At 39.3% G+C, this 72,089-nt stretch overlaps 1 protein-coding gene across 12 annotated transcripts; it reads left to right on the top strand.

The window, feature by feature from the left end:
* The first annotated feature begins 18,687 nt into the window (after window positions 1-18,687).
* On the top strand, window positions 18,688-63,738 carry FTCDNL1 (formiminotransferase cyclodeaminase N-terminal like). 12 transcript variants are annotated; one of them, XM_015432539.4, is made up of 6 exons: window positions 18,688-19,093; window positions 20,863-20,984; window positions 23,648-23,743; window positions 25,317-25,469; window positions 50,744-50,929; window positions 60,739-63,738. In XM_015432539.4, the coding sequence occupies exons 2-6, from the start codon at window positions 20,870-20,872 to the stop codon at window positions 61,173-61,175; spliced, it is 987 nt and encodes a 328-aa protein (XP_015288025.1). In that variant the 5' UTR covers window positions 18,688-19,093; window positions 20,863-20,869; the 3' UTR covers window positions 61,176-63,738. The 12 variants fall into 12 exon arrangements, with proteins under 12 accessions (XP_015288025.1, XP_045223377.1, XP_045223378.1 ...); XM_045367442.3 differs by having other exon boundaries at window positions 18,688-19,112; XM_045367443.3 differs by having other exon boundaries at window positions 18,688-19,219.
* The last annotated feature ends 8,351 nt before the right edge of the window (window positions 63,739-72,089 follow it).

Below are 72,089 nucleotides of genomic sequence, written 5' to 3'. Positions count from 1 at the left end.
ATTTAGTGTTTCATAACTAGATAACCAGTTTTAAAGTGTTCCTCTCTTTCTTGTCACTATTTTTGAATGTAAGATGCATTGAACAGACCTAAACAGGAAATTGAGTGGTGTAATTTAGTGAAATAAATGCAGGATTAAACTGCTGCATACAGAAAAAAATATTACCTATATTTTTCTAAATGTTCAGGTTTCTAAAAATATATAGTTATAACTTTAATTTCATGAACTTAATAAGTTGGATTTCCTGCCTTTTTTATTTCACATAAATTCACCAAGGAATCTAGAGGCAGTCTCTGAAGCTATTAGGGCTACTGCAAACCACCTCACAAAGATTCCATTTTAAAATCTTCCCTAGAGGACAAATCGAGTGAAAGTTCAGTTTATAATTTGCCTCTAAATAATGCCAGAAGACCAAACTGACCCTTTCCGAATTCGATCCTTTAACTCAGTGATTTCTCACCTGAGCTTTGGACCATGTAACAGTGCTTTAAGTACTTTAGCAAGGCATTCATACACTGCGTTTCTAATTAGGGAAACATACAACAAGATCTGTCCTTAAGCTGTTTTACTTTGCCTTATAATGGTCTCCATTTCCTTTCATGCAGCATTATCTTGATGAATTACTGTTTTTAAAGATCACCTTTTGCCTGGAAAGTGTGCAATAGATCAGGCATGATGAGGGTTTGTGTGGAGACTGAGATTTTGGTCAAATTTTGTATAACCCCATTGTCTGCTGTATTAATATTACTATGCGATTCCTGAATTTACTCTTTGTTTCTAGTTTGTATACTGTATATTTTCGCAAATTTGGGTGGATTCTTTCAACAATAAAGCATATTCAGTAGCTAAACTAGGACTAAAAATCATACAAGATTATCACACTCCAAAAAAATCTGTAGAGTACGGAAACTCTTGAAAGAAAGAAAGAGAGAGAGAGAAAGAGAGAAAGAGAAAGGAAGGAAGGAAGGAAGGAAGGAAGGAAGGAAGGAAGGAAGGAAGGAAGGAAGGAAGGAAGGAAGGAAGAGAGGGAGGGAGGGAGGAAAGAGTTCTATAAATCAGGTCACATTCCTTGAATTCAAATATTAATTATTCCCAATGACAATTACTGTGGTAATTGATTTATAGAGGTATGTTAGAATTTGCATCACCTACATTTATCCCTAGAAATCTAGCAATAGTTTAAAGAAAACTTACATGGTAATTTGTCTGTACTTACTGCACTTGGAGCAACACTTAAAAAACACTACACATAAACAAAAACAAAGCAGGCACATCACTGTGGAGTTCAAGTTCCTTAGAGTGACAATAACAATTAGTATGAAAAGAGCAGCGTTGGCTCCACTGAGGACTACCATTTCTATAAAAGCAAAGGAGCAATTTAGAGGAAAGCTATCAAAATTAGTCACCATATCGGTGAGTTGATTGTTAAATAATGTCCTGAACTGACTTTGAAATAACACATGGGTATAGCAATGTTACTGTGTAGGGCAAATGGTAAAGAAACATCTTCTGAATTCATTTTAACTTACCTTACCTTTTCTTTTTGTCAAGTAAGTCTTTTATTTTTTTTTCATCAAGAAGTCAAGAAAGCACCTGTCCCTCTGTTAATTTTTTTACAGTATTAGATTTATACCTCTATTAAAGGATTTCAAAACTGCTTTGTAATTATCGAGAACAGATCTCAAGTTCTCATTTAAAAATAAAGTTAATGTCATGTCCAAAGTCATGGAGAAATTTAGAAGTGGTGTTTAAAATAGAAATTTAGACTACTGACTTGAAATCCCATGCTCTGACCACGAGACCACACGCCTGCCCAAAGATACTTAAAATTTTTACTGAGCTATTCTTCTTTGTAATTAGATGCAGTGATTAGAGTGTCTTTTGCATTACTCTGCATTTTTCTTTTAAGTCAGGGTTGTAAGCCACATAGGGCACTGTCCTTTACAAAACTAAACAAGGGATTTTCAGTTTTGCAATACAATCTCCTGATATTTGTTTATAGGTTTCACACATCAAAAACAATGAAATCTGTAATTTTTCAAATTACAATTCTCTCATTCTCTAAGTTATGTGCCTATGAGAATTTGCAAATCTTTTGAAGAGAATGTAATCTTTATGCTTACAAAATGTAGGTTTTCATATTTGGGTGCAATTACAAATCAAGGCCTTTTTTCCCCATAATAATCGGTTTCTTAAAGTTGTGGGTTTTCCTCATTTGAAAATAAATTAATGGGAATTTTAAGTTATAATTCATCCAGCTATTCAATCTTTTGAATCTTCAAAATTAGAAACCATTTATATTCTCAGTTCCCAAAGGAGAAATGACAGAAAGTGCTTTATATCAGAGCATGTAAATTACAATTTATTTTTTTGATTGGGGAAATAAAAATAAATAGTTAAAACTAGTTAAATTTAAATTTAAAAAGAAAGCTTTTATGTGACTGCTCATTATGTGTTTTCATTACAGGTACGTACTGTGTGATTAAATGTGAGTTTATTTTTATCAAGTACCTCTCAAGAAAGAAAGTCAGTTCTGAAACAGCAAAAGCTCAAAGTTCTACATACGGCTTTCAAAGGAATTTGAATTAGGTATCATTTGATGTTGCAAGAAACAATGATATCTTTTATAGCTCTAAACAGCAGTTTTTAAATTAGAGATTGATCTATAAAGGAGCTAAGTTTGCATAATCATTATTCATTTTAAGATAATATATGATAGCTACTAAATTATACAGTAGTTTTGTGCAGAGATTTATACATATTTTCTGATTGCCATCATCACATCATCTAATTATTCAGAAATCTCATTTTCAGAACCTTGGATTTTGGACATAGAGCTTTAAAAACAATTTGTACTTTATTTTGAGATGAAAATGTGGTCATTCACATTTTCCCAGACCTGCCTGGAGCAATCTGCAGGGTGGGGGTGAGATTTGGGAGTAGAGGGGAGGTGGAAATAGACACACACAAAACTTGTTAATTCCCATACAAGTGTGTGCTCTAAAAATGACAATAACAATCACAAAACCAGTTTATCATTGTTTTACATATTTATTTAATTCACTACTATGGGCTTATTTTGAGGTTTCCCAGAGGGAAACTAAGGTAGAATCAGGAACACACTGCCCACATACAAAGGGGGGTCTTCCAGGTAGTAAGCCCTTGTCTCTTGATCTCAACTCTAGCAAACACACTGGAAGGCAGGCTCTTTGTCTAATTTGCTCAACACTGTACCTCTAGCATCTAGAGCAAGAAATGAAGGAATGGATGAATTATAAAGAATAATGACTCCTTTGGATACCTTTTAAATCAAGTTGCCAAGTCAACATTAATATTCATAGATAGACTGAAAGTGATGACACAGATCAGTGAGTGATGTAGGAAGTCTACACATGGAAGGTATAATACTTGAGAGAACAAAGTCATGGTTGGGGAAATGGCTCTCTGACAGTGAGCATTTGGGCAATCTGAACTTTTCCAAAATGGACGTAAGTCATGGAAAGAACAGTGCTCTATTCACTTCAAAAACCTCCCCTTGAATATATGTGTGAAATATGATAGCTGGGCTTTCTTTAAAATTATACTTTGAAGGACAGGGTGGAGAGGACAGGAAAATAAGATGAATTAGAGATGAAATAAAATTGGCTTTGTGTTAATTGTTGAGGTTAGGCATGTGGGATTCACTTTGGTGTTTGAAATTTTCTATAATAAAAAGTCAACAAACATACACATCTCCACTTAAGAGCCTGACATAATAAACGTTTACACGGCTTAATGTGTAAATATAGCCTAATCTTAGAAAGCACTTCTTACACAGATTAACAAAATTTTAAAAACGTTTTTCTTTATGACAGAAAAAATTGCTTTCAGCTCTAGATGCAACAAATCATGATAGAAATTGGTAGTAGGCTGGGTGCCATACCTCACGCCTGAAATCCTAGCACTTTGGGAGGCCAAGGTGGGTGCACTGCTTGGAGCCTAGGAGTTCGAGACCAGCCTGGGCAACATGGCAAAAACCTGTTTCTACAAAAAATACACACACACACACACACACAAAATTAGCCAGGCATGGTGGCAGGCGCCTGTAGTCCCAGCTACTCAGGAGGCTGAGGTGGGAGGACCTGAGCCAGGAGGTTGAGACTGCAGTGAGCTGTGATCACCACTGTACTCCAGCCTGGGAGACAGAGTGAGATCCTGTCTCAAAGAAAACCTCCAAAAACCAAACAAAAAAACAAAAACAAACAAACAAACAAAAAACCCACAAACAACAATGACAACAACAAAAGAAACTGATGTCATTACACATCATTAATATCAGGTTTTTAATGATCTTGGGGGAAACTAAGGAGCTATGCATATTACTTATCTTTATGCAAAGTCTGCATGATTCTCAGCACATTTTTGTGTTCACTTGGACAAGGGCTGAGTAAGTCAAGGAAAGTTATTGAAAAAGAGACCAAATAACCACCATGTATCCTCAATCATTCACCTGCTACCAACCATCTGCCAAAAAGACTTAAGTGTGGCCCTCTTGTTAGGTGGTAGAATTTATCATTTCATAATGTTTTTATGTGATTCTCATTGCTTGATCATGAGTCAGATTTATTTATCATGTAAAATTAATCTTGGATCCTGGCTTAACAACCTTTTAATGATTTTCTAGTTGTCTTAAAGTCTTGTTCCTCAATGTGGGATTGTGTATTTTCCTGCTTCTTCAGAAAACTCTTTTAGGACTCCTTTAGCGTGGTGATTTGTGACCTCATAAATACTAGTTAAATGAATATTAGATAATTAGTGTAAAATGAGTTTAACTTTGAATTTGTCAATTATCTTTAGGCACAATCATTAGTGAGGTGATGCATTCAAATAAGAGTTGATGAAACAGAGTAAAGGAGGTGATTTTTCTAGTCCAATCCCCACACTTTCCCACTCAAATGATAACTGCAAGATTGATTTGTGAATGTTTGGCATGAAAGCCTAAAAAAGATAGCTACATATTACAGGGTCCTAAAGGCCAGGAATTATTTCTCTGTAAGTACCTTTTTCATTTCCTCACGACACCTAATAGTTCTGTAGCATAGCAGGCCTCAATGCCTTTCTCTGTAAAAATTACCATCACTACCCCCAGACTTTCTGATATGAAAATACACAGTTCTACCTTTAATAGTGTAAATCTGAAATTTTAAAAGCTAAGTTGTTATTGAATTAAGAAAATGTAAAATGATATCAGTACTAAGGCCAAAAAAAAAAAAAAAAAAAACCCTTTAATAGAAAAGGTCAAAATTAAGGGAGCTGTTTATTTAAAATTCTACTTTCACTCGTATTCATACAGTATATTTTGTAGTCTCCAACTGACCCTCCACCCCCAATCTATCTACTTATAAAAAGAGGGGTTTATGATTCAAATGCTATAGAGGAGGAAATCTAATTTTGACCTTGAGTCAAACTGATGCCAAAGGGAGTTTATGGTTTTCTCTACTTTATACGCTATAATTGCAAATACAGTTTCCTTCATCTAAAAAACCATTCCACCCTGAAATTTTCAAACAAAAATAGTTTTCAGAAACATTGGCAAAAGACATCTTCAAAGGAAACTAACTAGTTTGAATTAAAAGGAAAGGGAGGAGAGAGATGGTGGATTTTTTTTTTTTTTTTTTTTGATGGTGGATATTTTTAAAGGGATTATGTTTTCAATATTTTGGGCACAAGATGTCTAATTCCTATTTTTTAAAGCATTTCTCATTTAAAATTTAAAGTAGATTAGTAACTTAAATGTGCTTAATTTGTAAATAAGATAAAAATAGCAAAAATGTGTATAACTTTAAGAGAAAAACAGTAATATAAAAATCCTTTCTCTAAATATTAAAGAGAAACAAAGGTATCAGTAAAAGCCATGAACTACTGAAATATAAGGGTCCATATCATATAATTAATACAAATGTAGTAATGGTATGAAATTTAGTGACCAAAAGTATTTTTGACTATTTTTATCAGAATATTTGATATGATAACTTCGTAATAACTTTAATTTCAACAAATAAATCATGTTAGTTGCCCCAATCCTGTTTATTATGGTATATCTATAGGTTAAATTTAAAATCCTAACTAACTTTGAGATTAACTGACTAATCACCTTTGCTACAACTATTGGCTAACATTCAACATAAGACAAGTTAGGTTTCCAGTTTTACACAGTTAGTACAATTTATCAGTAGTTGAGAAGGTAGGGTAGCACATTCAGTGGAAATGTCATCGCTTCTTACTCCTCATCACGTCAGGTTCCAAACTTTAATTTTCTCACTCCTTGTAAATACATAACTCTTTTCTTTGCATTGAATATATATACTTTTTTTTTTTTTTTTTTTTTTTTTTTTTTTTTTTTTTTTTAGTTCTCACACTAAACTACTTTTGATTCCAGGGATTATTGAACATGAACTTTCATCACCAAAACCATGTTTGACTGAGGTAGCACAAGGGAACACACTGAATTAGTCTCAATATATTGTGAATTTACCTTTGAATTAAGTATATCAAATACAGAAACGGAAACTGGAGACATCTGAATCTTTGAGATGTCTCAGATATTGGACTGAAAGTTCATTTATCTTTTAAATGTCCATCCTAATGTGAAGTTCAGAGGTTCTTATTATTTTCTAGAAGGAAATAATTAAATACATTTTTTAAAAAATGGAGCTGGAAAAAATATTCAGAGAAGTATAAAATCTTCCCAGAAATGACTCTGTGTCAGGACAGGCTAAAACAATAGGCTTAGAATGGTAAAGCCAGTTTCTGAAGTGATAGCCCCAAAAAATCCTGCCAAAAGTAAATTGACTAACCAAGCCAGAATAAACCAAACTCAAAACAGAAACAATCAGAAAACAAAGGTAAATGTTTCGGAATTGTTGAAGCTTTAACAGCCATTGGGAATATCCAATAAGACGACGAAGTGAGTCCGATACGATGAAGTGAGACCGAAAGTTATTTCGATTGTGGAACCCTTACCAGGGTAAACGTTCTGCAGCCTCTCTTCAGGAAAAGATAAAAGATGTATGATTACAGTCTGTAAAATATGTAAGATATAAAAGGTTCGGAGAATTAGAAGCTGACTTTAGAAAAGTAAGATTAGGTGGATATTCTCTGAAATCTGAAGAAAATATTCACAAGTAAAATGGAAGTCTTTCTGATGTGGTGTATGTTGAAAATAAATGGCATTAAGAAAAGTTCAAAAACTTAAAGGCTACTTCTACCTTTGATCACTAGGAGGGAAAGTTAGAGATGGTTTTGTTAAGTCCTTAAATGTGCAGGGTGACGCTACTCAAATCATTCCCTAGGGCCACTCGCAGAAAGAGAATATTAAAGTTGGGCTAGACTCATACCCAGCAGAACAATTCACAGAATCTTAATCTGTTAAGCTGGAAAGGACATTAAAGAACACCTAGTCCAGCCCCCTCATTTGACAGATATGGGAACTGAGATGCAGAGGGACTGAGTCATTTGTCTAATGTTATGCACTTGGTGACAGGCTGGAATAGAAATATGGTTTCTTGATCCCTGGTCTGAAGTTTTTTCCGCTATGGAATATTGACTAATCCGGGGCATCTCTATGCTCACTCAAAGCCAAAAACTATGTTATTCATAACGTGGATTGCCTTCTTACAGAGGTATGTGGGTTAAATACAGCTAAATGCCATTACAACTATTGTGGTTATTTGAGCTTGCTGACGTGATCTACCTACTGGGGATCTACCTTCAACCACGAAGACCTGCAAAGGAGTCCACTGTCCTGTAATGCAATATTGTTACTTTGAGATCGAAACAATTATGTGAAAGTTCTTGCAAGAAAAGTTCTCTTTTAGACCCCCTTGTATTCTTACCATTTCCCTAAGTAATGGTACCTCATCTTGGAGAAGAATGGAGCTTAGATATCCAAATACGCTGGGCTGAACCCAGCCAGCCATTGTTGATGTTTCCATGTGGAGATAATCAGGGAATAGAATCTTCTAGTCTATGGCTATGTTTAGTTTATGTCATGGAGAAGAGAAGGAGACTGTCTATCAGGGTGGAAAATAACAAATGATAATTTTAATCAATTAAACATTTTGCCTATAAAATTGGACTATTATTGATATATCCATTAATAGAAATGCTTTTTTCCATACAGTAATCCCATGTAGGCTACTCGTACAGTCATTAGCATTTAATGCTCCTGATATTTCATGATAAATATTTACTTTCAAGTTAGAAAGAAAAAACTCACATATTTAAAAAAAGAGGAAGGTACCTCAAATCTGTTATGTTTTACATCATTTTCTTTCTATTTGATTCTTCTTTTAGGTTTAGAATAGATGTATATTGAATACATTTTTAGGCCAAATTCCCAAAGGCTAAGTATTGGATCAACATTTTTTGGAAGCTGATGCTAGATACCATCATAGAATGAACTCCTTAGATATAATACAAAATGTGAACTATAATTGCAATTATGCTTATATAATAAATAACTTAGTAATCAGATTTTAAAAGTTTGACATCAAGGTACAGGAATGAATATTCATATTATTGTCAATCTATCTCTATTTCTCAATTTAACAGCTTAAAGATTCTTATTTGTTTTCTGTGTAAGCTTACCAGCTTTCACAATCTTCTCTAATTTTGCCACACTGCTCTTCCAATACTTATAGCACATAAGGAAATTTTAATTCTAAGTTATATCCGTACATTCAAAATGAATATTCAAATATTAAACAGTACATTAGGATGACCTTTCTTGTTGGCACATCCCTTCTTTGCTGATTGCACATGATAGTAACCTACAAAAGAAACACATGATGACAATGACATAGGTTTGCGGCTATTTGACTTTCCAAAGGCCAAAGAGGAAGCTATCATTGAAACCAAACAGTAAATCCTGGCCAAATATAAAAATTGAAGTCAAACTTCACTACGTCTCTAATTCAGAGTTTGGTAGAACATTTCAATAAGCACAACTTATTTTTTCTTTATAGTTGATTATTTTCATCCTTTTCTGAAGAAATAACTAGACATTTTAAACTGAAATCCATGAATTCCTCTGAGAGCCACAAGATGGTGCTATAAAGTGGCATTTAGAAAATTTTGACAAACCATATGACTTCTAGGAGCAAATACTTATTAGGCACGGTCACGTAATTATCATTTAACAATATCAGCTACAGATAAATGGTATTTTAAAAAGGCAATAGTAAACCAAATTTTTTAAAATAAAGGAAGTATACCTTTACTCTTAATGTTGTTTAAAAATATTCTGTCTCATAAATCATATTTTTGTTGACTCTGTTTTCAACAGAGTGTTTTAAGAATATTTTGTGAGAAGATTAAGAATGGAATTTGGATCTCAACAAGGCTAAATCATATTAGAGAAAGTACTGGACTGATTGGAGACCAATCCCTGCTCTCCACCTGAATTGCTGTAACCAGTCTTCTTTCCATCTCTTCCAGTGGTTCTCAATCAAGGGCAATTTTGCCCTTGGCAGGTTTTTGGCAACGTCTGGAGACATTTTTGGTTTTCCTAGCTGCAAGGGTGGGGATGGAGGGAGCTGCTACTGGCATCTAGTGTGTAGAGGCCAGGGATGCTGCTAAGGGTCCTACAGTGCACAGGACAGCCCCTCACAACAAAGAATTATATTGCTCAAAATATAACAGTGCCAAGGTTGAAAAACTGACCTATTCATTCACTTCCTTGTTGTTGGTTTGTTTGTTTATTCATTAATTTGTCCTCACATTCATTCACTGATGCATATACTTATCCACCATCAGTCCATGAATTCATTTCGTCAATACATTTTTACAATGTGCCTACCATGATTCAAGACTGGACTAAGGGCTGTAATGGCTCATGCCTGTAACCGCAGAACTTGGGAGGCAAGGCAAGAGGATTTCTTGAGGCCAGGAGTTTGAAATCAGTCTGGGCAACACAGTGAGACTGCATCTCTAACAAAATTTTAAAAATTAGCTTGGTGTGGTGGCATAAGACTGTAGTCCCAGCTACTTAGGTGGCTGAGGAGGGAGGATTGGCTTAGCCAAGAAGGGCAAGGCTGCAGTGAGCCATAATCATACCACTGTACTTCATCCTGAGCAGCAGCAACCCTGTATCTAAAAACAAAAAAAAAAGATACAAAGATAAGGACTATCCTGTTTCTACTTAATCTGACAGGAGAGAGAGGTGCTTATGAAATAATCTAAACAATAATATGATGTGATCAGTGTTTCATTTCTAAGTGTAAGATGTTCTGGGAACAAAGAAATTATTTAATGAATCCTAGGAAAGAGGATAGAATTCAGGAAGTCTTCACAGAGATGGGGGTTGTTTATTGGATGGGTGGGTGAGGCCATGGAATGAAATTTTGAGCAAAGCACAAGCAAAGTCAGAGCCATGTAATAGTTTAAATTGTTGGTGAGCAGGTACTGTTAGGGTATGAAATTAGAATGAGGAGGGTTGGGAAAAGGAATGGAGAAAATACTTTAAAAATTGGGCAGGGCCACTCTGGGAAGGGCCCTGGACTTTATCCTCCAGGTATGTAAAGTTTAAAATAGGATCGGCGCAGTGGCTCATGCCTGTAATCCTAGAACTTTGGGAGGCTGAGGACGGTGGATCACTTGAGGCCAGGAATTTGAGACCAGCCTGACCAACATGGCGAAACCCATCTCTACTAAAAATACAAAAATTAGCTGGGCGTGGTGGCGCAAGTCCATAATCCCAGCTACTCAGGAGGCTGAGGCATGAGAATCCCTTGAGCTTGGGAGGCGGCATTTACAGGGAGGCAAGGCTGCAGTGAGCAGAGAGTCTTCCACCACATTCCATCCAGGGCAACACAGCAAGACTCTGTCTCAAAAATAATAAATAAATAAATAAATAAAATTTAAAAATAAATAAATAAAATAGAAGAGTGATATTAGACATGTAATAATTACCCTCTTTAGGCCTGGGTTTCATACCCTTAATGTGAGAAACATGTCAGGTTTCCTCTAGCTTTCAACCATGTTTTATAATTAGACGGTCAATCCATTAGATATATTACATACTGTATACTATTAGATTTATATTACAACTTTCAACAAAATCACATCTATAAAGAACATTTTTTAATATATAAAAACTGTGTTGTCACAGACATTTACTTTCATTATGATGAGCAAAATATTATATATTCCTATTAACATATTTGGTGTTTGTTTTAAGACTGGACATACTTGAGGAGATCAAGTTATTCTACAGAATACAGTCTTCCAGGCCAGGCACTGTGGCTCACGCCTGTAATCCCAGCACTTTGGGAGACTGAGGTGGGCGGATCACAAGGTCAAGAGATCGAGACCATCCCGACCAACATGGTGAAACTCCATCTCTAATAAAAATACAAAAATTTGCTGGGCGTGGTAGTGAGCACCTGTAGTCCCAGCAACTCTGGAGGCTGAGGCAGGAGAAGCACTTGAACAAGGGAGGTGGAAGTTGCAGTGAGCCAAGATCGCGCCACTACACTCCAGCCTGGTGACAGAGTAAGACTGTCTCAAAAAAAAAAAAAAAAAAGAATACAGTCTTCCAGTTGGTTTATTACTACGTCAATTGAGGTTGCACCCAGGATAAATTTTTAAAACATTTTTCCCTCCAACTTCTCTACTCTTGTACTTTTTATCAATAAATTTTAGACAGTCTAATTAGATACAACTAGTTTAACAAGTTTTATAGTTTGAAAAATTTCTTCAAAAGTATTAGTGTTTTATAGAAATAAAACTGTGGAGAGTCCTTTGTGTCTTACATTAACAAATAAAGAAAACCTGATATGAAAAGTTGTGTGGATTTTATTTGAGTAAAATCAGTAGTCATAAAATGAATATTTGATATAATTTGATTCTGATTTACAAAATGTATTTTCATTACGTATTTTTGATTATATGTTTTTATATTTATAATTTAAATTTGGCTTTAAAATATGAGTGGCTGAAGCCACTGCTGCAGACAGTTCTGTAGTCATTCAGAACTTAAGGTCACAGAATAGATCAAAGGGAGTAACATGAGATATAAGTAAAAAAAAAGAAGGATGAGGGTGCAGAGAACAAAAATGGGCCCCATATCTAATTAAAATACAGAAAACCCAGAAATCTCCTATAAGGAACACATCTATCCTTTTGCTTAAAATAGAAAAATGAAAATACCGATGTTTAAACTCACAGAGGTATTGGGAAGAGCAGGGTTGTATTACAGTCTTCAGAACTGGTTAATGATACAGTAACTGAGCCACTTTCATTCTTGCATGTTGTTTGAACTGTAATTACCTGCCCTATTTGATTGCATCTTTTGGAATCCTCCTTTCTCCTTCCCCCAAATCTTGATCGTTATGGTTTCTTTACCACATTTCCTCCAGTATTAATTCAAGTCTTTGATGGAACATTTCAGATTTGAATATTCATATTTATTTCCTCTGCAGAAATTAAGACCCATCCAATAATTTACAAAGTAATGTGGATTTTCCACAGCACTTGCTTTTTTTTTTTTTTTTTTTTTTCCAGACAGGGTCTCGCTCCTGGGCTCAAACTACCCTCCCACCTCACCTCCTGAGTAGCTGGGGACTACAGGTGAGCACAACCATGCTTGGCTAATTTTTGGACTTTTTTTTTTTTTTTTTTTTTTTTTTTTTTAGAGACAGGGGTCTCCAAATGTTGCCCAGGCTGGTCTTGAACTCCTGAGCTCAAGCAATTCACCCGCCTTGGCCTTCCAAAGTGCTGGGGTTACAGGCGTGAGTCACCGTGCCTAGCAGTGCTTGCATTTTGAGACCACATAATAGATCTCTTTTCAAGAGAAAGGGTTAATTTTCAAAAGATAAGAACATTGTATGATGTTATAAAAAAGGGGTTCAAGCCCAAGAAAAGTGTTTGAACTAGTTTGTGGTTTTGAAGGGACCTTAGGTTTCAGGCACAGGCTGTGGAAGAAGCAGATAAGGGCAGATGGGGGTTGAAAAGTGCAGGACTGTGGGACACCCAGCTCTCCACCCCAACCCCTTGCTTCCATCAGCCACTCTGCTTTCATCTCTACTGTCTTATTTCAGGTGAGGTGTAATTTTTTTTGAGGCAGGGTCTTGCTCTCCTGGGCTGGGGTGCAGTGGTGTGATCACAGCTTACTGCAACCTCGACGTCCTGGCCTCAAGCCATCCTCCTGCCTCAGCCTCTCCAAAGCACTGGGGTTACAGATGTAAACCACTGCACCAGGCAGAGGCAGAATTTGAACAAAGGGTTATGAGGAGACGCCAGGTGATCTCTAAGGTCCCTTCTGCCCTGTAGGGGCAGGGAATTTTTGCTTTCAAATCTTTGACATGAGCATTGACCTTTAAGCTAAAAGTGTTGAATAATAACTGAGAGACACAGGATAGGATAAAGAAAACATGCAGGCTGGGCACGGTGGCTCATTCCTGTAATCACAGCACTTCGGGAAGCTGAGGCAGGCCAACTCCTTGAGTTCTGGAGTTCAAGACTAGCCTGGGCATCATAGCAAAACCCCGTGTCTACAAAAGAGACAAAAATTAGCAAGGTGTGGGAGCACGTGCCTGTAGCCCCAGCTATTAGCCAGGTGTGGTGGCACCTGCCTGTAGCCCCAGCTACTCAGGAGGCCTAGGTGGGAGAATCACCTGAGCCTGGGAAGTAGAGGCTGCAGGGACCCATGGTCAGCCACTTCATTCCGTCCTGGGCAAGAGCGAGAGTCTGTCTCAAAACAAAAATAAAAACAAAAAACCATGGTTTAAAAAAAAGGCATCAAAATAAAAGTTTAAAAAAAAAGCAAAAGCACCAACAAATTAATCTTTACCCCTTCTTCCTAAGAAATTAAATATTTTTTATTTAAATGTAATGAAACGGTACATTCAAAAAAGTTAAATTCCTTCCAACACTGAGCTATATAGTAAAAACCAAACAAACTAGCAGGAAAACCTGAGTTTGAGTGTCCTGCAGAGACGGGGCTTGGAGATCTACCCAAGAGCAGGAGAACTGGTTCTCTCCACAAGGGGCTCCTTTTCAAAACAAGGGGTGCCTCTGAACACCCACCTGAATTAGGACGTGGCAAACATGACACGCAGGCTTTCGTTCTGGGTCTCTGATTTCTGTGCATATAGGACCTTCCCCTCTTGGTGTCAGTAAGAGTTGCCATTCATTTGCATATACATAGGGACATTAAACAACAACAGCCCTACAAAAGTGTGGAGAGCGTGACTGGCCACTGCTAGACTGACACAAGATGTTGGCAGTTACCATTCACGGGTTGGCATTTTTAAGTAAATATTTATAGATAAAACTTCATAAAACAACAAAAATTCACGTAACTTAGGGGAAAACGTGTCTAAGCATTCCCAGCATTGTTTGAATATAATGATACATTTTGTGAATTTTAGTAGCTTTGGAAATAATCTTAAGGTCATCCCAAAAGTTAAAACAAATTTTCAGCAGAAATTCAAAGTCTATTTTAGGAATTGTTTTTCATCTGCAATATAACTAATAGTTATGAAAAAACAGCGTTGGAGAGAGGCTCTTGGAAACACTTTATTTCATCTGCATTATGCCCAGGTCCCTTAATAAAGGAAAGCACAACTGAATGACCACATGGAAGGTATAAAAAAGCAAATAATGAATTAAGGGGCGGGTGGATCATAGGCTTTTAACTTTTGGCTAGTTACATGAGATATTCCAGCTGTGAATGCATACCAAGCGATTCCATTTTAAGCTAATAACTATGCTTACATTTTAGCCTATTGGTCTTTTTTGAAAGAGACATTGGCAGACTAAGGAGAAAGACCCCAATCCATACTGTGTAAAAGGAAAGTGATTTCAAAAATATTAAGGTGAAAAATAAATTGTTAATTCTCAAAATTCTATGGTTTCCCACACCCCTCCTTCCTCCAGACAAAAATGGCTAGTGATCATTTTATGTAATTAATACACAGGTGTGTGGGGAGTGGAGGTGTTTCTGTTAGTTGCTGTCACTTTTTTCTGGACATCAAGCTCCTTTTCTTCACTTAAATTAATAGCACAGCTTCTGTCGCTCCAAACTAATAATGGTAGCAGTGAAATCTATTTGCTATTTTAAAAAAATGACTAGTAGAACACATATTTCATAATATCACATGATAAAACAATTTAAAATATACAGGTAATTAAAAACACTTTACTGTCCTACAATGACAACTAAGGTCACTTTTAAAAATCTCTTATTTATCAGACTACATTTATACGAAAGAAGAAATAAATTGTTTTGTGTGTTCCATGAGGGAAGAAAATAGAATGAAGTCTGACATAGTGCAAAAATGTGATTAAAGTGAAATTTTCAAAGAAAAAACTGCAATAAGAATTAGACTTCTGTCTTTCTAAGGATAATTCTCTACTCATGGTTTCCTGAACACAAACAAATGCTACACCAAAAAAAAGAAAAAACAACAACAGAATATAGATAGTATTAATTAGGAGGTTCTTTAAAAACATTTCAAAATTCCACAGCACAACAGGAAACCTAATTTTCATACTCTGAAACGTATCAGGTAAGTAGAGTGGATTCTTTTCCTTGTTCCAATAAGGTTTTGCCACCTTCTTTTTTTCTTTCTTTCTTTCTTTTTTTTTTTTTTTGAGACAGAGTCTTGCTCTGTCCCCCAGGCTGGAGTGCAGTGGCACGATCTTGGCTCACTGAAACCTTGGCCTCCCAGGTTCAAGTAATTCTCGTGCCTCAGCTTCCTGAGTAGCTGGAATCACACGCATGCACCACGACACCTGGCCAAGTTTTGTATTTTTAGTAGAGACAGGGTTTCACCAAGGTGGCCAGGCTTGTCTCAAACTCCTGACCTCAAGTGATCTGCCTGCCTTGGCCTCCTTAAAGTGCTGGGATTACAGATGTGAGCCACTGCGCCTGGTTTGCCTTCTTTTGAAATAAATTGGCTGTCTTCTATCTATGGAAGTCTAGAAACTCTTGAACAGAATATGAATTATATGTCTCCACTGGCCTGGAAATTTCTACCCTTGACATTGTTGGTTTTGTTGCCCATGTCGGGGGCCAGAAGAGAGGATGCAGGCAGGGCAGAGTGGCACGGTTTCCTCTCAGGCCTACAATCAGAAACAGGTTGGCGCAAGGGAACAATCCCAGGGCCAGGATCAGGGTGAGGTCAGTGAGGCTGAGTTGAGAGGCAAGTACAGGGTCGGATCCTGTCTTTACTTAAGATTTTGATACTTTGTTCACCACATTTCTTTTCTGCATTAATTTTTATTTTTAAAAATGTTGCATCCCTGAGTTTTTTGGCACCTACTTACATTTGTGCCCAGGGTGAATGCCTCATTGACCTCACCCTTGTCCTAGCCCTGCTCAACCAGTACCTGGGCTGTGGGCTCAGGTAGATCCGTGAGGCCACAGCAAGCACAGCCTCTCCCTTTTACCCTCTTCAGCTCAGATGGGCCAGGAAAGTCTTCTACAAGAGCTAAGTTCTCCCTGCTTGCAAAAATGAAAACGAAGGGTAAAGAAAAGTGTCCTCTTTGTCTAACAGGAAGCCAATGGGAGTGTTACGGAACAGCAGTTGTAGATAGAACTGACCGGTGGGAGTTTCAGTTTGTCTCTATTCTAGGGTTTATATCTTTCTGGACAGGAACAAAAGAACTAATGCCCACAAGGTGAATTTAGCAGAAGAATCAAGGAGTCAGAATAATACATTTATTCAAAAAGTAGGAAGACTCCCTCCAAAGAATGCTAAGTTAAATAAAAATGAGAGACTTGAGATGCACACACAAATATTACATAAAGCTCTTTTATGTAGCGAAATGGGCAGGATTACATGCGGTACACCTAAAGTAAGCGATGGTAACTTTCCATTCTTGAAGAGAACAAAATAATACTTTCAATCGTATCGCTAAACTTCTCATGAGACAGGTTGGTATGTGTCTCCTTGTATTTTCCAAAAATACATACTTACCGTCCTCAGGCAGGCGCCAGATGCTGCCCCCCACAAAGAACACTGGGGCCCTGCTTCTCTCCATTTGTGTTTGAAGCGAGTAAAGTGGAGAAAGGGATGCTTTCAGAAATGTTATCTTACTTAATGTCCCCATAGCCTGTAGCTCTGTAAGGAACAGTCTCACGGGGAGAGAGAGAGGATTAGGAGCCATGGGGGAAAAAGCTTTCCTTCTGGCAGTTTCTACAGCTAGAACCATGAAGCCCCTAGGTGTCACACTGTTTTCTCTGGAGGAATATAAGACTAGATGTAATATTATTACACCGTCTCATTTAGCAAGTAGTATCATCATCCGATTGTTTGGAAAGGTGAAATACAGGGGATTCTAGTTCTTTGCCCTACCATGGAAGGAACATTTGACACCACAGTACTTTTTTTGGAAAACGGAAGCTAAAGCTAGAGGCCAAAAAAGCTCTCAAAAGGGAAGATGAAGAAAGTTAGGAATATTGGTCTGGTTAAAAAGCTCTCAAAATTATGTAGTGAATGCTGACATTAGATAGGTATTGCTCTTTAGGTAATAACATGGATATGTATCTACTTTATGCATTTTTATGCAGATTTAGTAGGAAAAAAACCCTAAATATATATTTAATTCCATAGGATCCCAGTGCATTTTGAGGATTTAAACAGATAAGCCAACCTCAAAGGGACTGATTCTTGCAACTAAAACACAGACACCTCTGGGGTGAAATGTGGCAACAGTTTGACAGGCATAGCAGTAGCTTAGGCCAGAAAGGATTTATCCAATTAAAATTATGGGATGAATTTTGGCTGGCAGAATGTAATTACCAGCCTTGGAATGGATCCAGGATCCTGAGGTTAACACCCCTCCTCTTGCCAACAACCCTCCTACCTGCCAACACTCCGAGATGGAGAAGGCTGGATCTGACATAATCGCACATAATACTGTTGTGACATCTAAGTACAATGATGATGATGTGAGAAGCATCATGAACCTGATTTTTTTTAACACTCATTATGTTACTTATTTTTATGCCACATTAGGCTAGAAACCAAATGTCCACATAAATGTTAATTTCCTCAAATCTGTGTTTAAAAATTATAATTAGAAAATAAAAAATAGATTTAAAAATTAATTTATTCCGTCAAAGTAGTTATTTAGTGATTATTTCACTACAGGAACAAAATTGGATCAAAATGGTGACATTTAATCCTTGCTACACGAAAAAAAAAAGCAGGTCCTGATTTTTTGGAAGCGAAATGTGTTTTCAAGGTTGAGTGGCCTAGAAAAAAAGGAAATGCGGAAGCCTGTTTCATATTCGTTGTAACTTTGACTAAATGGGTATGCACAAGGACTGCTTTTGTCTCGGGATAGGTCCAGTTCACAGTCACAGGGGCCACTAATCCTTCAGGAGGGGATTTACTAGAAGGGTGTGTGTGACTGCATGTGTCCCTTGCAAGGAAACCAGAGAAGAGCCCCCTGCTGGTGCATGATCAATAGGCAAAGACCTGATCATTAGATTCCAATGCCCCTTTAAAGTCATTAACTGACTAGAGAATTGCGAAGGGTTTGGCGATACAGAAGAGCAGACGAAGAGGCAACACTGAGAAGAAACTGAAGCGTTCAGGGACGCCAGGCACGTGGTGCCGGGTCAGGGAGGGAGAGGCAGAGCCAGCCCGGGCGGTGTGCGGCTGGGGTGGGGCGCGCTCCGGGCGCCCGGGAGGCGGAGTCGGCGGCGGAGGCTGCGCGCGGGCCACGCGCGGCGGCGACTCGGGCTAGGCAGCCCCGTTGCCCCAGTGCCCTTCGGTGCGCGCAGGTCCGCTCCCCTTCCAAAAACTGCGGAGCGGGAGGCGCGGCCGCTAGTTCGAGAGCTCGTCCGGGGCAGCGCAGCCGCCGGCCGCCCCTCACTCCCGGGCGCCACAACCCCGCGCCCTCGCCGCTGCTGCGTCCCGCGAGACCTGTGTGGAGTCCGGGAGTCACTTCGGGTTCCCTTTCAGCGCACGTGGTCCTGGGACACTCCACCCAGGAACCCAGGCGGCACCGCGCAGGGATTCCCAGCAGCGGGGTTCTGGCCGCAGCACGCGTTGCAGCAGCCTGGCGAGCCTCCTTGCGGCCTCCAAGTGCCGGTGGGGTGCGTGCGCAGGGGGCAGGTGAACTGCTGCACTTTGCACTTGCTGGGCTAGGTTCTCTGGGGTTGGGGAGGCGCGGAGGCGGAGGACAGTCGCGTGTTTGATCTATCACCAGAGGTCATCCAATGGTAATTGAAGGGATGGGCTAGGAAGACTAGGATCTCCCTGTCCCAAACACAGAGTGTTTTGGGGGGCTTGCGTTTGGGTCACTTTCTGAGCCTGGTACTGCCGCTCATTTCAGCTTCGCTGTGAAGGTGAATTTTTCTAACACCATCTTTGTGTGATTTAGCTGTCCACAGGGAATCAAAATGTGGAATGAGAGGATGAAACTAATCCTTTCTTTTGCACTGTTAGGGGTTGCCATAAACACCATTTGTTAAAAAGCATAATTATGTTGGGAAAGTGCCTGATGAGACAATTAAGCTGCATAAACACACTGAAAACAAATGAAAACCAGAAGACGCCCACACCCCTTGTGTAAAGCAATTTTTTGTTTACATAGAAACGAGAGGTCTGGGCTGATTTATTACAACAATGTTATTAATATATAGAAAAACCTAATGACAGACATTTTATGAATTTTCAGTGATGAGACGATGGACATGATATGAAAACCTGCCTGCAAACCTGAGCTAGCTACGAAGCCTGAGCTCTCTCTAGGTTAAGATGATTAGGCCAACGAATGATCCTGGCGAACAAGCCAGCGGATTTATTCAGGGAGAGCACCATTACTTGCACCAGAGCACTTTTAGCTTAAACTCTAAAGTTTAAAGCGTGTCTCAGAGTTAGACCACTGTGGTTGATATCCCTCACGCAGGGAACATTACCTGTCAGAAAACGACCCTCATCAAACATTTGTTGAATGAATTCATGAGGGCCTCATCCATTTTTAGTTATGATATTTAAAAGAGACCAACGTTATGAGGTGCTGAACTTGAAGAGGGAAATTGTTTTCTTATTATTTTAAGATATTTTAATTCCTTTAGATCGTGAATATCATTTGAGGTATGGAAAAATGAGTCAAAAATGCTATTCTAGAGTACTAAAAAGAAAGCAACCTCCAAAACCTGTGTAATTAATCTATTTTCAACAAAAATCACATTTTTGATATTATTGAGTAATATATATCAGAATACGTGTCATCTTTCAAGTTACAGAATTTTGTAAAAAGACTTTAAACTGATTTAGAAACTTTGGTGGAACAAGGAGGAACTTAGACAATTGTCATGTAAACCATCCAAATGGCTTCCTTGTTTATTATACAAACAATGTCCATGGTGTGGCCTGTAGATACTTTTTCATTCTTGCCACAAGAATTTCTTTTATAAGAATCCACATATTAAATAATCTTCCTCGTTTCCTTTTTCTGCATTTCCCCAGTAAGTCTAGTTTAACAACAAAAAAAAATCATACCTATTTGTAAAATAGTACAGACCTTGAAAACAGGGATAAGGCTAAGGAAAACTATGCTTAAAATGGGATAACACACTTTAATGAAAAACTTTCACATACATGATGGAATTCATACTGAGGACCCTGCCAGGTATTTTCCAGTGTCGTTACAAGGTTCATATGTATGTGACCGTGTACACATTGTTTCTTATTTTAGTCAATCTGGGGATTTTATGCTTTAGAATTTTTCTAGGAATGAAATAGTAAAGTGCTCATATTATGACTGCTTCATTTCCAAAAAGTTATGATTTTTTTATAGTTAAAACATGAAAATATGAATGAACTCTAGAGACACATAAAAATTTTTCTCCTATTCCAGAAAAATCATGTCTTCTTCCAGAGTGGGACTCCGTTTGGCTGCCTGTTTACTAAACATTTCAGAAGCCAGAAGAAAATACATTGTTGAGAACATAGCAAAAGCAGCTCTTCTTGACAAAAATGGTAGGAAAAGCAGACAATTGAAGCTGAATATTGTAGTGTTTTGATAATATAGTAATTTTTGTACTGTGCACACTGTATCTACAGAACACTTTTCTTCCTTTCTTCCTGAATTTTCCTCCTTGTTCTTGAGCTGTTGCAGCTCTGCACAACTCTAGGATACTGAGATAGCTCAGTTACTCAGATGTGCACATATGCTCTTTTCTAAATGTCTGCATACGCTCAGCAGCGCAGCTCTTAACATTTGCGTGTGAGTCTCTGAGATGCGTGTTGTTCAGAATATTGACAGGCTTCTGGGGAGGATGTATTTACCTAAAAGTATAATGTTTCCCTCATGGGTCGTTTATTTGATCATTAATAGAATGAGCATAATCGTACCTTATGCTTTTTATTGAGCAGGTTAAATGAAAAATAAACTTGCCAAATACCAACTACTTTTCAAAGCACTCCTGCCAGCAAAGCCCATGCAATCATTACAGTATTATTATTTCTGCCCTCTTTTCTCTGTATAGAGACTGTTAGGCAAGTGCATTTAAATGATGTGCGTAAGATCACTCAGCAATTTGGTGACAGAAGACTGGAACTCATGCCTCCTTATTCCCTTGGCCAGTATTACTATGAAGGATACTGCTCTTTTTTTCACCCTTCTTAAAATGTTCCTGTAATGACACATGGTTAGATATTATTTGTCTTTACTTTCACTCAGACTAACACACACAACAGTATATACAGTCGTTTAAATAGAATGCTTGTTATTAAATCAATAACTTTTTGGCAACAAGTGAAACCAGCCCTAAAGCATTTCAGACAGTAAATTTTAATTTCCGATTGTCATTTTTAATGTGGTTACTGTTTTTCATATGAAAGAAGTGTTTTCCACCAACCCATCTTAACTGTGAGCATATTTAAGTTACTGTCTCGCAACTTTGCAGGAGCCAGAAATGTCTATGAAAATTCCTGATAATTGCTGATAGGAAAACTCCTTTGGAGTTGGTATGCAGCTGTGATTTTGCATGCTTTTTGTGGAAAGAGCCAGCTCGGGCTCTTCATTGTCAGACACAGTACACCTAATGGGATTGGGTTGCCTGTCTCTGTGATTAAGTAAATGTGCAGAGACATTTGTGGAAGACACACACTGATGGATGCCTGGGTCTCAACTCACAGTTTTTATCAGCTTATTAGTGGCAGCAGCTCAAATGGAATTATAGCTATTATACTCCATTACAAATACCAAACAATTTACTTCTGCTGAGATTCACACTGACAGCTCCTCTTGCCAGCAGTAATTTTTTTTCTATATGCATGCTTAAGAAATTGCAGGAGAGAGTAGTATTTTATTCTTTCAGCATTTGATTCAATTGAATCATATGAAACTGAGAATAAAAGCTTTTCAGGAGAAGATTTAGGATGAAAAAAAATTGAATCATATCTCTTTTTTTCCAGGAGTTAGAGTATGTTAGGAGGTTGCATGATCTTGTTCTTACTTCATCTTTTATAGTTTTCAAAATGCAAGGAAGGTAGCACTAGTTAAGAAAATGAACCTTTTTTTTTTTAACAAATATTTTAAAGGCATTTTTTTAAGTGAGTGGAATAAAACTATATAAACTGTATTTTTTTTCTAATTAAGCAATGTGAGCACATTTAAATGGCCTAGAAAGGTCTTAGGTAAAGGAATCTGAGTTATAAATTTTAGACCTACACCAGGGCAGGACTCTATAGATGCTCATTTGGCCATGAGTGAGTGACATACATATGTTTATCTTCTCACATTATTAAAATTAATAGTGTAGGGCTGTTGTAAGCTCTGTAGTTCCTGGGTGTAACTTGTTTTTCCTTTCCTCTGAAAAGATTAATTGTTAAGCTGCCAGGGGACAGGGAGACAAGGTATAATAGCATAACCAAAGGTTTAATTACCGCCTGAAAACTTTTGTCCTTCACTTTGAATTTGCTTTTGTAGGCATAAGGGGTACTTTTAAGGAGCCTGGACCATGCTTGTAAACTTCAAAAATAACTCTAGGGCTATGTATGGCTGCCACACAAGGGAATGGCAGCTTTCTCCTCCAGCTTACACATATTCAAGAGAGTCACAAACCACCAAAAGCTGGAAGTTGTTAACATCTGAAGGCTGTTGGTGGCCTCCGAAAAGGAGATGGTGGACTCAGAACAGTTTCTAATGGACAGGTGCATGCGTCTCAAAAACCTCTGCTCTGGGCACTAATTGGTCTATTCTAGTTTTACCAGATGTTAGATCTTGACCCAAACAGTTTAGTTTCTGGATTTGGGAAGGAAATGTTGACAAGGCCTAGGTGATGAGATTGATGAAGAACAGGATTTACAGCGATATGATTTGGCTATTAGAGAAAGGGGCTACCATCTTAGACTGAGTTAAGGGAATTTTGGCAAATTCAATAGCAAGTCCAAAAGAGGGTCTATTATAGACATCAAAAGCTTGTGTCTGGGCTGAGCCATCTGGTTATACAATAAGATGCTGTAAGAAAAGTGGACATTGCCTCTCATGAATTTCATGTTTATTCAACGTCACTTCCAAAAGTCACATCCCAGAATTTTTCAACTAAGCTAAATTTAATTATACCAGAAGAAATAAACTATTAAGGTTTTATCACAGAAAAAAAAATTCTTGCACTCCTGTCTTGTTTTCTTTACAGGAAAGAAACATCCTCAAGTGTCCGTGCTCAATATATTTTCTGATCAAGACTATAATAGATCAGTCATTACAATAGCAGCTTCTGTTGATAAGTTGGGTAAGATTTCAGTTTCTTTCTTCACATATTTGTCTTTATTTTGGTGAAGGGTAGGCCTTCGGGTAGACCTGAACATTCTCTAATCATTGATTTCCTGTGTAAATCTGAATACTCCCCTCTGTTAAGTAAAGAGTCTACCACAAAACTACATTTAGTCATTTTTCTGAACATGTAAATCTCAAACATCCTCCATTTCCTCTTTGTTACAGTGAACTTTGGGGTCCAAGATTTCATGACTTTTTTTTTTTTCTTTTTCTTTTTGCTGAAGATGATCACATATCCTTTGTGGTTAAGAAAAGACATCTTCAGGTTTTAGCCCGTGAAGTAATAGTGTTGAAGTCAGCTTTCATTTCACTGCTAAGCTGGCATGGAATGAAACATGCTAAGCAGTGCATTCTGGGTTGGGAACTTGAGATCTGGAGTTGGGCCATGAGTTGACATGTCTCACAGGGACATTGTAAGGTTTAGTAGAGAGCTTACTGATAACTTCAGCAAGCATAGGACAGATTATCTTTTTTTTTTTTTTTTTTTCCAAGACAAGAGTCTCACTCCATCACCCAGAGTGGAGTGCAGTGGCGTGATTTCGACTCACTGCAACCTCTGCCTCCCGGGTTCAAGCAATTCTTGTGCTTCAGCCTCCTGTGTAGCTGGAATTACAGGCGCACACCACCATGCCTGGCTAACTTTTTGTATTGTTTTCAATAGAGATGGGGATTTGCCATGTTGGCCAGGCTGGTCTCAAACTCCTGACCTCAAGTGATTTGCCTGCCTCAGCCTCCCAAAATGCTGGAATTGTAGGAGTGAGCCACCGAGCCCGGCCTGGACAGATTATGTTGAATGTTAATCTTAATACAGGATAAAAATCCACTTTTTCCTCTATTGCTAAAATGGTCATACTGTATTACTAATAAAAACTCAGAGTAATATCATAAAACTCTTAGGTGTCTATAATATGCATTTAGCTATAATAATTCAATGAAAATATAATTAGTGGATAAGAGCAAAACTAAAATAAGTATGCTTTAAAAAATTTACGTGAAAAAGAATTTATGTGGTTCAGCACAGTGGCTTATGCCTATAGTTTCTGCACTTTGGGAGGCCAAGGTGAGAGGATTGCCTGATGCCAGGAATTTGAGACCAACCTGGGCAACGTAGCAAGACTCAGTCTCTAAAAAATAAAAAATAAAAAAATTATGTTTGTGTATCTATTTTAATAGAATTACTCATAAAGCATTCTGCAAATAAGGAATTTGATTAGATTAATTGGAGAAAGTTGAAAAAATTTAAAGTAACCAATTATAAAAAAATAATCAAATAGTATAAGACCAATAAATCTTGTATAATTCTCCCACTTTGGGGAGGAAAAGGTGGAAGAAATATGAAGTTTTATGACTGTTGGGAGGTGGGGTGAGGGGAGAGGTTGGATTTTGTGTTTTTCGTTATTTTGGACAAAAAAGAAGTCTTCTATATAGATGACAAAAGAAAAGCAACTAGTGGAGCAACAAAATCATAGCTTTTTCTGTAGATGCAGTTGAAAGCTTAATGATTGTTTTCCACAATTTTGCATTTTTAGGCAGCTCTGTTCTGGCTGCCTGCCTAGAGGCCTTCCAGGCTATCGATATGGAAGTTCAAGAGGGAATCCACCCTTGCCTGGGAGCAGTGGACCTAGTTCCGATTTACCCTCTCTCTGGAGTCACAGTGGAAGAGTGTGGAGTGGTGGCCAGAAGTAAGAGAAAGTTTGGGGTTATGTGTTCTCCTCTTATTGGAAACCACTTTTGCAAACTGAAATAGCTTGTGAGAATCGCATCACTCCTCAGCTCCCTGGGAAAAGTTGATCTTGAAGAACCGTATCCACAATACACTGTGTGTTTGTGACATACCCCTCCACTTCCTATGCCGTGACATTATGGAACACTAAATGTTGTGGGGTATGGCAAAAAAAAAAAAAAAAATCAATAATTTTATCCCTTACAAATTCACAATGGATCATGAGGAAGCAATAGTGGTTTCTAATAAGTCCTTCAGGCTCTTCAGGGCAGAACGATGGTGTGTTTTGCCTATCTGTGTCCTATTTTCTTGAGCAGGGGTAATGATGAGGTTGAAAATCTACTTAAATGTTAACTCTTACCCCTTTTTCCTCCGACTTTTTTTTTTTTTTTTTTCCTTTTTTCCCTGTGCACAACTCTCACTAAGATTTTCTTTAGAGCTGAACTGTCACTTGAATGATTTCAGCCCCAGGGGTAAGGTTAATTTGGAAAATTTGAGCTATGCCACTTGAGGTGTTTTTGAATTAGGCAAATTGGGAGGAAAGAAAGAACTTTTGCCTGGACTGTCTAACTGTACCACGGTTAATTACAAGATGCAGAGGCTTATAATCTTCGGGGAAAAATCCGCCTTAGGATAATTGCATTCTTTTCTACCTCAGAAATCCCTCTATGATGTTGTCTCATTTTTAATTAATGGTGAATTGTCTAACATTTGGGATGTAGATTTGGACTTTAGTTGAGCTACATGAAGCACCAGAAATAGGAAATGAGACTTGCTTCCAAAGGAGTGCCTCACTACTTATGCTGCATTTTCATGTGACCTGACAGTTGAAGGGTTATTTCCGAGGGAAATCTTGGCCTCAGACTTGCTTTACGTTTTAAGAAAGAGTTAAAATTCAGCATGGAGGGGAAAATGTGTTCCACACAAAAATGAAGAGTTCAGAATTGTCCAGACCAGAATAATGATTTTAATTGTCTTCAAAACAATTATGGACAATTACATTAAATCTCAAATTAGCTAGTACATGAAGTTCTTCATTACATCGGGACTGGTCCACCCCAGATGTTCGTCCTGCGTAGGAGACAGTTAAGAATCAGTGAGTCTGGACACAGGATTTCTCCCTTCCCTTGCCCTTTGCTTCATTGGCAGCTACTGTACCTCATGATTTAAACATGGACATTTCTAATTAAATGAGAGCTCAGCTGCATTCTTGAACTAATTTATAACATTTGATTTGAAATGTAATAGCTTCAATCTTCATCTGATTAAAAACAGTCCTATACTGTACATGGTTACTATTTTGATGCTCCAACATGCAGTTTTTATTTTTACATTCCCTTTTCTACACAGCTGTTCATCTAATATCATCCAAATTTTTTTAAGTTTTTTTTTTTTTTTGTAACAGCATGCTCAGGCATTCTTATGAGGCAGAAGTATTCACATTCTAGGATCCTGCTGTTCTCAGAACAGTGAAAGGATGTTTTTCCCTAGAATAAGGCTTTCCCAGAGAAACCAGCTGTAACATAATAATCAGCTAACTTTCTCTGGACAAAGGGCAATAAATAGCATCCCAGTGACATAAAAGAGTTGATACTGATATGTGCAATTTATGTATACTTTGTGTGCAAAAATGCTGAATAACATATTTCACAACTTTTTAATATCAGCTGTAAGTTTGCTTTTAGCTTCAGGAAGAGGTTCTTAAGGTGGGTCCAAAGTTGGTATTCAGAGGATTTATAAATAACTGTCAACAATTTTTGCAAGTTTTTCTGCATGTGCATTGTGTGTATATACATAGAGACATACACTCACATATACTTTTGCATATCATTTTAGTTTGAGGACTTTTAGAATACAGGGAACAGTGATGCAGAGGCCCACAGGTGAGGGCAGCCTGAACTCGAGCACCTGCAAAGGACTTCAGTTTGGCTGCATGGAATGTAGAGGTGGGGTGGGATGGGAAAGACATTCCTGGGAATGTTATGAAATGAGGCTCAAGAGGTAATCAGAGGCCAAATTATGAAGTTTTAATTTTTTAAATTTTTTGAGATGGAGTCTCACTCTGTCACCCAGGCTGGAGTGCAGTGGTGCAACCTCGGCTCACTGCAACCTCCGCCTCCCAGACTCAAGTGATTCTCGTGCCTCAGCCTCCTGAGTAGCTGGGACTACAGGTGTGCACTGCCATACCCAGCTAATTTTTTTTTTTTTTTGTATTTTTAGTAGAAATGGGGTTTTTCCTTGTTGGCCAGGCTGGTCTCAAACTCCTGACCTCAAGCAAGCTGCCGGCCTCAGCCTCCCAAAGTGCTGGGATTACAGGCATGAGCCACTGCACTTGGCTAGATTATGAAGTTTTAGATGTCTGGTTGAAGAGTTCAAATCTTGTGCTAAAGGCAGTGGTAACCACTGAAGTGTTTTAAGCAAGAAAATTATATGATTGGCTTTCAGTTCTTAGAAAGAGCACTCTGCCTACATGATAGACAATGGACAGGAAGCAGGCTGACCAGTTTAGAAGGATGATATTGGCCTAAGAGAATAGAGAATGGACAGATTGCATGAGATCTTGCTGGTGAGGGACAGAGCAGTGGTGTGATAGTGTTACAACTTAAAATGGCAGAAGAAAGGAGGTTTGGGGAAAAGATGAATACATTTTTTACATGCTGTCATTTGACAGCATGTAAAAGGTTGGCAGAGGTAAAATAATAGTAATGTTCTAATGATTCATTGTGAGCAATGTTTACATAGGTATAATAATGTAACCACTAACTATTCACCCAAATTGATACAAATATTTTGAGAGGATGATTGATTATACAGTTTAGAGCTCAGGTGAGATGTAGATCTAGTCTATATTTATTTAAAGCTTATAGGTTTTCTTCCCAATATTTTGGACATTGGTATGTATGTATGTATGTATTTATTTACTGAGATGGAGTCTCACTGTATCACCCAGGCTGGAGTGCAGTACATGATCTTGGCTCACTGCAACCCCCGCCTCCTGTGTTCAAGTGATTCTCCTGTCTCAGCCTCCCCAGTAGCTGGGATTTCAAGTGTGAGCCACTGTGCCTGGCTGGTTTTCATTTTCTATAAAAACTCACAATTGATCTATTAGGCTCTGTCTCATTTTTATCACTATTAGGTCTCTAAATTTTTTTTTAAGACAGGATCTTGCTGTGTTGGCCAGGCTGGAGTGTAGTGGCATGATCTTGGCTCACTGCAACTTCTGCCTCTCTGGTTCAAGCAATCCTCCCACCTCAGCCTCCTGAGTAGCTGTGATCACAGGTGCATGCCACCACACCTGGCTCATTTTTGTGTTTTCGTAGAGACAGGGTCTTGTCATGTTGCCCAGGTGGGTCTTGAATTCCTGGGCTCAAGCGATCCTCCCACCTCAGCCTCTCAAAGTGTTGGAATTATAGGCATGAGCCACTGCCCCTAGCCAGGTCTCTAAAATTTTTTCCTTTCCTCCTTCTCTGTCTTTCTTTTTGTTTTTATCAAAATGATACAGGCATGTAGCTAAAAATCACATACTGCACAGGGTTTATTCAAAAAATTCTAAGTACCTATCTAACCCCTTTTACCTCCCACCATACACACCCTTCAATTTCCTTTTCCTCAGAGCCGGCCAAGTACTTTCCACTTTTTTACCTTGTTTTAACTCTAGATATCGAAATATCACACTTACACTGGTATGTCTTGGTCTTTCAGTTTCAGGCATTATCTATTGACTTCTCACTGTGGAAGATGAAAATTTAGCTTCCCCTTACCCCACCTCTCATCTCTAACACACACACACACACACACACACACACACACACACCCCACTCACACATCCCAATCTTCCAACCTCTCAATATATTTATATCAAAATTTGAGTCAATAGTTAGTGGTTACATTATTATAACTATGTAAACATATGTATAACTATGTAAACATTGTTCACAATGAATCATTTAGAACATTATTATTATTTGAACTTTTCTGCATAACTTTGTATTTTTGCTGGAGTTGGTCATTATCTTTTTGATAATTTGTTTGCTTAGTGTTTTATGTACTTACCACTGGTTTGGCTCCAAATTCACTGTCAGTTGTTACATCTCTCTAAGCATCCAGATAGAACACTTCATGCATTCATTGAGGGTTCTATCAATTCCATCTTCTTAAAGAAGTATCTTCTAGAATTCTCCAACCTGTTCCAGTTAGGACTAGCTGCCCTCAGTATGCTGAGGATAACTGTCTTCATAGGATCTCCCTCAGCCATCATCATGACTTTCATCTTTCTCCATGTTGAACGCCCTGGTCCTCAACCTGAATCCCATATCTTCTCTTTCTCTTTTTTTACTTTCTTAGTTTAAGGTGTCATTTTGGTGGAACACATCCTTTAGTAGCTTTCTGGAAAATAAAATGAAGTACATTGTTGACCCTTTGCATGTCAGAAAGTACCATTATTCTCCTTCACACTGAATTATTAGTTTGTCTTGCTATAGAATTCCAGGTTAGAAATAACTTTAATTTAAAGATGTTGTGTCATTGACTTCTTGTTTCCACATTGCTATTGAGACTTCTGAAACCGTTATGACTCCTTATTTTTTGTATGTGACCTTTCATTTCTCTCTGGAGGCTTGTGAGGTCTTTGCTTGGTTCCCAGTGTTCTGAAATTTCTCTCAAGTGCTTTTGTATGGGTTTGTTTCCATCCATTATGCTGGATACTTGGTGAGTCCTTTTATTCTTTGAAACTATTGTCCGTCAGTGCTGGACAATTCTTTTAAATTATTCCATTGATGATTTCTTCCATTTTCTCAGTTCTTTCTAAAAGCCTCATTATTTGGAGATTAGAACTCTTTTACTGGTCCTCTGCATTTACTTTCTTTCTTATTTTCCATCACTCTATTTTTATAACACGTTCTGGCAAATTTCCTCTACTTTCTATCCTAGCCTTCCATAAGTTTTTTATGGCTTCCATGTTAATTTCCAAGTGCTTTCATTTACTCTGTAAATGTTCCTTTTATTTTACTTTTCAAGAGAACATCCTGGTTTTTTTCATGAATGTATCATTAATGGATCATCGTGGTTTCTTCTTCCTGCATAGTCTCCCCCCACCTTACCCCCTTCACCCCATTGCTTTTTCTTGTTTTTTTTTTTTTTTAAATTTTGTTTTGTTTTGTTTTTTAAAGGCTTTCCTAAGATGTTTGATGATGCCTGGTTGGCTGTTTATTCTGAGTGGATGCTAGAAGGCTGAATGGACATTCCGAGTATGCACATGGGGTTTGTCAGCTGTAGGCTGACATGGCTGGGTCGTTTCTTTGGGGAACTCATACTTCAGTATCTTTTTGTCTTTCCTCTTGAGCTGTTCATGTTCCCCAGAGAAGGATCTTCCAGTGTCCAGCCTGGAGTGGAGACACCACTGCCAGTGTTTTAGAAGCTAAGTTGCACAAAAGGGCTGAAAAAATCTCAACGTTTAGATTGTCAATATAAACATTCTTTTAATTCCTCTCTTTTTGTTACTTACCCCAGCCCTCAGCTGTGTCCATATTCCCCAGCCCAGACACCTTGTGTTTTACCTCTTGCATATTCTGCCAGGGTGTGGCAGGGCAGGTGCCTGTGTGGATCAGGGATGGGCTTTGACCGCTGCTGAAGCTGACTTCCCACCCATCTTCCGGTTTTGAGCTTCCCCTTTGCCTTCCCTCCCAAAGTGGGGCTGCCAGTTCTGCCCACTATCAGGTGTCTGTGGGATGCATCAGGCGCTTCTCTGCTGCTCCACTTGCTGCCTTGGGTCTGCCGAATCACCTCCCCCTCACACGTTTTCTCTGCAGCTTCCACTGCGATTGCCTCCTCTTTATTTCTGTTTGTTTGAGTTGATGCTTGGGAAAAAAAATTTCTTTACCATTTTTTTTCCTTGGGGTTTCTGGAAGAAATGAAAGTAAACATATACATCCACATTTTCATGTTTTCCTGGAAGTCCCTACTTCTCTTGGCGATTTTAAATCATCGTGGATCTTTCAGGAACAATGCATTCACCTCACTTGGAATCATTGGTAAATTTTCAGGAGCATTCTTCTTTTGTCTGACTTCTACTCAGTATTGAAGATATTTAGTCTGATTTTCTGGACTTCTGTCAAGTTTCTATAGACAATTTCTCTGCAGGATACTGTGGACCTTGATGCTTCTTGTATGTGTTCTACGTCTTCCTCACTCCGTGTTTTCACATGCTGGACCCAGTGTCTCTGTAACATGTAAAAGTTTCTGTTTACACACAAACTTTCATGAGAAGGATTGAGTGATGATAGAGGGGAAGGGTCAGCGCCGAAGGTTCTTAGGCAAATTCTCCCAATGCCTTGACAGTGAAAATAGGCTTAGCTAACATGTAGGCTCATAATATTCAGCTTTAAGAGTCTAGACCATAGTTAATGGATTTTATAAATGATATGGAAACTTGCTTTTTGTTTCATGTCATTGATCAAATGAATATTTGTACAATGCCATATCAACTAAGGTCATTATTTAGAGAACTGGAAAGATAAATGCTAGCCATGTAAGTTATATGAATAAAGAAATAGCTCTGGCATGACTGATTCTTATTTTTTTGATTTTTAAAAAATATATAAAACATTAAGGACTTTGATCAGAATGATCAGCCTTGTAGATTTTTTTTTCAATTATTCTTATGACTTGGAGGATGTGTGCCATGACACATTCACACAGCGTCAACACTCGCATGGTAGTCTTGAGACCCTTTGATTACCTTATTACAGATTGTCAAAACATGGGCTGATCTGGCAAATCAGGAACAACTTTTCACTTTAAGAATTTCTACTCTGATTCTCCAGTTGCTATGGAGATTGTCTCATAAAACAGTGTTGGATTTGGTTGAGATCAGTCAGTTTAGATGCTGGGTTCTGATAAAGTTCTTACCACCATCAACACTACCCTCATTGCCATAACATAAAAACAATAGTCGATTTTACAAATGTGTGTAAACGTATTTAGGGCATAGCATTTAGTTGGAGAATTACAGGAATACTGCCACAACAGAAAAATCTGAGAAAACAAGGGATTGTACATTGGGAAAGTACTTAAAATATTAAGATTGATTTCCAGTGACTTTAGTACCTTTTAACTATGAAGGAAAGTTACCAGGTTGCTCATAAATTCATATTGCCTCAGGCTGAATAAATGCAAGAGGAGTCTACCAACCACTGTAAAACGGGTACTAATGAAGAAGGAAAGGCCAAATGGGAGAACTGGAATAAACAAACTTAATCTTCCATGACCAGCATTTGTGGATGAACCCAGCCATACTTGAAAAAGCTGCACTCTTTTCTCTTACTGTGGCTTTGCTACAACCTGCAGTGTGAGTGATCAAGCAAGTTAACCCCATTGGGCAACACTTGACTTGTCGGGGACCAGAGCTGGTGGATAAATGCTTGCCTCTTTTGTCCCTGAGATGGACAATTCTGAGGCCCATCTCAGCAGGATTGAGTCCCAGTTGCTCACGGCTTGATAACATACCCTGGTATTGACTTTTACTCCTTCCCTGTATCACTCCTCCATTTTTTTTTTTTTTTTTTTTTTTTGAGACAGGGTTTGCTTTGTTGCCCAGGCTGAGTGCAGTGGCACAACTGGGGCTCACTGTAGCCTTGACTTTCCAGACTCAAGTGATCCTGCCACCTCAGCCTCCCAAATAGCTGGGACTACAGGCATGTACCACTATGCCTGGTTAATTTTTGTATTTTTTGTAGGATGGGGTCTCCCTGTGTTGCCTAGGCTGGTTTCAAACTCCTGGGCTCAAGGGATCTGCCCACCACGGCTGGCCCCTGTCTCACTCTTGATATAAAAGCAATAGGGTTTATTGAAATATTGACAAGTAGCTGGGAGTGGTGGCTCATGCCTATAATCCCAGTACTTTGGGAGGTCAAGGCGGGAGGATTGCTTGAGCCCAGGAGTTCAAGACCAGCCTGGGCAACATAGGGAGACCTTGTCTCTACAAAGAAAAAAAATAAAAAACATTAGCTGGGTGTGGTAGTGCGTGCTGTAGTCTTAGTTACTTGGGAAGCTGAGATGGGAGATCCCTTGAGCCCAGGAGGCTGAGGTTGCAGTAAGCCATGATGTACTACTTGTACTCCAGCCTGGGCAGCAGAGCGAGACCCTGTCTCAAACACAAAACAAACAGACAGAAAAGGAAATATCAACAAGAATAAATGTCTTATAAGAATCTCCTAATTGGAACAAATAGGTGGGGTACATGAAATCCATGCTGCCTGACTATATACTTCTTGTAATTGTTTCCCAATCTAGAAGCCACAGGTGAGATTTAACAGTTAAAAATTAGGAGCCCCCTCCCCAGCCAACCACTTCACCTAGGTAAAAGATCTCTTAGAACACTCAGTGTTAAACCAGGAGTCATTGTGGGAGACATCAAACATTCACCCCTTACTAACAAAGGGAGCCCTGGGGGGCCTCAAAGTGGAGGGGTTTTAGGTTTTCTGATTTTCAGTAAATATCTACAACACTCAGAGATTGGCATTTTATATGATTGCTGATGGTGTTTTAGAGATTGTGGATCTAGTAGGGGTTTATTACTGGTGACTGAATACTAGGCTCTGGTATTTTTAAGCCCAGGCCCCATTACTGTGGAGATGTTTTTCCTGAATCCCTTTTCCTTTTATCTTTCCTTCTTAGTTTTTATAGTGGCTTCCAGTGTCAAGGCCACTAGGACTAGAAAACTCTGAAGAAATGATATAATAATGTTAGTGACATTGATGGGCTTGTAGATTAAGTGCAAGTCTCTCCACACCGTCGTGCACCCAGCAGCCCATCCACCTGTTCTCTATTGGTAGAGTCTCCTTCCTTCTCAGGAGACTCACAGCCTGCAATAACAATGACAACAATGTATGGCTGTAGTATTATGATATTACAATAATTATGGCATAATTAATTAATTATCGTTATTATGTGACTATTAAAATTACATAAGTTGAATAATTCATTCTCCAATTTTAATTACCTAAAAATATGTAGTAAGATAATATTTTGAGATGTTAATTGTTGTGCTTTTCTTTTCCCCATAGCCTGTGTGGGACTGTCTGAGTACCTTGAGGGGATTATAGGATTGTTATAGTGACAGTGCAGAAGTAACAGTGTTCATGTTCTATTTATTTATTTATTTATTTCTTTTAGAGACAGGAACTTGCCTGTTGCCCAGGCTGGAGTGCAGTGGTGCAGTCCTAGCTCCCTGCAGCCTTGACCTCCTGGGCTCAAACGATTCTCTGCTTCAGACTCCTGAATAGCTAGGACTACAGGCATGGATCACCATGTCCAGCTAATCTTTAAATTTTTTTTGTAGAGACAGGGTCTTGCTATGTTGCCCAGGCTGGTCTGGAACTCCTGGCCTCAAGTGATCCTCCTGCCTTGGCTTCCTAAAGCTCTGGGATTATAGGCCTGAGCCACCACACAGCCAGAATTTTTGACAATCAAAACCAGAGGCTTTGGGAAAGCAGTGCACAAAGTTTATAGCATAGCAATGAAATTAGAAAGAGTAGAGAAAGAAGGTCACTTCACTCCCTCCCCCCAGGGAAATAAGAGTATTGGGGTGGGTTTAAGAGGAGAGCATGACAAATAGTACACGTCTTCCTTTCCCACATTTGGAACCAGCCCCACAGAAGAGAAAGGCAGGTGAGAAATGGCAATGCTACAGTAACTTTATTACTGATAAAACTAGTATTGGCGGCTGGGTCTGCCCCACTAGAGAATTAGACTAACCCAGCCGGCCACAGGCAGTACTGGGCAGCCAAGGCCTGAGGCTGGACAGCTTTGTGGTGAGGAGGAGTAGCCTGGAATGTGTGTTTCCTGCTAACAACCAGTTCCTAAGAAGGAAGAGGGAGGCAGGGTGGGTCTGTGCACATCCAGTTTCTCTCCCAAACTCCCCATCAGAGAATGAAAGTTAGGAGGGAGGGAGGCTGGTGTTTTAGTTTACTAGGGCTGCAGTAACAAAGTACCACTGTCTGGGTGGCTTAAACCGTAGAGATTTATTGTCTCACAATCCTGGAGGCTAGAAGTCCGCAATCAGGGTGGCAGCAGGGCTGGTTCCTTCTGAGAGGTGTGAGGGAGAACCTGTCCCATCTTGGCTTGCACTTGACCTTCTTCATGGTCACATGGCATTCTTTCTGTGTATTGTCTGTGTCCCAATTTCCCTTTTTTATGAGGACCTCAATCATATGGGATTAGGGACCCAACCTACTATAGTATGACCTCATCTTAACTCATTACATCTGCAATGACCCCATTCCAGAATAAGGTCATATTCTGAGGTACGGGGAGCCAGGACTTCAACATATGTACTTTTAGAGAACACAATTCAGCCTGTAACAGACAGCAAGATGAGCAGAGCTCTCTCCATGAGGAAGAAAACATCAGTAATGGGTGGGAAGCATTTTTCTCCAAAACATAGTTGAAAGAGGTTGGAGAAGGGTGTGTGGAAAAGGTCGTTGTCTGAAAGGTGGGGATATGAAAAGGGGGAGGGCAGGACTTGACTCCTTTGGGGGGCAAATGGTGAGAGGTAGTACCAGCTTTGAGACCACTGAGAGATTATTGTGCGTTGTCTGTGGCCAGCAGCCAAGAAGAGGCTTGAGAGCTGAACACACACAAGGAAAGCAAAGTAACTCGTGCAAAGCATTTGTTTGCCCTTTTGAGGAGCACCAAATAGGTGCAAGAGCCAAGTTAACTCTTTGTTGCTGTGGGGAGTAGGCTTAATGCTGAAGGCTATTTATACATTGCTGATATGTTATCCAACAGAAGGATTCCTGGCCATTCCCAAGGCTTTGCCATGACCCATCTGAACTACTCTTTGGGGAACCTTTAGCATCTCTGTAGCCTCTCTGAAAGATAGCGAGAGGTCCTTAACAAGCAGGGAGCAGTATATGGAAGTGAAAGGCCAATACCAATTCCCCCAACTCAGGATGTATATGTATACGTCTGCCGGTCAGTCTCTGATCAGCATGAACTAACCAATAACATCACATTCCACTGTGGTTAGACAAGGAAGCAAGATGGGAAGTGGGCAGGATAAGAATTTGAAACTGGACACACTGGCTCACACCTGTAATCCCAGCACTTTGGGAGGTTGAGGCAGGTGGATTACTTGAGCTCAGGAGTTCCAGACCAGCTTGGGCAACACTGTGAGACTATATCTTTACAAAAAATTAAAAAAAAAAAATTAGCCGGGCGTGGTGGTGTGTACCTCTAATCTCAGCTACTTGGGAGGCTGAGGTGGGAGGATCACTTGAGCCTGGGAGGCAAGGCTGCCGTGAGCTGTAATGGTGCCACTGGACTCCAGCCTGGGAAACAGAGCAAGACCCTGTCTTTAAAAAAAAAAAAATTGGGGAGCTGAACAATCTGAGTTCAAATCCCACATCTGCTACTTGTTTGCCAACTGGCTTGAGAAATTTTTTAATCTCTTCTTTTTCAGTCTCTAAGAGTTTTTGTATCTGTAAAATGGGAGAATAATACCATTGTATCAGGATGGTTATGATAATTGATGACTGTGTAAAGTACCAGGTCCTCTGCCTCCTACCAGCTGTCATTATTTTTAGTGTTTCTCCATTGCCTTGTGGAGGGGATACTGAGCAGTTGGAGCCCAGGAGAGGCTTTATTCACCATAAAGAGAGGTGGATCCCCCTTTTCTGTTTTATGAATCAAGATTCCAAATAAGGTACCTTCTAAGAAAAGGGATTGCACAGCAAGATGTTAGAAAATCACTTGAGCAAGAGATGTCTGAAGTGCTTTCAGCTCTGAAATTTAAGTTCTATAGCAAACAGCTTCTCCTTTATCAGTTCTTCATTTGCAAAATGATATTCAGTACCTATTTCAGAGAAATATTATGAAAATAAATGGAGAGGTGTTTGTGAACATCCAGACAGTCTTGGAGTGCCTGTTATGTTTCCATTTCCTATAGTAAATACTATTGTGACTTTTAGAGAAGTATAACAAAGTACCTTTCCCCAGCAAAACTGAGACCATGAAATCTGTGCGTGAAGCCATTAGAGAGCACCACAGGACACAATAAAATGAGTTACGGAGTACAGTATAAGTTAAATATGTTAGGCCACTCAGGAAAGTATAATTCTTTAAATGAGTAATATCACATCTGCACAAAGTGGTAAATATATCAGCATATGCCCTACAAAGGAATAATAAGCTTCTGTACACATATCTTTATGAAACTATATGTTATATACAAGGAAATAATAACCTTCTTGGATTATTGGTTATGAAATATATATGTAAAATATGCCCCAAACTCCTGATATACTATATACTTTCATGAATACTTATATCTGTATCTCCATGAAATTGTATGATACTTTAAGAGTTTGAGGGCACCTTATTTTTCTGTTTATAGGGAGGAGAGTAGATAGGCCCAATTTTTTCATTCCATAGCTGGAAAGCAGACCTAGACACATTAAGAAATTCACTTGTAGTTTTTTCTATCAAGACAATAATAGAACAAAGAATGCTCACAACCATTTATTTATTAGACCTTGCTGATTTTTTAAAATTAATTCTCTGTTTCAAAATTTTGAGTATACAGTTAAGGTTAAAATTCACCTCTGATCACTACTTTCATTCCTGGTTCTCTGAATGCCCCCCTGCCAAATTATGGTAAGAGTATAGCATGACCCAAATCCAGAATTTTCTACATGCTTTACTTACATACGTGTATAAACCAATAAAACCAATATAGTATTGCTTGGATATGTTTGTATTAGAAATGCTCTCATACTATAATTTTTTCATTCAGCAAGATAGCTTAGAAATATATCCATGGTATTACATATAGTTCTATTTCATTCTACCTGCTTTATAATTATCATAGTATGAATATAACACATTTTGTCTGTTCTCCTGTTTGTGGACATTCAGATTGTTTCTTGTTTTTCCTAGATCAAATAATGCAATGATGAACATTCTTGAATAGTCTCTGTTGTCACAAATGCAAGGCTTTTCCTAGAGCAAATACAAAGGAGTGGAATTGTTAGGTTAAAACATTAAAAAAATTTTTTTTCAGATTAATTTAACATGAAAATCAATTAAGTGCTTATCCTGACCTCATTTCCATAATAGGTAAGTTTTTTTCTTTGCATTTTATTTTTTACCGTCATGCCAATAATAAACTGACAACTCAGAGATGCAAGTGAAATTACTTTTTCTTAGCAAGGCCTGTTCATTTGGAAGCGTAGATGTTGTTATCAGCCTATCGTGGTTTTTAAGTTTGTCCTTTTGAAGTGAAACATGGTGGAGTAAACAGTAGCACCCAGTGATGTGCAGTAGAGTTTCGTTTCTTCCCTTAAATTGTTTTCCGCTACCTCAAGAAAAAACAGGCAACAGAACGTGTCAGTCGAAATGCAATTTAGGAATTGCACTTGATCTCATTTTTCAGCCTGATGTTTCTGCTCTTTCATCATAAAGATCAGCTGCATTTTATTTTTTTCAGTCCCTTAGAATAACATCCAGTTCTAGTCAGCATGTTTAATGTGCTTCTCAATGATGTTCTAGCACAATAAATTTTTGTATCTCGTGCATGTGTACATATGGTAAAAATTTCTTCACGTTCTAGCCATGTGGGGGAGGAATACTGCGGTCGCTTTGTTAATGCAGTGTTTGTGTTGGAGCAGTTAGGGCCCTGCGCTTTAACTCTCAGCACTGGGCGTAATGAGACGGCTTTGATGGTGGTGTAAGAGTCTAGTGGGATGGTCACAGCTTCACACTTCAAAGCAGAGCATATGGGACGAATACTGGTTAGCTTTGTACTCTTTGGGGATGGTTGGGAGACAATTCTTAACAGCTCTGTTTAATGAAGACATTGGAAAAGAAATGTTCTATCTTTAAAATAATTTTGAATTGCAAAGAGAGAAATTTCCACCACCCCCCTTTCATAGACTAAACTAAGAATAATTTTTCCTAGTCTGCACTTAATTAGAGGCAGTGCAGCATCACACTGCTATACTGTATTTTCAAATGCCACTCTTTTTAAACATACTGTAGCAAGATTAATCGGCCAGTTTTAGTTTATGTGCATGAGTTTAGGCAAAAACTTTTAGGGCTATCTATTTTATCATCTGAAATTTTTATGACTTCTGGTAGAGAATTTTACCTTCTTCTCATTAAAAAATATGTAAGTAAAAAATCAGCTAAATAAAAAAATTTGGCTGTATTAACAGCTATACTAAAACTAGAGGATGCTTGTAAGCTTTTAAGTCTAGCACCCAGTTTAATTTTTAGATTTTGTGGGGTTTTTTTTTTTGTACTTGATTTGAGTCTCAGGTGATATGGGTTGGAAAATGTTCTTTTTGATTGGTTTGTGCTTAGGGAAAAGTTTGATACTTTTCTGAGTATCATTTGAATCCAGGTTTAAGAATAATAGTGAACCATGCATTTATGCAGTAGGTCACAGAAAAGAGAATTTAACTTTTCCTAGAGGAAAGGGAACAGAAGACTCTTGAGTTCTTTTTTCTGAGTTCTGCATTTTGGCTGGCATCAGAAATATAAGAAAACGAATGAGTTATATTCCTTGAGCTGCTGAAATGCAGTTCTGTTTAACAATTCAGTTTCAAGTCCATTTATATCAGTAGTCCTAAATTGCTCCTGAAAGAAAGAAAAACAGAAGGGAAAATAATGATATTAAATACTACTGTAGACAGATACATTTAATTAAGCAGATTCTTAAGCCCTGAATTAATGTACTACTTTTACTGTTGTATATTCTTAATAAAATACTACATTTAGCCACAATTATGTCTGTTATAGGCTTAGAAAAGACATTTGTGTTACGAATATGAAGCTTAAACTTCTCATTGCACTGAGAAACATCTAATTACATCGATTCTTCTGCAAAGAGGAGTATAACCAAACTCACAGAAGTCTCTAAAGTTAAGCCTGAAAAGAACGTGCTAGATATTCATGTATAGGAATGACTAAAAATTATTTTTTAGCTAATAAGATCAGCCAAACATGAAGGTTAAAAAATATATATTGTTAAAAAGCATTTTGGCATTTCCTTAAATCAACCCTTTTAGAATATGACCAGAGAAATTGGAAAGGGCAGAACCACTAACAATAGTGGTGAGAAAAGCTTCTTAAAATGGGGGGGAGGGGAACCTAAAAAAGTTGGTCTTTTAATAAAGAGTGATTTAGGAAGCTGCAGTTTTGTTCTGCCTGTTTCAAAACTATATGGTGGCATGATATTCTTTCTGAACAGGTGGTTCAGATATCTGCCCTGTCTAACAAAGCTGATCTGCGCGGATATCCCGTAGGTACATGTGGTTTTGACTGCTGTGGATATGACCACTGCTCTAAGGACAGAGCATAAAATTTTACACGACTGTGGAAAATTGATCCCATGGTTTCTCACTAGAAATACAGTATGTTCTCGCTGGTGTTGAACTCTCTTCTCGTTTTGTTAGCAGAGTGACTCCTTATTCCCATTTGTTAGTTTAGAATGGACACTGAATTTTTTTTTTTTTTTTTTTTGAGATGGAGTCTCTGTCTTCCGCCCAGGCTGGAGTGCAGTGGTGCGATCTGGGCTCACTGCAAGCTCCGCCTCCCAGGTTCACGCCATTCTTCTGCCTCAGTCTCCCGAGTAGCTGGGACTACAGGCGTCCGCCACCTCGCCCAGCTAATTGTTTTGTATTTTTTAGTAGGGACGGGGTTTCACTGTGTTAGCCAGGATGGTCTCGATCTCCTGACCTCGTGATCCGCCCATCTCGGCCTCCCAAAGTGCTGGGATTACAGGCTTGAGCCACCGCGCCCGGCCTAGAATGGACACTGATATTCCAGGTTTGCAGTGCCCACATCAGCAAAGTGCTTAGGAAGCAAAGTCAGTTCATTCAATTTGATAAACCTTTATTGAGTAACTAGAAGGCACTGCATTCTGGGATTTTGAAACTCAGAATGGAAAACAAAAGCTCAAGATTAACTATTTAATACAAGTCTGTTAGATTTGATGCTGTCAATAAAAACAAACAGAAGCTGTAGAATATTCTAACACAAGGATGGGAGAAGTGAATTCCAGGAGAGGGAGGGCACAAATACGAAGCAGGGCTTAATTCAGGAGTTTGGGTTTCCTGGGACTCTTTCACAAGGCTACAAGTTTGGTTCCACTGTAGAGGGAAGTGGAACAAACAGCTTAGAGAGCTGCAGTGAGCAGTGGCTTTACAGCAAATCTGAACAAAACTGTTGCTTTAAACGATAATGCCACTTACTTGATAACTGATGAGACAGTTTTCCACAGGCTTGAGCTTGAAGTATTCATAATTATTATCTTCTTTAAGAGGCCTATGTGATTCACTTGATGTGGACATTTGAAGTTACAGGGGATGATTTTTATGCAGATTAATTGAGAAAACCATAATATAAAATCAAAATTAGCCCTTTTGAATATATAATTCATATAACAAATAAAATAGCTTGGTTGTTAGTAATTCTCTAACTAAATAGGAGACTTTTTTTGAAACACAGGCTGTCTAAATTGTTTTCCAACAAAATTACAAATACCTACTTACCTTAGGCCCTTGGGTTGCAGTCATTGGAAACACAAACGTTATTTCCTTGAGTATGAAGAGGGCATTGTACTGTCTTTATTGCTAAATATTATTTTGGCCTTGGTTTTCTCTTCATGGTAACAAGAATAATGTAATATTTCATTTTCTTGCTTCATTAGAGAACAAAAATCAAGCTTGATTTCTTCCATGATGAATTTATGTAGATGACATAATGGAAGAGGAATTGTTAAAATATAGGAGCATTTCTACTAAGTAGGAACATGCCAGCCTAGGAGGGTATCCAGAACTCAGAATTCAAAGCAGGGCTTAGGCTTGCAAAAAGGAAAGGGAGCTATTTATTGAGTTATTCTCTGTACCAGACATTGGGCTACATGGTTTTCTTAATTTATCCAATCTCTATCCATCCTATGGGGAAGTTTCTTTTTCTTTTTTTTCCTTTACTTTCTGTTATTTTTTTCTCCTTGCATCTCCTTCATTTTCCTTTTGTTTTTAGTAAATAATTTTAAAGCAAATTCCAAAGATCATGTTATTTCACTCCTTCATAATTAATGTACATCTCTAAGCAATTCAAATATTTTCTTACATAACTGTAATGCCACCATCACAATCAACAGAATGATAATTTGATGATACTGTCTAACACCTAGTGTATAAACCAGGCAAATATCTCTTTATAGGGGCCTGTTCAAATCTAGATCTAACATGGCTCACACATCATACTGATTGTTGTATCTCTGAGTCTGTTTTGATCAAGACCAGTCTCCCTGTCTCCCTCAATCCCGTTTTTCCACTGCCATTTACTTGTTGCAGAATCTGGGTCAGTTATCCTATAGAATTTCTACATTCTGGATCTGTTTGCTTCCTTATGGTGTCATTTAATTTGTGTCTTTATCCCTCACATTTCCTGTAAACTCTGTTAGCTCCAGAGGCCTGATTAGTTTGAAGTTTAATTTTTTGGCAGGAATTCTTAAAGGTGGGCTGTGTGTTTCACACTGCATCACACCAGGAGGCTGCAGTGCCTGAGTGTCTCACTGCTGCCTTTGTCTGATGTTGTGAAGTTCCTAATTGATTTTTCAGGAGGGTTTCATTTATTCATAATCTTGCCTAAAACAATCATGTTTTTAGGTGCTGCAAAATTGTGATTTTCTAATTCTATCATCACTTCCACATTTATTAGTTGGATTTTTTATCTATTAAAATGTTTTTTTCTCATCAGTTTGGACTATCTAGCTACCCTAAAATATTGTTCATGCAGGAAGGACAGGATAAATTCTTATTATTATTTATTGTTTTTTGAGACAGAGTCTTGCTCTGTCACCCAGGCTGAAGTGCAATGGCACAATCTCGGCTCACTGCAACCTCTGCCTCCTGTGTTCAAGTGATTCTCCTGCCTCAGTCTCCAAGTAGCTGGGATTACAGGTGCCCGCCACCACACCCAGCTAATTTTGTATTTTTAGTAGAAATGGGGTTTCACCATATTGGCCAGGCTGGTCTTGAACTCTCGACCTCAAGTGGTCCACCTGCTTCAGCCTCCCAAAGTGTTGGGATTATGGGCGTAAGCCACTGTGCCCAACCCATTCCTTTTTTTTTGACTGAGAAATTTCTAGATAAGGAATTGGGGATTTAGATAAAGTTTTTTTTTTTTTTTTTTTTTTTTTTCTTTCTTTTCCATTTTACAGATAGAGAGGTTAAGACTCAGAAATGTAAAGTAAATTGTTCAAGATCTCCCAAATAGCTATTAAGGAGCAGAAATGGTATTCAATCCTATACTTTCTGGACTTAAAAGTGTATGTTGTTTCCACGAAACTAAAATGCACCCCTGCCCTTGAATCTCCAATTGCAGTCAGCTGGGGGTTGCTACCACAAATATCTCCCAATGCTTTGCCCTTTAGGAACCAGATTAAAGAACCTCGTTTATAGGCATTCTGCCTATATAAACAGGCAGTGCTTCAGAACTGTAGCTCCAAATGGAGGGGCTGGCCTGCATAGGCAAAGAGCTGGGCAGGGCCAGGAAACATGTCATAGTATTTGGTAGGACAGGCTTTTGGGCATCACAGTTTGTGATTTTAGGCTACTGCAGCAGCCCAAATGTGAGTTACACTAAGTTATGGGTGGAGCACATATATGTGACCAGAACAATTTGGAGAGTTATCAGAATTTAGTTAACCTTTCCTAAATATTCTCCCATTTCTCATGCCGCCTCCTCAACCACTGTAGATTTGAAGGGAGAATTTAGCTCACTGCCTGTGTTAGTCCGTTTGCATTACTATGAATGAATACTCGAGACCTGGTAATCTATAACGAAAAGAGGTTTATTTGGCTCATGGTTCTGCAAGCTGTACAAGCATGACACCAGCATCTACTGGTCTTCTTGTTAAGGCTTAGGAAGCTCTTACTCATAGCTGTAAGGCAAAGGGGGAACAGGTGTGTCACATGGTGAGCGAGGGAGCAAGAGAGATGCTGGCTCCTTAAACAACCAGCTCTTGTGTGAACTCATAAAGGAAGAACTCACTCATTGCCATGGGAAAGCACCAAGCCACTCATGAAGGATCTGCCACAATGACTTAAACTCCTCCCATTAGGCCCCACCTCCAACACTGGGGATCACATTTCAACATGAGATTCGGAGGGGACAAACATCCCAACTGTATCACTACCTAAACATTATGTTGCAATTCCTAAACTTCGGTTGACTGTATCCCTGGCATCTAGCCCCGCCCCGCTCCAGGAGCTGTGACCCTTTGGTACTGGCTTACTTTGCTCATTATGACTTTAAGTATCGCTTTTTTTTTTTTTTTAACAAATTAAAGGTTTGTAGCAACCCTGCATCAAGTGAGTCCATTGGTGCCATGTTTCCAACAGTGCGTGTTCACTTCATGTCTCTGTCACATTTTAGTAATTTTCACAATACTTCAAATCTTTTCATTACTATTATGTCTTTTTTCTTTCTTTTCTTTTCTTTTTTTTTTTTTTTTTTTTGAGACAGGGCCTTGCTCTGTCACCCAGGCTGGAATGCAGTGGCATGATCCTGGCTCACTGCAGCCTTGGTCTCCTAGACTGAAGCAGTCCTCTGATCTGAGCCTCCTGAGTAGCTGGCACCATAGGTGTGTGCCAACATGCCAGGTTAATTTTTGTATTTCTTGTAAAGACAGGATTTCACCTTGATGCCAAGGCTGGTCTCTAACTCCTGAGCTCGGGCAATCTGTCTGCCTCAGCCTCCCAAAGTACTGGGATTACAGGCATGAACCATCATGCCCAGCCACTATTATATCTGTTATGGTGACCTGCGATCACTGATCTTTGATGTTTGGGGTGCCATGAACCACAACCACATAAGACAGATAACTGAACTGATAAATGTGTGTTCCAGCTGCTTCATCAACTGGCTGTTCCCCCATCTCTCTTCCTTTCCTTGGGTTTCCCTATGTACTGAGACACAATAGTACTGAAATTAGGCCAATTAATAACCCAACAATGGCCTTTAAGTGTTCAAGTAAAAGAAAGAGTCTCACATCTTGTATTTTAAATAAAAAGCTAGAAATGATTAAATTTAGGGAAGAAGACATGTTGAAAGCTGAGATAGGTCAATAGCGAGGCCTCTTCTGCCAGTTGGCCAAGTTGTGAATGCAAAGGATAAGTTCTTGAAGGAAAATAAAAGTGCTGCTACAGTGAACACACGAATGACATGAAAGCAACACAGCTTTATTGCTGATATGAAGAAAGTTTTAGTGGTCTGGATAGAAGATCAAACCAGCCACAACATTTCCTTAAGCCAAAGGCTAAGCCAAAGAAAGGCTGTAGCTCTTCCTCTATTCTGTGAAGGGTGAGAGAGCTGATGAGCTACAGAAGAAAAGTTGGAATCTAGCAGAGGTTGGTTCATGAGGTTGAAGGAAAGAAGCTCCCTCCATAACGTAAAAGTTCAAGGTAAAGCAGCAAGTGCTGATGTAGAAGCTGCAGCAAGTTATCCAGGAGACTGGTATCTAGCTAAGATGAAGGATGAAGGTAGGCTGGCTGCGGCGGTGGCTCATGCCTGTAATTCCAGCACTTTGGGAGACCGAGGTGGGAGGATTGCTGGAACCCAGGAGTTTGAAACCAGCCTGGGCAATATAGTGAGACTCTGTCTCTACAAAATTTTAGAAAAAGGATGAAAGTGGCTACACTAAACAGATTTTCAGTATTGATGAAACAGCATTCTGTTGGAAGAAGAGGCCATCTAGGACTTTCATAGCTAGAGAGAAGTCCACGCCTGGCTTCAAGGAGCAGGCTGATGCTCTTGTTAGGGGCGAATGCAACTGATGACCTTAAGTTGAAGCCAATGCTTATTTACCATTCAGAAAATCCAACGGCCGTTAGGAATTATACTCAGTTTACTCTGTTTGTGCTCTATAAATGCAACAACAAAGCCTGGATGACAGCACATCTGTTTACAGCCTGGTTTACTGAATACCTTAAGCCTGCTGTTGATACCTACTGGGCTCAGAAAAAAATATTCCTTTCAAAATATTCCCACCCGTTGACAATGCACCTTCTCACCCAAGAGCTCTGATGGAGATGTACAAGGAGATTAATGTTGTTTTCATGCCTGCTAACACAACATCCATTCTGCAGTCCATGGATCAAGGAGTAATTTTGACTTTCACATCTTATTATTTAAAAAATATATTTTGTAAGGCTATAGCTGCCATAGATAATGATTCCTTTGAAGGATCTGGAAAAAGTAAATTGGAAATCTCGTGGAGAGGATTTGCCATTCTAGATGCCTTTGAGAACATTCATGATTCTTGGGGGGAAATCAAAGTATCAACATTAACAGGAGTTTGGAAGAAGTTGATTCCAACCCTCATGGGTGACGTTAAGACTTTAGTGGAGGAAGTCACTGCAGATGTGGTGGAAATAGCAAGAAAACTAAAATTAGAAGCGGAACCTGAAGATGTGACTGAATTGCTGAAATCTCATGATAAAACTTGAATGGAGCCCAGCATGGTGGCTCACGCCTGTAATCCCAACACTTTGGGAGGCTGCAGCTGGTAGATCACTTGAGGCCAGGAGTTCAAGACCAACCTGGCCAACATAGTGAAACCCATCTCTGATAAAAATACAAAAACTAGGCCGGGCGCGGTGGCTCAAGCCTGTAATCCCAGCACTTTGGGAGGCCGAGACGGGCGGATCACGAGGTCGGGAGATCGAGACCATCCTGGCTAACACAGTGAAACCCCGTCTCTACTAAAAAGTACAAAAAACTAGCCAGGCGAGGTGGCGGGCGCCTGTAGTCCCAGCTACTCGGGAGGCTGAGGCAGGAGAATGGCGTGAACCCGGGAGGCGGAGCTTGCAGTGAGCTGAGATCCGGCCACTGCACTCCAGCCTGGGCGACAGAGTGAGACTCCGTCTCAAAAAAAAAAAAAAAAAAAAAATACAAAAACTAGCCGGGAGCAGTGGCACACACCTGTAATTCCAGCTGCTTGGGAGGCTGAGGCATGAGAATCACTTGAACCCAGGAGGCAGATGTTGTAGTGAGCCTACATCACACCAGGGCACTCCAAGACGTCTAGCGTCTTAGAGCAAGACGCTATCTCTAAAACAAACAAACAAACAAACAAAAACCCCAACAACTAAAATGGATGAGGAGAGAAAGAAGTTTCTTGATATGGAATCTACTCCTGGTGATGATGCCATGGACGTTGTTGAAATGACAATACGAGATTTAGAATATTACATAAACTGAATTGATAAAGCAGCATCAGGGTTTCAGAATATTGTTTCCAGTATTGAAAGACGTTTTACTGCGGGTAAAATACTATCAAACAGCATCACATGCTACAGAGAAATTTTAGTGAAAGGAGAAGCCAATTGATGCAGTAAACTTCACTGTGGTCTTATTTTAACACGTTAACCACAGCCACTCCAGCCTTCAGCAGCCATCGGGCTGATCAGTCAGCAACCATCAAGATCAAGGCAAGAATGTCCACCAGCAAAAAGATGATAACTTGCTGAAGCCTTAGCATTTTTTAGCAATAAAGTTTTGTTTTTTGGTTTTTTTTTTTGAGACAGGGTCTAGCTCTGTCATCAAGGCTTGAGTACAGTGGCATGATCCCAGCTCACTGCAGCCCTGACCTTCCAGGCTCAAGTGATCCTCCCACCTCAGCCTCTTAAGCAGCTGGGACTACAGGCGTATGCTGCCACATCCAGGTAATTTTGTTTATTTTTTGTAGAGATGGTGTCTCACTCTGTTGCCCAGGCTGGTCTCAAACTCCTAATCTCAAGCAATCCTCCCTCCTCAGCCTTCCTAAGTGTTAGGATTACAGGCATGAGCCACTGCACCTGGCCAATAAAGTGTTTTTAAATTAAGGTATATGTATTGGTTTCTGCAGACATAATGCTATTAAACACTTAAGAGATTACAGTATAATATAAACATAACTTTTATATGCACTGGGAAACCAAAAAATTTACGTGACTTGCTTTATTGTGATATTTGCCAGTGATATTTGCTTTATTGCTGTGGTCTGGAATCAAACCCACAATATCTCTGAGGTATGCCTGTACCTTAAAGTAGTGTTAATGAAACCGAAATCACTTAGGGCTAAAATAAACTTAGGAGATTTTCTTGGCTTTATGGTATCTACAATACCAGGGACTTCTAATGCTGGAGTTGCTACCTGATTCAGAGAAAGAACATTTCCCAGGCTGGGCGTGGTGACTCACACCTCTAATCCCAGCACTTTGAGAGGCTGAGGCAGGCAGATCAGTTGAGGTCAGAAGTTCGAGACCAGCCTGGCCAATATGGTGAAACTCTGTTTACTAAAAATAGAAAAATTAACCAGGTGTGGTAGCAGTTTCCTGTAATCCCAGCTACTCTGGAGGCTGAGGCAGGAGAATCCTCTGAACTCGGGAGGCTGAAGTTGCAGTGAGCCAAGATCATGCCACTGCACTGCAGCCTGGGCGACAGCATGCAACTCCATCTAAAAAAACAAACAAACAAAAAACCAGGCTGGGCATGGTGGCTTATGCCTGTAATCCCAGCACTTTGGGAAGCTGAGGCAGGTGGATCACGAGGTCAAGAGTTCAAGACTAGCCTGGCCAGCATGGTGAAACCCTGTCTCTACTAAAAATACAAAAAAAAAAATTAGCTGGGCATGGTGGCACGTGCTTGTAATCCAAGCTACTTGCGGGGGCTGAGGCAAGAGAATTGCTTGAACCCAGGAAGCGGAGTTCGCAGTGAGCCAAGATTGCGCCACTACACTCCATCCTGGGCAACAGAGCAAGACTCCATCTCAAAAAACAAACAAACAAACAAAAAAACCACCAAAACCAAAACATTTCCCAAGACTTTTTACACCCCAGTGGTACCAAATGTTTTTTCAGTGTCTTCCACATTTCACTTCTTCCATTAACATGGCAGCCTGCATTAGAATTAAACAAATAATAAACACTGAAATTGCAGTTGGGACGGTCTCCTATGCTTATTGTGGCCAGAAGTCTCATCTCAGCCCTTATTTTGATGATCCATGATATGTAACAAATAAAGAAGGCCTGCACTCCTGCTGTCCCAGGCCAGCACCAGAATTCCCTTAGCACCTATATTCCGTATATCAGACAAAATGTATGCCATCTCTGTGCTTGCTTACAGGGGACTATAATTAGCTCCTAGAAAACAAGCAGAGGTCCTGTGAAGGAGTAATCTAGAAAAGCCCAGCAATTCTATATTTTGCCTTGAGAAGATAAAATCATATCCAGAGAATCCAGATATGAAGAATGGCAGAGGAAGATGAAAAATGTTCTGTCATTTGGAGTAATCTCCAATTTTGTTTAAATATTAGGCTTCCTTATAGAGCATCTGGCTCAGAGCTGTCCAATAGAACTTTCTGTGGTGATGGAAATGTTCTTTATCTGTGCTGTCCAATATGGAGACCACTAGCCATGTGTGGTTATTAAGTACTTGAAATGTGACAAGTGCAACTAAAAAACTTCATTTTTCGTTTTTTTCTTTTCTTTTTTTAGTTTTTGTAGAGATAGGGGTCTAACTATGTTGCCCAGGCTGTTCTCGAACTCCTGGCTTCACGCTATCCTCCTGCGTCAGCCTCCCAAAGTACTGGAATTACAGGCATGAGCCACTTCCCTGGCCCATTTTATTTAATTTTAATCGATTAAAACTTTAGTTCTAGAGATAAATCCTAACGAAAATTTTAATTGATTAGAATTAATTTTTAATAGCACATACAGCTGGGGGCTGCTATATTAGACAGTGTGGTTACTGGCCCTTGCCCTCCTAACTTTTTATACCTTCTGACAATATTTACAAGTTGGGACTATTATAACTGTTCAAAAATTGAAGGCACTAATTTCATTAATCCTACATATACATTTCCACTGTGAAATTAGCTTTGCAATGGGTTAGAAATTCAAGTCTCCTTGTATCAAGGCAAGCTTTTATTGTGAGATTAACTTCAATGGAACATTCATTATGTTTAAGCTTTGATGTTTAAAATTTGTATAAATCATGTGCTTTAGTGGTGATGCTTGTGAAACAGTGTGCAACTTCATGCCTGGTCTGGACACTTAGAAATGACTAAAATGATGAGTTCTATGTTAAATATGTTTTACCACAGCAAAAAAACTATATGCTTTGGTTTTTAAGATTTGGCTTGATTGTGATTTTCTTTGGTTAACATTCCCTCTGCTACAGGCCTTGCTGAGGATCTGGTGCGGCATGTTCCTGGCTGTAGCGTGTTTCTCTTTGGCGAAGCTGACCTGCCTGAGAAGCGTAGTCTCGTCCAGAGAAGGAAGCAGCTGGGTTGGTTCACGAGGAGAGATGTCAGTGCTCTTCAGCCTGACCTGGGAGCTGCCCCTGCCCGAAGATGTGGTTTAACAGGTTCTGAGCATGGTTTTTGCTTTGCTCTGTATTTTTTTTTTTTTTTAAACTTGAGGTCCCCTTTCTGAGTCACACCCTCTTAATGCAGGAAGAGTTATAGGAGTGGCTACTTCTTAAATGGGTGAGGCTCTCCTTTCTGCTGTTACTCTCACCCGGGCCCTGTTAAGCTAACCTGTGAGCCTAGAAGCACCCGTCAGGTATTTGATGAGGGCCCCCAGAAGTGATACTCAAGATATATCATTAGCCCTGCAATGTGATCACTGATGAAAAGAATGCTCATAGCTCCTGGCACTGGGGCAGGGTCCTGGAGGCCCCTATCTGTGAATGGTGTGGGGTGTGCCCTGGGGTGTGATGGAGACACCTGGGGAGGGAGGACTTAGGGAGAGATCACTTCTAGCTGGTAGAAAGGTCTTTCAATACTTAAATATCAGTGTAGCCAAGTTGGTGCTTACAGCTGGAAATCAGTTCTAGAGGAACCCTGGAAAAAATCTTTTCTAAATAACGGACTTCTAGAATACAGAGACTAAAGACTGGGAAAAGAAACTGTTCCTTCCCCTGGCTCTCATCAACTTTTGCCTCTCTCTGCCACTCCTGCCCTCTCTCCCTGCCCCACCCCTAAGGGATGTATCAGGAAAAGGTGGAACTCCTCCTTGTTGCCTGCATTTCCAGCATCCTAGTGTCACTTATTTGAGTCTCAATTGTTTCATTCTCAAACATCTGTTGGGGGCCACAAATTAAACCATGTAAGGTCACATTTTGATGGTCAATCAATAACTTAAGCAGTTACCAAAATACTAGATATCCAAGGAGTGAGAGGTGGGTGAGCATAAGAAACACATTTCTCATGGCACAGCTCTGCCAAAGCCCTGCAGAATCATTTACACATAGGTCTTTGGTTACTAGCCCCTGGCACAGAATTCTGATCTTAAACAAATAATATCTATAATCAAGTAGAGCAATGCAATTAAAAAAAAAAAAAAAGCACAGGTTTTGGGGCTATGCTGAAATCCCGGCCTTGCTATTTGCTGGCTGCGTGACCGTGGTTCCTTGGTCTCGTTATGCTTTGGTTCCCGTATCTATAAAATGGACGTAATAATGTCTCCCTCTCATTACTGTGAAGTCAAAATGATGTCTGTAAAGTGCCTGACACAGTACTAAAGGGCCATTTTTTTCTTCCCTATGAAGAGGAGATTTAATAAAAGTGATATTATAAATGTATTTCATTCAACATTTTGTTATAGAAAAAAGGAAGAGACTGATTGCTCTCTGCCAATTTGAACCTCACATATTTTCCCATGATTTGTCTCACAAATGGAGAAGTGTAAAGTTTTATGACTAAATTTTCAGAAATCTATTTCCTGGTTTCTAATTTGAGCCTCCCTAAAGACTGAAGAGATTATACCACAGATGCAGTCGCTTCAGTGCCAGGTGGACTGGTATTGCAGTCAGGTGGACAGGAATTAGACATAGGTATACTGCTATCAGAGCATTAGGTTAAGCAAACACTTGAATAACTTAATTCTCATTTTTGCAATGCTGTTAGAATAAATGGGTTGATATATGGGAAAAACTTTAACCTGATATAAAAGGCATAAGACCGAATGCCAATATTATCGCTAATTATGTTTAGTTTCCTAAGAACAAACTCGATATGTAGTTGTTTAAACTAAAGGGAGGATTGCCTCCTAGTCTGATCTATCACCTGCCTATGGTTGGATAATCTGTGCCTCTGCCTCATCATGATCTATTTTATATTGTTTGATTTGAAATGGTCAACACATTGGGATTTCTTATTTTTTCTCTTTCTTTCTTTCTTTCTTTCTTTCTTTCTTTCTTTCTTTCTTTCTTTCTTTCTTTCTGTCTGTCTGTCTGTCTTTCTGTCTTTCTTTCTTTCTTTTTCTCTCTTCAGGGTCTCATGGCATTTGCCTAGGCTGGAGTGCAGTGGTGCAATCTCGGCTCACTACAGCCACAACCTCCTGGGCTCAGGCAATTCCCCCACCTCATCCTTCCAAGTATATTTTGTAGAGACAGGGATTCACCATATTGCCCAGGCTGGTCTCAAAACTCCTGGACTCAGGCAATCTACCCGCCTCGGCCTCCCAAAGTCCTGGGATTATAGGCGCGAGCCACTGTGCCTGGGCCATGATTTTATTCTGTTTTTACTCACATGGAGATCTGTAATTTACATAAAAATTTTCATAAAAATCTGCAAATCCTAAGTTAAAACATTAAGATGCCAAAATTGGCACAACGAATGTTTAAAGATGATATTTTAAAGGTAATATTTAATACTGGGGAAGATGTAGTTAGAGACATTTACAGTGTTAATGATAGTATAAATTGGTATAAACTTTTTAGAAGTGAGCTTGTGATACGTATGAAGAGCTCTAAAAATGTATATAACTGCCTTTCAGGAATTCTAGATCTAGAGATAAATCCTAAGGAAATAGTAAAAGGGACATGTACAAGGATGTTTATCAAAGCATTATTTATAATAGCAAATACTGAAAATAATGGAAATGTTTGCTATTTGGGAATGTTTATATAAACTGTGGCATACTCAAGCATGATGTTTTAGAAGAACCTTCAGAGACATAGAAAATGCAGTCTAATGTAGAGAGAATTTGCAGTTAAGTTAGTTAATAAAACAGATATTAAGTACCTACTGTGTGCTAAGCAGTATCACCAGTGGGCAAAATAGAACTTATGTTTCCTCAAAGAACTTACATTGTAGTTGGGGAGGGGCAAAGAGACAGATCATAAATAAAAACCTTAATAAACAAATGAATTATGGAGTACATTAGAAAATAACAGGTGCTACAGCCAAAATAAATATTGAACAGGACAAGGGCATTAAGAGTTCTAGAATGGGGCCGTATTGTGATTATAGGTGGAATAATCCAAATTAGGCCTCTTTGTAAAGGCAATATTAGAGCAAAGACTTGAAGGAGTGAGACCACTAGCCACGTGGAGATGTGGAGGAGAGTTTTAGGCAGAGGGAATAGCCAGTGCAAGGGATACCAGGTAGTATAGGCAGCGTGATCTCAATATTGTAAAATATATATGTACATATTTTGTTTGTATTATATATAAGAAAAACATTTTTAAATTCTTAAAGCTTCCAACATATTTTCATAATATCTCTAAATCAATCCTGTGATTATTTCCGTCATCTTCCCTGCAGAGTAATTAGTAAGATTTATTAGTGGTAAATTTTATAAAAGCTAAATTTCAGTTCCTGTATTTGGATTATATTTGATGGCATATTCATGATAAGAAGGGAAAAGAAGCACAGCTCTTCCCGTATATGCCTTTTTCCACTGGTACCCATGACCAAGGGTAGAAACTTTAGCTTGTGAAAGAAACAAGAAAATTACGATTTGCCAAGTTTGGGCAGTCTGTTTGTGCATCATTTAGTAGGCTCAATGCAGATGCTAATAGCAGAAAAGTAAAGTATTTCAAGGAGGATCAGTGAATAAGGGATGTGAATAAACAATTAGTTTCTAATATTCCTCACACTAGATAGTAGAGTTTAAGACTTTCTACTAAAATATTAGGTTACCTTAATTGCACATATTCTTCCTTAAACAATAATCCAGAAAGAAGTAAATTGCTTTCTTTCTTTTTTTTTTTTTTTTGAGATGGAATCTCACTCTGTCACCCAGGCTAGAGCGCAGTGGTGCAATCTCAACTCACTGCAAGTTCTACCTCCCAGGTTCAAGAGATTCCTCTGCCTCAGCCTCCCGAGTAGCTGGGGCTACAGGCGCGCACCACCATGCATGGCTAATTTTTTGTATTTTAGTAGAGACGGGGGTTTCACCATGTTGGCCAGGAGGGTCTCGAACTCCTGACCTCGTGATCCACCCACCTCGGCCTCCCAAAGTGCTGAGATTACAGGCATGAGCCACCGTGCCTAGCTGTAAATCGCTTTCATTTTTTGAAGTAATATCTACTGAAGTATAATTTATAACACCTCTTTCTTTAGGGTAGAAATGTTATTCATCTAATTTTTCAATGAATTTGGTTCCCAACAATAGCGATTTTGCACTTGCTTAAATTTAATTGGCTTTATATATTTTTCTAACATTTTTTTTTGGTTATGTCAGTGTTTCCCAACATATTTTTCCCTCCCACCAAAACAGAAAAACCTCAACACATTGTTGCTATGTTTATGTTGTTTCCTACAAAAATTAAATAGAAATGATTGGCGCTATCAACTGTACAGTATAGTCAACAATCCAGGACAAATTAATTTACACAGTACTGCAGAGGAAGCAGAATCTATAAGGAAACAGGTTTCTGTTTTGAAGTTCCCAAAGAATATTATAAACAGAAGAGAAAAAGAAGTGAGCTCAGAAATGATTAACACCCATAGTCAGTGCCAAACACACAAAATCTTTTAAGCCAAATTCCTTTTAAAAGTTTGTAGTTGGCCAGCTTGTGGGGAACATAAATAAGGGCAAAGCAGTAATAGTTGATACTTTTAGATCTATAAATAAATACTTCATACATATATATTTAAAACCCTAAACATTTATGGGGTGATTTAAACACTGCTGTCTGATATGTTGTATGAATGGCCTGCATGTATGCATCATTGTTTAAAAATGCGGGGAAAATTCTTTGAACTGTAGTTTCATATGATGCCCTAGGAGTCAGAGATGGAGGTAATTGGTCCATCTTGGAATCAGGGGCTTCTGTTTAGTTATTTAAATGGGTTACTGAGCACTTTCCTGCTTACTTCTTTCTACTATAAATAAGAAATGCATCATCAGGCACTTTTCTTGACATTGAATACTCCAATTTACTCCACACCAAAACTTTATCTGGTATTTGAAAAATAATTTCCAGTTTTAGAATGAGTCTCATTTTAAGGAGCCTATTTTTAAAAATCATTTGCTGATGCTGGCTAGGAAGCCTAGTTGGGATGATGAAAAATGGAAGTCTCAATGTGTCACTAAGCATGTAACCTACAATTGGAACATGAAGGACTTAGACTTTGCCTGAACTCAGGGAGGGCACTGTTCTATTTTTGAAAAACCTGAGAGTAGCAAGTCACTTGAGTTTCCCTCTTATCTGGACTGGCTTCGTTATGGGAGGTTAATTTATACTTATGTTGTAATGTCTTCTGAATTATTTCTACTCTGAAAGATTCAAAGGCAATAGAATGAGGTTCACAGTGCCTCACTGAGCAAGGAAACGTCATAGCCATTTTACAGAAAGAGAGCTGAGCAGAGGCAGTGTCCCGTTGAGGTGGAACTTGAATTTGGACCCACGAGAGCACTTCCTAGCCCTGTGGCACACAGTTCTCACTTAGCTTTCTTTTCTGTGAATTCAGCCACATGCACATAAGTCCCGCATTCTTCCCGCCATGGGAGCATTGGACTTAGCAATTATGTTTGAGTTTTATGGCTTTAGTCATCAAATGTCCTGTTTCAGCTGTGGTTTCTCTTTAGTGCATGGTCTAAAAAATTTAAAATGCCAATATATAATGATAACTAATTGTTTTTGGTATAATAACTGTTTATATTTTTGAACCGGAGTTCTGAGTCTGGTGACCTTGCTCTGTTTGTGACTCTGAAGCAAAGTCCACATTTAGGCTAGGGTTTTACCTTATTTTAACCTTCTTCCTGTTTTTATACTCAGGAACCTGCATGGTTCCTGGCACTCACCAGGTTTTCAGTAACAAAGTTTTTTTTTGTTTTTGAGACAGAGTCTCGCTCTGTCACCAGGCTGGAGTGCAGTGGCGCGATCTCGGCTCACTGCAACCTCCACCTCCTGGGTTCAAGTGATTCTCCTGCCTCAGCCTCCTGAGTAGCTGGGACTACAGGCGCATGCCACCATGCTCAGCTGATTTTTGTATTTTTAGTAGAGACGGGGTTTCACGATATTGGCCAGGCTGGTCTCGATCTCCTTACCTTGGGATCCGCCCACCTCGACCTCCCAAAGTGCTGGGATTATAGGCGTGAGCCACCGCGCCCAGCCCAGTAACAAAGTGTTTAATGAGGGAGTTGAATTGGTTGAAAAGAATCTGTTTATTCAAACTGTAATGCAGTCCACAAATTTGAAGTTTTCTTTTTAGATGTAAAAGTACCAAATATCCTAAAACACCATCCCAGCTCTCTCTTCATGCATGCTTTAATACTGGCCACCAAAGAGGAGTATAATTTAATGAATGGAACTTCTGAAGACACCCCTAAACAACTTTGGACCTCCTAAAGTGAAACTCTTTTCTGTAGAGTTAAAATATGTAGAATCCTTTCACCTTTAATTGATTGAAAATGATGGTGCCTGGAACTATTTTTGAGAATAATTTTGATCTAAAGGGAAAAAAATACATGTGTTTCTTCTGAGTGCTGCTTTTCCATTTTCCTAATGGGCTCTTCACTATTGTTTTGTCTGAATGCAGTTTTTTATTTGTGTTATTCCAGACATGGTCCTACCACAAGCATCTTTAAACCAGACATTAATAGCATAGTTCACAGTCATTACTGCCAGTGCTCAAACACAAATATTGCATTTGTGTTTGCGAAAGCTACACATCAGATGTTAATTAAGTGCATTTGGTTTTTTTCTGCTTAAACAATCTGGCATAAAGAGTTTACATCCATATCAGTTCACCATAAGGTCTCAACAATATCTAAATCACCAGCCGTACAGTATATGATAAATACAGTGTTTCTACACAAGAAAATAACGGAATTGTCAGGAAAACATCAGGCCTGTTATATTTCTCTGTGAAATAATAGCAACTGAATCTCAGTTTCTTTTTCTTTTTGATAAAAAAGTATTTAACTAGGAGTAAACACCAATATTTAGAATGATAAATTTTTCATTAAAGCACACATGGAAAGCGAAATCATAGCAAAGATTTTTTTCCTTGTTTTTAGCTTGCTTCAGGGCGTTGTGACAGTTGTGTTGGAAGAAAATTGGAATTTCAGCCTTGCAGTGAGGGGATTCGTGCTGCCACCAGAGCAGCCGAGTGCCAATCTGCGGGAGGTGGGAGTGGAGCGAAACCGCAAACTGAGAAACAAACTTTCACATCAGGTTTCTAATTTTAGAGCAAAAAGTGGAATTACTTTAATTATATGACATTTAACTGGAAAAACGATTTGCTGGGATTAATTATCTCTCTCATTTAAAATACCTTCTTAGTAGGTTTAAATTAACATAAAAAATCAAATTCAGCATTTAAATAAGGTCAATGGGACTGCTGGATTTAAACACAGAATCTGATTCAGTATAATCGGATCACCGTATTGGTTTTGACTTGGAAGGATTAAATGGAGGAAATTGGAAAAGCGTGAATTTGGGCAGAAAGAGAAATGTTCTCTTCTTTCTTTCTTTCTTTCTTCTTTCACCCTCTAAGAGAGAGAAGTTTCCCCACCTTGGGAGGAAACTATTACCCTGATTAAGTCAGAAACATCTCAGATTCGTTAACTGTCTCTGTTTTTTCACTACTTGAATAAGAAATAGTAATAAAACAAAAATATTGTGTAACTAAAGCTTACTAGAAGAATTTAAAATATATATAACAAGGTCCCGTTTGAAAAATGATTATTCTGTGTTAAGTGATTACCTCTTATTTTATTTAAAAGCATATGAAAGTTATTTCTGATGTTTTATTTTGCTAGAAAAAAATGAACTTTATGCTTTTGAAGGAATTTTAAAAATAAGAGTTTCATTTTAGTCAAGTAAGTCGGTGTTGGGACACTGAACAGTATACATTTCTTTATTGAACTCTTGTCCTTAGGGCTTACATCTAAACTTACTTTATCTTTAATAATTTATCTTAGGCAATGAGTTCATTTATAGCAAGAATGATCAACTTTGGAAATTCTACTAACAAGGGGAAGTTATTAGACATGTGATGGTAGAGGATGTCTTGGAATTTGCTGGGTGAGGGATTCAGGAAAAGTCCCAGGGCCACAGGGATGGAATGACCCATGTCATGGGGAGAGCCCCAGGTCCATAAGCAGGAACTTCCTTTGAAAGTGACTTGCTCCCCAAGGCTGATGAATTGCATGTGAATATCTGAATGTGACTGGGCATCTCAAAGGTATGGGTATGGGACAGCAAAGTATAATGGTGAAGCACTACATGCCTGGTAAGGATTTTGAATAGTTGTGCTGATGTAACCCTCAGTGTTATATACTCTTCAGCAAAACCTGCGTGTGATCCAACTATTTGTTGGAACGATGGTAAAGTTATTACCATTCCTTGAGTCAAAATAGGATATGTACACTAGATTTGAGGACATAAGACTATTTGTAACATTACTTGTTGGGGGGTAGATGAGAGAAAAATGTTTGGATGTTTTCTGTTAATAGTGGCAACATTAACATTGACAAAAATTCCAGTTATACTCTGTGCAATGTTAAAACTGATATAGTTCTTAAAGATATTTAGGGTAAGTGATTGGGACATGAGATGATGAGAGAGATGTATTGACTGTTAGGAAATTTAATTTTTATGAAATCAGCATTATGGGGAAATACTGTAATCTGATTCATTCCTGCAGAATTCCCAGGAGGAAGAGGCCCAGCCTCGGGAGTTGAAATGTTTCATTATGTACATGTGTGGGAAAAAGATGAAATGTGGTTTCCGTGTGCTGATTTTCTGTAAAACATCTATTAGTATGAGAGTAGCCAGGCTAGGCAACAGAGCCCCCAAACCATCAAGTCTAGGGAAAAGTGAACCGAGAAGGCACTTCTCTGATGGATACTGACATCAGGAGCAATAAGTTTGAAAGCAGCAAGAAAAAGGAATGACAGTAAAATAATGTTGAAATAGTAGCTAAGAAATGATCACATGTTGAAGATGAGGTCAGCCCTTTATCCCTCATCAATCCCTGCTTAACTTTGCTTTTAGAAATGTAAGGTTCCCCAAAAATGAGGAAACTGCAAATGTAAGCTTTTTATACCAATGCTAATTTAACCAAGTTGTCCATCTTATAGTGTAAACTATAATTAGAGCCACACTATTTATGTAACGTGAGCCGCACCATCCCTGAGACAGGGAAAAGCGGGACATTTGCCCCTGAACTCTAGCGTAACAGGGCTGTAGAGTGGCAGTGGCCATCTCAGTCTCTTGTGAAGCTGGGGATAAAAGAAAGAGGTGCCTCCAACAGGTTGTACAAGGAGAAAGGCACGAGGTTTATAAGTCTGTGTGAGGGGATTCTTGTGTTTTGTTTGGCTCCAAACCCTGCCAAACTCACATCATCACAAAACACATGAGTCCCTTTGCTCTTCCCAGTTTCAAGGCTGTTTGTTAGTTTTTAGTGACTTCTTTCCCTAGTTAAGACTGGTTTTGAGATTCATTTTAATCTGATATTAACCTAATTCAATAATGACAAATGTTTGTTTCAGGGAGAGGGAGTGGTGGGTACAGAGGTGTGATTTACTCCTGTCTCTGAGACTCTTAGGCCTGTCATTGAATTCCAAACCCCATGGAGATGGCCTTGGAAATGAATGAAGTTCCAAGGCCTGTTGCTGCTGATGGACTTAGCTCTTAACCGTGCTTTTCTTTCTCTGTTGGTATTTTGGAAAGTTTGAGCTCTTTTAGGAAAAAAAAAATCCTTCAGATACTTTTATAGTAGATAAAGTTACCTGATTATATCCTAAATACTTTCGTTATGGAAAAAAAATATTATCTTCAGAAAATTCTGGAGTTGACAATAAGGAATATTTGTACTGTTTTTAAATAAAACCGAGTAAAGGAAACGCCTCCGATTAAAACTGGCTGACGAATAGAATCTTCAAAACGAGGCTTTTGTTCTGCCTGATTAACATGCTCTTCTAATGATTTAGGTGTTGGTGCCAGCCCGTATGTGATGAACTGCAACATTACCATAGATTCTCAAGACATGTCTGCAGGAAGAGAGATTGCTAGTGCCATTCGGGGCTCAAATGCAAATGGATTGAAGGGTGTCCAAGCGATGGCTTTTCCCCACGAGGGAAAAATTGAAATAGCCTGCAACGTGGAGAGTTTTGATGACCAAGAAGCTGCAGAAATCTCAGAAGACTTCCAACATGTGTCTTACAGTGTCCTTGGTGATCAGTTTTCTTACGTGTCTCCTCATTACATAGAAGCTCAAGTTAAGAAGTTGGCAAGTGATTGGGGAATTGGTACTAAAGGGAGAGCATTAGTTGGATTTACACCCCAAGAGTGCAAGAACTGTGCTGAATATGCTATAAAGGAAAATATTGGGGAATTCTGGAAGATTCGGGGAGGTGTTTTCATGTGATCCAATCTAAGGCCTCACTGAAATTTTAAGGAAAATTATTAGTCGTTACAAAATTTTCTTTTGGGCACTGAAGATGTGGAGAAACTACAAAGAGCTTAGTTGCAGCCATGTATTGGAAAATTGAAAGCATTCTTTGTTCAACAACAACAAGTGTTCATAGATTATTCTTAATTACCTTGTATTTCTAGTCATTGTTACAATTTCAAGAGAATCTACTTTGTATCATGTGCTAGTAATGTGTGAGCATTAGAAGCTCTTCTCAATCAACTGAGTAAAATGGCCATGGTTTCTGAACCATCTTTCATTATTATAAGAAAACAAGATAAATGGACTTGATTGGATTTTCCTGAATGAACTCTCAAATTCCATATTCAACTCTCATGTTTTGAGTAATTACTACTTTATTTATTTATTTTTTTGAGACAGGGTCTCACTCTGTCACCCAGGCTCATGGATCATTGCAGCCTCTCCCTCCTGGGCTTAGGCAGCCCTCCCACCTCAGCTTCCCAAGTAGAGGGGACTACAGGTACCAGCCACCACACCAAGCTCATTTTTGTATTTTTTGTAGAGACAGAATCTGATTGTGTTGCTCAAGCTAATCTCAAACTCCTGGCTAATTATTCTTTTAATATGTACATTTTAAAAAATCAAGACTGAGTACAGTAGTTCATGCCTGTAATCCCAACGCTTTGGGAGGCCAAGGCGGGTGAATCACTTGAGCCTAGCAGTTTGAGACCAAACTCAAACTGGGCAACGTGACAAAACCACATCTTTACAAAAACTACAAAAATTAGCCAGGCATGGCAGTGCACACCTGTAGTAGCTACTTGGAAGGCTAAGGTGGGAGGATGACCTGAGCACAGGAGGTCGAGGCAAGATCATGCAGTGAGCCATGATTGTGCTACTGCACTCCAGCCTAGGCAACAGAATGGGACCCTGTCTCAAAAAAAAAAAAAAAAAAAAAAAAAAAAATCAAATACTAAGTGACTAAAAAATGGGAGGGTAACAAAATATAATCTCCCTTTCAAAGCATGATGGTTCATTCTTGCCTTACTACTTTTAGGATGCTCTGCTGTTCATAAACCAGATATAGAATTTTGAAATGTTTATATAGGGAGATGGCATGATGGTGTTGGGCATGACTTCAAGGAAGTACTTATTCTTTTGGAATTTAGATGGAAAGTCTAAAGGTTTAGAGAACATATTGTTTTTGAGCAAAGAGAAGGGTATTGGCAGAAGAAATTTACTTTTGAAAGAAATTAAAATTTGTAGCTTTTTTGTGGACTAAAAGAAGCTATTTGTCAATGATGGCAATTTTAAGTAAATCCTTAGTATTTATATTGTTCTAGTATCAGACGCTTCCCATAAAGCACAGAGAAATGAATTTTTCCACAAATTGAGTTTAGCAAGAAAGACTGTGATCTTCTTTAATAAAAGCAGAAAGTGTGAATTTATTTTAAGGAATTAAAAATAAAGAGGTTGGCTAGGTGTGGTGGCTCATGCCTATAATCCCAGCACTTAGGGGGGCCAAGGTAGGAGGATCACTTGAACCCAGGAGTTTGAGATCAGCTTGGTCAATGTAGTGAGACTATCTCTATTAGAAAAAAAAAAAGTTTAAAAAAAGGTTGAACTCAGTCTTTTTATAGGATCCAGTGATCTAATTTTTTTTTTCTTTTTTACTTACATTTGATTCTTGAATCTGATTGCATTTATATCATTCTGGAATTCCAATTCTGTGTGTGTTTTCTCTGTCAATATGGTTACAACGAAGATGGAAAAGATGATGGACTAGGTATGGTTTTTAGACGTGAGGAATTTTAGTTGCTCTGGTGAAGAGACAAAATGCTGTCTAGCTAGACCTGATAGGTCTGTCTCTCAGTCTCTGAGAGCTGAGAAGCAGTAGTGCCCAGATCTTGCCTTGCTTTGGCAGAGGCTGTGTGGCCCAATAGAAAGAACAGTAGACAGTGGATTGGAGGGCTTGAGTTCAGTCCTTGCTGTTATTTTTCATGTAGCCATAATTTCATTAGCTATGAAATAGGAAAAATAATTCCCACCCCGACTAGGGGAATAAACGTCTGTAAGCTGTAATGTAAAAATGAAATGTATTATTAACAGTTTTTCTAGATCTATTCTAGAGCTTTGCTTTAGTTTTGAGCATCAGTATTAAACAGATGAGAGGGGATAAAAGCCCATGGTGCTGCTGATTCATATTGGGTTGTAGGAGGGGTTGATTCATTTGCCAGTTACCTGAATTAACCTCTCCAGGTTCCTGTCACAGCATTAAAGGCTGCTGGCTTTGAGCAAGGCCTATTGAAAAGCAAACATGCTTTTAATGGGTACAGTGTGTCAGTTTGGGAAGATGAAAAATGTTCTGGAGATGGATGATGGTGCTTGGTTGCACAACAGTGTGAATGTACTTAATTCCACTGAATTATACACTTAAACATGACTAAAGTGGTAAATTGTATGTTCTGCACATTGTGTTCTATAATTAAAAAACAAAAAGTATGTATTTATCCCACAAAAGTTAAGAAAAAAATTAAAAAATCACCTCATATCTGAATAAGATAACTTTACTAAGTCTATTGTATTAGTCCATTCTCGTATTGCTATAAAGAAATACCTGAGACTGGGTAATTTATAAAGAAAAGAGAGGTAATTGGCTCATGGTTCTGCAGGCTGTACAGGAACAATGATGCTGAAATCTGCTTGGCTTCTGGGGAGGCCTCAGGAAGCTTACAGTCATGGTGGAAGGGGAAGGGGGAGCAGTTATGTCACATGGCCAGAGAAGGAGCAACAGAGCTGGTGGGGAGGTGCTACATACTTTAAACGACCAGATCTCATGAGAACTCACTCACTATCATGAGGAGAGTACCAAGAGGATGGTACTAAACCATTCATGAGAAATGCACCCCCAATGATTCAATCACCTTTCACCAGGCCCACCTCCAACACTGGGTATTATGATTAAACATGAGATTTGGGTGGAGACACTGATCCAAACCAGATCATCCATATGTTCTAAATAAAATGTTGGCAAATTTCTAATATCTATTAATAGATACAACTATGCAGGACCTATTTTTCCCTTTTAAAATCTATTATGATGGACTGTAGTGCTCCAGATGAGGTTTAGTTAATGGTTTAAAATAAAGTTGATTAAATGTGGCCTTTGATCCAGCTATCCATTAAAAAATAAAAATTTACTATTTTTATTATAAATAAATAATTTTCTTTTTCTGAGATAGAGCCTCATTCTGTCACCCAGGTTGGAGTGCAGTGGCACAATCTTGGCTCACTTCAACCTCCACCTCCCAGGTTCAAGGGATTCTCCTGCCTCAGCCTCCTGAGTAGCTGGGATTACAGGTGGGCATCATCACACTCAGCTATTTGTTTTTTCAGTAGAAACAGGGTTTCACCATCTTGCCCAGGCTGGTCTTGAACCCCTGCGCTCAGGTGATCTGCCGACCTCAGGCTCCCAAAATGCTGGGATTACCAGTGTAAGCCACCACGCCTGGCCAATAATTTTTAAAACAAGCACAGACACACCTCTTACGTCTCATTCATATTTGAATTTGTCTTTTCTTTCTCTGTTTCCCTTCTGCCTTTTAGAAAATCTGAACCAGCTGTAAATTGCTGAAAGTGTTCTGGTGGATGGGTAGAGTATCACCAGCTCTTCCTGTGCAGGAACTGGCAGAAGTCACTGGGATGCATCTATGATCACTAGGAAGGACGATCCCATTGACTTGAGAAAACCTGACAAAATGAACTAACAAATACCTCGGCTCATATGCAGCTTTTCTCGGATTGGCCTCTTAGAAGCAGCCCCACAGTTTGTGCCAATGTTTCATCAGTATTTGTTTTTTAAATCTTACTGCAAGGTGGACATTGTATGGAATATGTGCTTCATAGCTCATATTTACCCTCCCTCCTTTTACCAACTGTGAAGAGGCCAAAATTGATGTGAACAAATAGACTTTACTTTCTATCAACCCCTTTGGTTTTTATTCTACCCAGCTTTAAACTTTAACTTTTAGTTTCTTAAAAGAGGGATAAGGAAAGCAACAAGCTAGGCTATGAGGTGATAAGGTTTTGTGTGTGGGGTGCGGGGGAGAGGGGGAGTTGTCGTTGGTTTCCAGCCTAAATTGGGACTTAACTCATGATAAATTAAAACTATTTAAACATTGGGAGAAGGGAGTAAGTAAAATATAACTGAAATAAAACAAAAGGGGGGTAATATTTTCATTTCTTGACATAATGAAAAGCCTTGCTCTGTAATTGGTTTGTACTGTCTTGGAAGTGGCGTCCGTGGTCAACAAAGGACCACTCTGTGAGAGATCTGCAAGGAATTTATCATCCCCCCTGGCTGAGCCAAAGCAGGCTTGATATACAGTTTTGTTTCATATAAATATTCTCATGTTACTGTTTACTCTGTGGGAATATGAGGATCTCACTGACAGGGTACGTGCTCCACTGCCTTGCTTTTAAAGGCATTTATTTGACTCTGTTGTTTGTACTTGCCCAGAAACTTCAGAGAATAGCCCAGGAACTTGTTTGATAAGCATCCAGACCATGCTCCCGGAGTATGTTGTGCTTGGGGGCTTAGGAAAGCTTATTGTTTTAAGTGAGCCTGCACATGGCCTCCAAGGAGCCCATTTTTCATAGATAAAACAATTGGGACACCCTCAGCCATGTCTTAGAATGCTTCTCCAATGTGTAATAAAATGTCCTGGTGAGCAGGGCTCTGGTTGAACTCAGACTGCCTTTGGATAACTCTGCCACTTCTTTTGTTCCTATTTGCAGTGTTGTGAGGCAAATTAGTGTATTGTGAATTAAGATGTGAGATACAGACCTAAACATGGGACTAATTTCTTTTACATTTTTAGTATGGGTGTTAACCTATTATCTGTCACCCTTCCATATACTTTTTTTTTTTTTTTCTTAAGACAAGGTCTTGCTTTGTTACTCAGGCTGGAGTGCAGTGGCATGATCATGGCTCTCCACAGCCTTGACGTCCCAGGCTGAAGTGATCCTCTCATCTCAGCCACCCAAGTAGCTGGGACTACAGGTGCACACCACTACACCTGGCTAATTATTTTTTATTTTATTTTATTTTATTTTATTTTTTGAGATGCAGTCTCACTCTGTCACCCAGGATGGAGTGCAGCGACATGATCTCAGCCTGCTGCAACCTTCATCTCTTGGGTTCAAGCGATTCTCCTGCCTCAGCCTCTGGAGTAACTGGGATTACAGGTGCATGCCACCATACCTGGCTAATTTTTTGTATTTTTAGTAGAGAGTGGGTTTCACCATGTTGGTCAGGCTGGTCTCGAACTCCTGACCTCAAGTGATCTGCCCGCCTCGGCCTCCCAAAGTGCTGGCATTACAGGTATGAGCCACTGCGCCCAGCCAATTTTTTTTATTTTTTATTTTTATGTTTAGTAGACACAGGGCCTTGCTATGTTGCCCAGGCTGGTCTTAAACTGAGCTCAAGCAGTCCTCCCACCTTGGCCTCCCAAAGTTCTGGGATTACAGGCATCAGTCACTGCACCTGGCCCCATACTCTACTTTCTGATACTGGGACTCTGCAAACCACATTTCTTCTTTGCCAGTCAGTTCCCTATTAGGCTCTGCCAATATGGGGTGCTGGACTGGGGATGCTGCAGGGGTGGAAGATGGTGAGGGATTGCTGCTTCCTTTTGACCTCCTGTTTCTAGAAGCCCCACTTCAGCAGTGACTCTTCACCTTGACAGTGGCTCTTAGTTCCAGGCTCCAGCTGTTCTTTCCCCCCACCCCCCAACACTTTTCAGAGCTTGCTTCATTGCACTCAGAAGCCCCAGCATCAGCTGGGCAGTGCCACCTCCTCAGACACCCGAGCCCCAGCTCTGCAGGGCCTCTCCTTTCAGCTTCTGGCTCTGAGGACCCCTGCCTTAGTGAGTGGTGCTGCCTGCAATTACAGCTCTGTGATCCCATGTTCTCTGTTTTGCTTTTCAAATTCAACAACTGTTGACAATTTTTTTGTGTGATCTCTTTTGAAATACTTAATGTGATTTCTATTTTCCTGATTGGGTTTGGACTGGATTCTGTCAGAAACAAACCAATCAGCAGACCAAATGGGACTGGGGGAAATGGAGAGGGAAAGGAGAATGCAGAAAATATTCATTGTGAACATAGCTCCCAACACAAACAGCCCACGCATGGTTACTCTCCTTTTCTTCTCATTCGCACATTATTCTCTTTTTTTTTTAAATTATACTTTAAGTTCTAGGGTACATGTGCATAACATGCAGGTTTGTTACATATGTATACTTGTGCCATGTTGGTGTGCTGCACCCATCAACTCGTCAGCACTCATCAACTCGTCATTTACATCAAGTATAACTCCCAGTGCAATCCCTCCCCCCTCCCCCCTCCCCATGATAGGCCCCAGTGTGTGATGTTCCCCTTCCCGAGTCCAAGTGATCTCATTGTTCAGTTCCCACCTATGAGTGAGAACATGCGGTGTTTGGTTTTCTGTTCTTGTGATAGTTTGCTAAGAATGATGGTTTCCAGCTGCATCCATGTCCCTACAAAGGACACAAACTCATCCTTTTTTATGGCTGCATAGCATTCCATGGTGTATATGTGCCACATTTTCTTAATCCAGTCTGCCACTGATGGACATATGGGTTGATTCCAAGTCTTTGCTGCTTATCTCACTGTCTTCTTATTGTCAAATTCGCAGTTCCCTTTGGCATTCGTGCTATTTTTTCCACCAGTAGGAAGTCTGAGTGTTGACTTAAGGTGAGGATGGGAAATGCCATGGAAAGCCACTGGGCCAGGTTTTCCAAAGCACGTCTTTTGCATAGTAGTGTATTCCATCATTTAAAATGTAAACTAATGTAATTATATAATTTTAAAAAGTAAAGTCTTTTGAATCTTATAATAGCTACTTGTCTTTCCTTGTATAGCCATCTTTACCTACCATGAAGATAATGCTTTTTATCTGGCGGTAGACCCCCAGCCAAACGCCTTTCCCAAACCTCTGGGTACCACGCTATCAACTTTTTCTCAGGAAGCCCCATCTGCAGCCAGTCGGTTTCCTAACTTCTTAGGTACCTGTATCTCCATGAAGACTAACTGCTTTGAAAAAAGTAATAATATGGATGTGGTTTAGCTAGGACCCATTGTTACAAAACTATATTGTTTCTGATACGTATAAAGGATTTTCGGTAACTGATCAATATTAATCTGTGTGTATCCCGAAATTCTTTTTAGTAGTTCATCTTCATGATATCCACTCTGTTATTTCACAAAGATAAAGGAAGATAAAATAGCAAGATATAGGAAAAGAAGTCTTGAGTGAACCCTTTTGGCATCATTATCTGTAGCTATCTTTTACTGAGTACCAACTAAGTATTAGTTATTACATGATCTTCACAACAACCCTCTGGAGCAGGTGACTAAAGTAATAAAATTCCCTAAGTTCTCTTAGTCTATTGGGTCAACCAGGAACCTCCTCCTACCATATCCCATACCTGTAGGTTTATACCACTGCCCTAACCCTACACAGTACCCCTTGGGCTGGGCATGGTGGCTCATGCCTGTAATCCCAGCAATTCAGGAGGTCCAGGCGGGAAGATCACTTGAGCTCAGGAGTTCAAGACCAGCCCGGGCAACATAGTGAGCCTTGTCTCTACTAAAAATAAAAAAATTAGCCAGGCGTGGTGATAACGCGCTTGTAGTCCCAGCTATTCCGGAGGCTGAGAAGTGAGGATCGCTTGAGCCTGAGAGATCAAGGCTGCAGTGAGACATAATTTTGCCATTCTAGCCTCGGTGACAGAGTGAGACCCTGTCTCAACAAACAAACAAAACAAAACAACAATAACCTTGGACCCACATTCTCAGGTCTCCAGGCCTCTCTCTTCCTAGGCCTGATGGGCCTTCACCTCTAGTTAGTTGTGTTCTGGTTAGAAATTGTACATCCAGTTAGTTGACTCACCCCTCTATGGCAGTTTTATAGGATAGTCCACTCAGTATCCTGAGACTTCTTCCAGATCTTAGGCCTCTCTCCAATACTTCTGTACTCTTTACTCATTTAAAATTTCTTCCAGATCTTTTTAATTTTTTTTTTTTGAGACGGTCTTCCTCCGTCACCCAGGCTGGAGTATAGTGGCATGATCATAGCTCACTGCAGCCTCAATCTCCCAGGCTCAAATGATCCTTGCACCTCAGCTTCCCAAGTAGCTGGGGTTACAGGTGCACACCACCACAGCTGGCTAATTTTTTATTTCTTTTTATTTTTAGTAGGGATGAATTCTCACTCTGTTGCCCAGGCTGGTCTTGAATTCCTGAGCTCAAGCGATCCTCCTACCTCAGCCTCCCAAACCCTGTCTTTTACTCTGTTATCATATTCTGAGTTCTTGCCCATTTATTCCTTTTTCTACCTGAAAGACCTATTAGCTTCTAGTTTTGTGACTTCCTCCCCTGGACTGTCAGTGCCTCCTCTGTAGGACTGTGCATTTTGTGCTGCTAGGCACAACCCTCTCTCATCAGGTGGGGAAGTGGAGGATGAACTGCACATCCCCAGATTTCTCCCGGATGAATTTCTCTGAGTTGGGCCACAAACTTGCTCCAACTCTTTAGGAGATGCCTGAAATCACTCCCACTCTCTTGAAATAGCCAAGTCAGCAATAGGACCCACAGTAGTCTCCATCAGTATTTAAATCAGGGAGGAAAATTGCCACCAGGTGAGGCCAACACTGCTGCTAGAACCAGGATGGATGTAGATTGTGCAGCCAGTGATCCAAAACTCCTGGCTGGCTAGCCATGCAGAGTCATCTGGTCATTTCTTTTACTTTTAATTCATATCCCTACATTTTAGGCAATTTTAGTTTATGTACTTGACACATTGACTTGTTACAGGGTTTTACTGATGTTGTTTGTTTTGATGGCTAGACTGTAAAGTCCCTGAGGATGAAGCTTCATTCATAAAGATTTGTTGAGCTCCTACTGCATTCAGCAGGAGCAGATTTATCATTATCCTAGTGATGCATAAGATGTAGGTACCCTCACTTGTATGGAGCCCTAGTAAGACCTGGGTAATATGTTCACAGGCCCTAGTAATATGCTTACATGGTTGTATGATTTTGAAAAATGTACACAAGTTAGATATTTTAGGCACAATCTGTTGAAAATGCTGTCTCTTCCCACCTCTATTTCTTTGTTATATGTCCTTTCATGATGAGTGGTAGCAGAGCAGCTACTATTGGCTTCATGAGCTTGCAACCTGTGCAATAGCACAGGGTCCTATGCTTGGTTCAATGTTCTGCTGTTACTGTCAGGAAATTCTGAATATTTTTTTCTTATTCCTTTTTTTTTGTGTGTGAAATGGAGTCTCGCTGTGTTGCCCAGGTTGGAATGTAGTGGTGCGATCTTGGCTCACTGCAAGCTCCACCTCCTGGGTTCACGCCATTCTCCTTCCTCAGCCTCCCGAGTAGCTGGGACTACAGGCACCCGCCACCATGCTCGGCTAATTTTTTGTATTTTTAGTAGAGACGGGGTTTTACCATGGTCTCGATCTCTTGACCTTGTGATCTGCTTGCCTTGGCCTCTCAAAGTGCTGGGATTACAGGTGTAAGCCACTGCACCCAGCCTATTCCTTTTTTTTTTAAGAAACACATTCTCACTCTGTTATCCATGCTGGAGTGCAGTGGTGTGATCTTGGCTCACTGCAACCTCCGTCCCCAGGCTCAAGTGATCCTCCCACCTCAGCCTCCAGAGTAGCTGGGACCACAGGCGAGTATCACCACACGCCTGGCTTTTTTTTTTTTTTTTTTTTTTGTATTTTTGATAGAGATGGAGTCTCACCATGTTGCCCAGGCTGGTCTTGAACTCCTGAGCACAAGAAGTCTGCCCGCCTGTGTCTCCCAAAGTGACATTAGAGGTGTGAGCCACTGAGCCCGGCAGGGACCCATATTTTCATTTTGCACTGGGCCCCATGAGTTATATAGCTGGTTCTAGGAGTGGCTCTGGACATTTTTGGACCCAGATAAAGGGGAGGTTGAGTTGGGAATATTTGTGTGATTCATAGGCACATCCGTGTGTAGTGAAGTCATTACCAGCTCTTCCAGTGTAGGAATGGCTCCCAGGAGTACTCCTCTTATCCTCTGTGATGGCTCACTCAGTGCTGTGACTCACAAAGCAGAGCCAGAGGGTCAACACAGATGAGTGTGTCCTCTGGTGCCCAGCATCAGAAGTATATAAGAAGTGGAGGAAAAACGAGGGTCAAAAGCTATGGAGCCAGAAGCTAATCTGTGCAAAATCTTTCTAGTTATTGGCAGCACAAGGTTGTAAGCAGAGGACGTGGTTAATAATGTCCATCGAATACAGAAGCTGTAGCCGCATTTATGTATATGTTGATGTAGCATATACAATTTTAAGGACACCACATTATCTCATTTTTTATGATAATCATAGGAAACAATTGATCAGAATTTCTGTTTCTAGAGGAACAAATCTGTGGTATAACTATCAAGAACAAGTATGTCCCATGGGAATTTGCCTGTTGGGAAAGTTGTATCCCAAACATTAATGATTAAAAACACATTTCTATCAACCATTCTAAAAAAAAAGAACGAATTAGTTTTATATTCTGTTTATATAAAATGACAGGTTACTATCATTTGCATAGGTGACAAAAGAGTGTCCATAAAAATGTGGAAAACATGTACAGCACTAAACAGATGATAAGAATATATTATTTTTCTGGAATTCACAATAATTATAGTATTTCTCTGCTTTAAAAAATGTATAGTGAGTTGTAATTTATTTTCTCATTCTAAATTCACTTACAAACCTATTTTTGGGTTATTTTTTAATGATGGTACTCAAAATGGTGTAAGTTTCCGGCTTCACAGAACCTGGACCTGGTCA

Source organism: Macaca fascicularis, chromosome 12 (assembly GCF_037993035.2).
Source record: "Macaca fascicularis isolate 582-1 chromosome 12, T2T-MFA8v1.1".
Classification (NCBI taxonomy): domain Eukaryota; kingdom Metazoa; phylum Chordata; class Mammalia; order Primates; family Cercopithecidae; genus Macaca; species Macaca fascicularis.
The sequence above is the reverse complement of the archived record's forward strand: the minus strand, read 5'-3'. Positions and strand labels throughout refer to the sequence as shown.

Excerpts from the sequence above, each read along its gene's own strand:
- FTCDNL1 (XM_015432539.4), top strand. The coding sequence starts at position 20,870 with ATGTCTTCTTCCAGAGTGGGACTCCGTTTGGCTGCCTGTTTACTAAAC. Across the intron at positions 20,985-23,647 it reads AGCTCTTCTTGACAAAAATG|GAAAGAAACATCCTCAAGTG; the intron begins GTAGGAAAAGCA and ends TTTTCTTTACAG. Across the intron at positions 23,744-25,316 it reads AGCTTCTGTTGATAAGTTGG|GCAGCTCTGTTCTGGCTGCC; the intron begins GTAAGATTTCAG and ends TTGCATTTTTAG.